The sequence below is a fragment of the Sphaeramia orbicularis genome, chromosome 17 (genome assembly GCF_902148855.1).
Source record: "Sphaeramia orbicularis chromosome 17, fSphaOr1.1, whole genome shotgun sequence".
Classification (NCBI taxonomy): Eukaryota; Metazoa; Chordata; class Actinopteri; order Kurtiformes; family Apogonidae; genus Sphaeramia; species Sphaeramia orbicularis.
This window is the reverse complement of record NC_043973.1, coordinates 38,594,911-38,666,999: the sequence shown is the minus strand read 5'-3', so window position 1 is coordinate 38,666,999 and position 72,089 is coordinate 38,594,911. Positions and strand designations below refer to the sequence as shown.

The window sequence follows — 72,089 nt, the reverse complement described above, 5'->3', positions numbered from 1 at the left end:
TCTGAGCATCTAGTACATAAACTAAAGCTAAAACTTGGTTTCCTCTTCAGAAACAAATCCTCTTTCTCTGTTCATACAAGGAAATGATTAATTTCTGCCATTTTTTTTTCACCTCTGAAGGATTATGGTGATCTTTTTATGAATGCATCTGAAAATCTTTTAAAAAAGCTGGACACTGTCTACCACTGTGCCTTACATTTTATGACTGGCTGTGGAAATCGCGTTTGCCATTGTATTTAGTATGCTACAGCTGAATTCCTTTCTCTGTATGTTCGCAGGTGGTCTCATCTGTTGATTTTCATTTACAAATGTATTCTCAGGCTCCTCCCATCTTGCCTCTGTACTTATATGTGGAAAAACCAACAACAGTATGCTCTGTGTTCACAGAAAAACATCCTGATGGCGGTTCCTAGAGCCAGGACAGAGTTGGGTCAGACTACATTTCAATATGCTGCCCCCTCTGTATGGAACACCCTGCAATACAACCTAAATCTATCTGAACTTGTTACTATGGGTGAATTTAAAGCTATTTTAAAGGAGCTTTAAATCAATGAGCTCAGTCAATGTAACTGTTTTTAAACTTGCACAAATGATTGTTTTGTAACTATTGACTAAGTTTTTGTATTATGTGTTGATAATGTCTTGTCAGAAACTATGTGTTATGCTGCTTTTCTTGGCCAGGACACTCTTGAAAAAGAGATTTGTAATCTCAAGGAGGCTTTTTTGACCTGGTTAAATAAAGGATATACATATAAATTCATTAATAAAAAATACCTGTAACAGCACCATCCAGGTCGATGTAAGAGAAGGCTTTCATGCTCAGGGAAGACAGATAACCCTAAAACAAATAAATCAGCAATTAGAATCATTCACTTCATCAAATCTGCTGAAAAAAAACAAAAACAAATTACAAACTTAGAAGAAAAATCATGGAATTCTAACCTCCAGCCACTCGGTGGCGCCAATGCTCCCATATTCCCCACCACTCCAGCTGGCAAACACAATGCTCCTCCTTGGCTTGAATCCGTCTGTCAAGGGGGAAATCGGAAGCACATTAAAAAGAAGCTGATGAATGAAATAAAATATACAAATAAAATGTCCATCAGTCATCTGAGACATACCATTCTCCACCATTTGTGAGATGGAACGTGCCAGCTCCATGAGGATGCTGGTACCGACTGTTGATTTGGCAAAACCTGCACCCCATGCATCTCTCTGGGCGCCAATAACAACATATCGATCTTTAAAAAAAAAGACAGATATCATTTCACAATTCTGTAAAGATCTGAGTTTAAGAACATAAAATTTGTTGAATTAAACATATTTTACCTGCGTCCACATAGCCCTTGATGACCCCAAAAACGTTATTGATCTTCCTCTCAACTAGGACATTGTTGACCTCCACAGTAATGACATCGTCTTCACTTCCAAGCCTGCTCAGGCTTCCCCACCTGCTTGGCGCTTCTGGACCCTGCAGCTGCCTGTTGGACACGTAGTACACATTAGGATTAAAGAATTTCAAACCAGATGATGGCGAATATCATGCTTTTTTTTTTAAAAATCCATCATTTCATAACAGCACTTTTAGTACCTAATAATATTAGTGGCCATTTGCGATGTAATGGTCTGAGCCACGATTTTTGGCAGACCTGAGGATTCAACAGGAGGGAACTGCGTATGGTTGAAGGAGGGGAAGCCTGGGGTGTAGGGGTCCCCAGAACCCATGTGGACCTTGTGGAGAGAGAGAGACAAATCTTAAAACATCCATTTGCTTATTATGTTTGTATAGTGTATATAACATAATGCTAAGGCTGTATGATGAATAATATGATAATCACCTAATATTTTCAATATGTTAAATTTACAAACTATAAATGCTACTACTCCATATTGCAAACTATCCAAGAGGGGTTTATCCACACTCACATGTCCATATAGCGCAGTGGTTTCTCCAATACTGTAATCATCTGGGTCTGCGTAGATCAGTACAGCAGAGGCATTCACTTTTGCAGCATTGGCTACCTGCAAGAACAAATGAGGATGGCAAAGTAATAAAGTGAACTTCAATGGTCTGCTTACAACACTTTACCGAATGGGATGGTCTTACAATACCGCTTATCTTACTAAATACCACTCACCTTTTCTGCAAAGCTGATCATACCAGCTTTGACCAGCACAACCCTGCCGCTCATGTTGATGTTCTTGTTACGGAGGTCGCTGAAGTCACCTTCACGTCCAAAATAGGCATACAAGACACCGCCCTGAAACAAAACACAAATGTATCACTGATAATTGATCGATATTACCAAACCTTGCAGGCTTCCTGATTATTTTACTGTGCATATTTACCGCTACAGGTCCACTGGCACTGTAAGACAGGAATCCTTGAGTTTCCATCATTTGACCCTTGAAAGTCACTTTGTTTGTGCCTTGAAGCACCTGAACCTTGACAAAGTGCTCATCGGTCCAGGTTTTCATGCCATATTCTTTGAACTTCCTATGAACCTTGTTAGCCAGATCTTCATCTCCCGGAGAACCAGCCTGGTGGTTGGAACTGGAAAACTCACTAGGAATAGTTCAAAAAATAAATAAGTTTGAGGAAAATGTGGGTCAGGGAACAAAAACAGCAGAAAAACACCGCCTTAAAGCCAGTTTCTAAGGAGGATTTTGGGTCCACACTCACCTGAAAACTGTTTCAAAATTTGAAGTGCTAAGTTTTTCATTGAGGAGCTTTTTGACGTCATCCCAGTCCAAGACGGGAGCAGAACCTCTCTCGTCAACAAAAGGGGGCGCAGGGGCAATAACGGAGTTTGTGCAGGTTGGTTGTGCTATGTCCTTCTTCCGATGGACCAGGTAACCAATCAAATACCCTGACAATGATAGTGAGACACAGGAATACTACAATGACACAGATGACAACAGCAGTGGTCCCAGGATTGATCCTTGACAAATTCCAAAGACTGGCTGTGATTCAGTCCAAATATACTGGAACTGGCCTCTCTTACCAATGATAAAGATGAGGAGTGTTGCAGCTGCCATGAAGCACAGATTCTTGGGTGTGCGTCCAAGCTTTTGAGCCACATAGGGTTTGCGGTTTGAGTTGTGATTGAGGTGTTCTGCCGTGCCGTTTCCCCCCACCTCCTCATCCATGTCAGATGACAGCTTCATCTCCACCTGGCTGTTGTCGCCTTCCATGTTCTGGGTCAAGTTGAAACGTGTGTAGGAGTGAGGCTCCCCATTAAACTAAAAAAGGAATCAAAAAGAAGTATGGTTTCATTATTTAGCCAAAACTATTGAAACATATTTGATGTGAACCGGTTTACTGTAGTGCCAGCTCGGAGATCAATGAGCAACTTCAATATTAGACACAACTACAACATCCAAAACCTTAGAACTAAACCTCACCAGTGCACAAAAACTGTTTTCAGACATTTTCCTTTAGAAGTTCTATAGCTGAAAAACAAGTTGTAGTAATCATGAAGTAAAAGTGCTTTGAAAAATTAGTATAGGCATATTTTGTACGATGCCAAACCCAAGACAAACTGTGGTTAGGCTTCGGACCTAAACACACGATGATTAGAACAACCTTATCACAGACCAATATAGACACAGAACTCACCTTTTGATTCATATTATCCATCAATACAAAAAGGTCCAGTAAGACTACAACAAAAATCAACTTACTGTTGCTACTTTCTGAGCTAAGAAAACAATGATCAGTGATCGCTGAAATTGAACACCACGTAATAATGCCGTTTTCTTTTTTTTCTTTTGTTCAGACAAGGTATAGCCGAACAGCTGATAAATGACACGTCAGCAGCACGTCGGATGATGCTTCTGAGGAAGACTGGAGTCACAGCCGAAACTGTCAAGCAGGTAACATCTAAAAACTATACCTTGTCTGAACAAAAGAGAGAAAAAAAGAGAACAGCATTATTACATAAACAGAAGACAAAATGAACGTCATTAGCCTGAGCACCACATAGTCTGATATGAGAGGCTTTATATGTGCAGACAAAAAAAGCCCCTTCTTACTTTCGTTCTTACCTTTTCTTTGTAAATTCAAACCACATATACTACGTCAGTATTGTTTTCAGTTCCATGTAAATTCAAGCCACAGATACATCAGTATTTTTTTCTTTAGTACCATAAAATGGAAATTTTAGGTCAAAATATCAAAAATAAAGGCTAAATACAGGGTGTATCAAAAAAAAACACTATACATTTTGAAAAATTACCTCCAGTTCCGCATTTAATTATTTTTGGAATTTTCTTTTCTGGATGTTGGTAGGTAGGGGATTGGTGGATATTTGTCCAAATTTACAGACCCAGGTTTTCATGCATAAGTGAGCAGGGGCAAATTGCGCAATCCAAGTTAAAACTGGTTTGTGCGAAGTAGCGGTGGGATTTAAATCCAATCAAAGGTTATGGGAGGGGACAATGGACATCAGTCTTGTTTTCCACAAAATTGCCAGGTTACAGCATTAACGCTTTGGCCACCATGTCAATTTCATTTCTTTATCTATGGCAGCTGTTCCTGCCTTTCAAAGTTAATTCAACTTGTTTAGGCCTGAAAATGTCACTGAGGACAGGACAAGTTAGGATTAGACCAGTATGAGTAGCAGCACTGGAGGCAAGGAGGGTGAAGTGTCTTGCCCAAGGACACAACATCACATGACTAGGACGGAGCGCGATTTGAACCGGCCACCCCCGTGGGCATTGTGGGGCTAAGGCGAGTTGGCACTGGCACATAATATAGTTTTTTCATGATTGACTACCACATATATATCTTCTCCCTCCAGAACTGTATGAGACTTGAAACTTTTACGTGCAATAATACTCACAATTTTGGATATTGTAGACCTTGCCTGATCCATTTCTGTTTCTCTGGAATCTATAAAGGAAAGAAAAAGAGAAAAGTCATTCAATGGGCTATGCGTGAGACTTTTACCTGCACTCAGCCATCTTTTAATTTGAGATATTTACACTTCAAAAAAGGAATGTTAAGTTACACAAGGTTTCATTTCTGTACTGTACAGTGTGTTTCTGTTCCATTTCTCAGAATAATGAAGTCTCCAAAGAACACATCCCACCTCTTATCCAAACATCCTCAGCGTTTCCTTTGCTCTTAACTAGAAAGGAAGTACTGTCTACAAGACACAAAAGCACAGTATCCCACAAGGACTCCATACCTGCATGTGAACTCTAAGGCCAAAGCAATACAGTAACGCGCACAAAGAAAAAAAAAAAAGTTTCCCACTCGTTTCCATTCTATAGACAAGCCAAACACAGCAAGGTTTCAATATAACAAAACAGCAGGACCTGACATACAAGTCTTCTGTATATTTTCTTAAATACTTTAATCTGCCACCAGTGGAGTAAGTGCATGCATGTGATGATCTGCAGGAGGGAGGGCACACGCTGTAAGATGCTTCACCCAAAGACGGACAGATGAATCAAATTAATCTATCACGACGCATCTAAATGTAGACATACTAAAAAAAGTATCTACATGAAATCATTTTTGCTCCACAATAACCTGCATTCACAAGTTTGATAAAACATTCCACTCTTGCAGTCTTTTACGTTTTGCATTATGTGAAAAAAAAAAAAAAGGTATAGGGGAGGCAGTGTTACGGTTTAGAATTTCTAACCACTCAGTAAATTTCCACTGTCATTTGACTCTTGAATACTGACAGGCAGGGCTCATGGCATTGTGCATCTGTTTCTGAATGATGAAGTTTTACACTGACATCTCTTGAACCCAACTGTGTGTTCATATTCATGATAGTGTGTCAGTATAATGCAGAATTCCATAGTGGATTATTACCAGTAAATACTGGTTATACGACTTCAAAAGATCAATAAGTTTCAACAATATTTTATTTTTTTCTAAATCACAGACAAACACACCATTCTGTGATAAGCTCATCATGTATAAAACAGTGTCAAATATGTATGAAAGACTTAAATGGTTTCTAATGGTACCTAAACATACAGAACATGTAAAAATAGAAAACTCATCTGTTGTGCTGCAGTAAGGTTTAAGAGCTAAGCTTTTTGCCACTAGAAATGAACAGGTTACTGTAACTGATATGACTGCACCACAGCACTGCAACTGTTCTACTGCAGTGACATTTACACCCTTTAGGGAGAGAGAGAAAACAAAAAAAAGATGAACACTACTGCAACACAAAAACTGTGGCATCCCTTTCTTGTGCATTGTTTGGATTTATTGCTTAACTATAGACAGATCACTCCAGGCCATCTAGATGAGAATTCAACCAAAGTTTTCCGGGTTTAGGTCATGAATTTTCTTTACATTTATGTCAAAAGTTCTTTAAAGATCATGGAATAATCGTTCACGTCTTCTTTAATTGTTAAAATGTGTCATCCAAGCCTCATCTGCTATGTATTTATGTAAATTGTTGCTGAGAGCAAATTAACATTATTTGTTGATAAAACAAAGAATCTTTAACATCACCACTTACTTTCACTGATGTGTACCCAATTTTCATTCTTTCCTAAATGATATGAGGAAAATCTGAAATGTGTGTGTGAAGTGTTCTTATTCATTTCATTTCAGGTGCTGTTTTGCAGTGTTTTTTCTGCAAATGTTCATATCACATTAACAATCAACATAAGACATTCATCAAAATTACCATTCACATGGTTCTATCATCTCAAATTAATTTACATCTGCATAAAAAAAAAAAAAAGACTGGTACAGATCTTGCTAAATAGCACTGATGAAAAATCCACATTTTGAATATACGTTGACTATTTATTTAGATGTACACATAATAGTAACATAGCAGTGTTACGCCCAGGACTAGGAGTTTACCAGGGCGTTATGACTCAGGGTCATAACAGCAGCTATATCAATGTAATAACAAAAAGGATTTTTTCACATTGAATAGCAATTCAGATGAAGTCGAAACACGTGGAGTGAGAAATGGGATGGGTGGTTAGTGAGACAGAGGCAGTTTGGTGTCCTTGGTTACAGTGAAGTGGAATCAGATGATTTCAAGGATATCTATGCACAAATATTATTTGATTATGCAAAACTCTACAATGTGGAAATCCTATTCACTCATTCCTGAAACTCAGTTGACAACTCTTTGTACCAAGTTTTTGCATTTTGTTCACTACATGTAATACATAGATGTCAAATATCTTTGTTTTACATGTTTGAGTTGACCTAAAACTAATCAGTTACATGTGCATTTTCCTTGATAACTAAGCAAGACAACTCTACAAGAATTGATATTAGGTTTTTTCAGATTATTCTCTGTATGTTAGTGAAGTACCTTCTAAAGACTTTAGAAACAAGTCTAGGCCTGAACTAACCTTAATCCTGATTCTAGTAAGTCTAAGGATGCTCAGGGTGAGTGCACAACCTCTCATAACATGTCTGACCTTGACAAGAAAGAAACAGGCCAAAAGTTCTCCAATAGCCATAGTCTTATCACCTCTGAAGTAGGTTAATGCTAAATCTCCGAAAAGTCAACTATTGAAAGCCATGAATTACCTTTAGGGGTTAAACCTCTACTAACCTGCCTGAACTTTGGATTGAATAGTTCACTGAAAACCCAGCATTGTTCAGTGGGTTCCAGACAGACCAGTAACAATTTGGAGTTTAGCCATCAATGTCCATCAGGGGCCCTATTTATTTTCTGTCTGTGGCAAGTTACAAATAAACAAAGTAACAAAATGTAGACCAAGTAGTCTGAAAATAAAAGGACCAAAGCGTGCTGTGAAGTACTCATGGTGTGCACTGTACAGTCATATTACACTCAGACTGTTTAAATGACCCCTGTGGGCCAATTTGCAAGTGCCACAGGAATGAGTGTGAGAGTTCCCAAACTGGACATTGCGTGAGGAGGCTTGTGTGTGCAGATGCCAACGGGACACAAAAGTGCAGGGAGGCTTGGTCTAATTTGTAGCCGAAACTTGGCCTTGCTCATATCCAACTGCATGCTTGTAGGTCAGCATAGATAAAAGCCTAACCTTGTACATGTATTTGAATAAAACAAATGACGGCAAACACGTGCAAGAACAGCCAGGCTATGTCGCTCAGAGAACACTTTGGCTATTCTAGTCATTAAAAAGCACAGCTAACTTTAGCACTTACTTTGGTCTCAGATGGCCTGAGAGCACCCTTGACTTTTGGAACCTGAAGGGCAATACAAGCCAGAGTGAAGTGCACAGTTCTTACAAAGTAAAATCTAAACATAACCAAGTATTCTTACTTGTATTGCTTGTAGCTTGCTTTATATGCAACCTAAAGACACGAAAGGAAAGAAACACTACAGAAAGTGGGGTCAGATAAGACTTAGCTGCTTCAAGAAGCTAATTGCTCTCTAAGGTGGGCAGAGCTCTGTCTATAATCTTACATGCCAAACATACCAGGCCTTATCAAAGCTAATACTTTAATCAGATTAGCTGCCGTTTTAGCTGGAGAACCTGATGGATATATAACTAATGTCAGTCAAAATACATTCATATATGTGTTAAAACACTAATATTCCATTTAAGGTCATGTGCTTTACATCCTTGGAGGACCCATTAGCCTTGAGCAGTCTGCAAATGTCGACGAAGACGTACGTGTTATATTTCCATTCCATGGCAAACGTTTAGATGTGTGTGCAGTTGAGATAATAAGAGTAAATTTGAACCACGCCCTATGGAGAACAGCGTTGACAGGAACGGCCTGTTCTGCAGCTTGGTTGTCAAAGCTTCAAAAGGACACTGGACAAATCTCACCTAGATGTCACCAACACCATCAGCCTTTTGGGGTCAAACACTGACTGGCATTCAAAGTAAATGTCCAGTCACTGTCACCTGTTCTCAGGACCAACAATTAAGATAAATGCAGGCACTATAAATAGAAATACTAGCAAAGCAAAGGCATTGCCAAGAACATCTGAAGCATATAAAGTGTTTTAAGCATTAACATTAGGGTGTCCAAACACTTCAACAGGGACAAAGAGATTGTAACATTATACCTAGCAATAGAGCAATTAATTAACACCAAAAGGAGCTTTTACAAACTAAGCGCTGCAGGAGCTGGCACCATTAGGGAATAGCAAATATCAGGCACAGAATCTGGGTATTGAGGGAACATAACAGTGGTAAAATTATTTTTATGCTTAGACTTTTATGGTTTGTGTAACACTCAGTTTAGTTATTCAAAGTTAATTTCACACAGGTAGATTTGCGTCAAAATTTTTGTTGTAGGGTTGATTTAGCTGTTTAATCAAGTATCAGCTTTTTCCTGCCCCAAATTACTACTACTACTACTACTACTACTACTACTATTATTATTATTATTATTATTATTATTATTATTATTATTATATCATCCTGTGAATTCAGTCAAGGGTTATATGGAGAAAGTAAAAAGCTAGTGTTAAACCACACAACATAATATTTATTTACCACATGAACTCTGCTGAAGCAAATAAACATGGTCTATAATTCTAAGTCCCAAAAATAGTCATGCCCTTAAGACTAATGAGTATCTACTACAATATAAATTATCAACCTCAGTTACAGCTCAACAACTTCTTATTACTAGTCAGTGGAACAAAAACAACATCCGCTATAACCATAATAACTATTATGATGATACTAAAGACCTGTCAAATGTGTTTAAAGGATTCTGCTATCACTTGTTAAACAGCAATATTTAGCACCATTTGTCTGTATAAACAGGTGATGGTGCAAAAGGCAACCTGCTGCTGCAGTACCATTTTTTCTCACAAGTTAGAACTAACATGATCAAAATATACTTGTGGCTTCTGCATTCTATTGAGTAATTTATCGGCAACTAAAATTGTGTTTGATCCTCTCCCTGGTACAGCACATTTTGATGCTTGTGCCAAGCATCAAAATACCATATAATCAACAGAGCGGGAAACACAGTCCAACTAGTCAATAGATGCCAACTGTAAAGACACACATTAACAGGAATTGTGTTTGTGAGGAAGTTACATCATAATTTTTGTATGTACATAGTTTTTGTATCCATCTATAGACATTTAACTGCATGGTTTGTGCAACAAATGGTTGCACAAACCGATGTAAAATACTGTGAAGAATATGAAAATTCAGTTTATATTTAAGTTCACGTGCCAATGCTTTCCATTCAAAGACAACCACCAAATCAGAGTTTTTAGTCAATCCTGTAGATTTTTAACATCAGAATTCTTTCCAGCCAAGTATGCTAAGTGAACAGAAATGCTGAAGGCACAAAAGGAGATGGTGAGAAACCAAGAACAATAATCTGGGGAATAGGAGCAAGCGAGAGAGAGGGGTCAGGGGCGCGGAGGAGTCATTGTGCAGTTGCAAATCACATGAGAGTCACATTGGGGGAAAAGCTCCAAGTAGCTCATGGGAAAAATGAACCAGCAGTAGAACAGTGGGGCAAGCAAATCCTATTTACTAGGGTTGTGCAAGTACTCTTTAAGAAGCAGAACGTTTTCAATTTTTGACATACGCCGCAATAAAGGATGCAGTTTAATTCTATTCAGGGAGAACAATGACCTGCTATCACCTTTAACGTGGGATATTTTTAATCACAGAACAGTGACTTTTAACACTAGGTGGCACTATAGGGTACACATGTATAGAGCTGCCTTTTGTGGCAGATATACCTCAAGTCTAAGTCTAAGTCTGACAGTAAAAGTAATGCATATCATTCATTCTAAAACAAGATTATGCACTGTTTCATATGCAATCAAAAGCCTTTTACTGTGTGACTGTAAAACCAAGAGAAAATGATTAATGGATTTCTACAGAAATGAATACTGACGACAGGCAACAGTCAAGACTTGCCTGTTCACCTGCAGGCTGTCTTCACCGTCATACAACTACCATTACAGACAACAGTTGCCTTAAGGTCATAACTGAACTTACTTCCTGTTCAACCACATGTCAGTTGCTGTAACATTTACAAAAGGGATTATGGTCACTAAATAACCGTAGGCTTCAACAACTATGGTAGAGCTTTGGAGAGGTGTTTGAATGACTTGTAGACTAGAGGTTATGCTCATTGTAGTGAAGATAGCTTATCTATACAGCTGCCTATTGCTGTCGGTCAAGGTCAGTAAACAGGGCGATGTAATGTCTACCTACTGACACGGTTACCCTGAGCAGGAGGGTCATTGAGGCGAACGGGCAGCAGCAGCTACTTGTATTTAACACCAGCATATTGCAGATCACTTGTCAGGACTGAACGTGACTGGAGGCTTACTTCATAATGGCGCCCTCCTTAGCAACCGAACCCACGCGGCTACTACTCATCCATATCTATGAATGATGAAACAGAAACGTGTTCCCAATGACAGGTGGCCATCAATGAGCACGGTTACTCGCCATGATATGACAACCTCGTACTCAAAAAGTGACCTCCGTGTCAAAGGTAATGTCATTTTAAAGTGTAATATAGCTTAAAATGGCATTTATGTACATATCCCCCCCCCAAAAAGGCTGTTTTTAACCCATAATGCAGTTACTGACTACACATGAACTGTCCCGTATAGACAAAAGCCCCATTGTTAGCATCGCACGAGCCCGAGTTTTACTAACAATTAGTCGCGGATAATAAACTCACCCTGTTACAAACACAGCTCAAACCGGGCCGAGGACTTCACAGACACTGCGGGACACGAGGTATGTTCCCTCTTTCAGCTGCCTTCCTATCTGCCTCTATCAACCGGCTCGACCTTCACACACACCACGCTGCTTTCTCTAGATATATAGCCAATCGTTTGATTTGACGACGTAGCCTACGTCACTTCCGGGGAAGCTCGCGTCTCAAATCCCGCGATAGTTCAACTTTACGGGGTACAGTTGCTGGAACACGTGGCTTTTGATACTTGTCAAAAAGATGAAAAAGTGATGTTGAGTATTTACATTATATTTAGGAGATAAGGTATGAGGAGTGTAACTGAAATGACGACTGTAAAAATGAAATCTTTTGGTAATTGTGTAATTTGATGTAGATAGATAGATAGATAGATAGATAGATAGATAGATAGATAGATAGATAGATAGATAGATAGATAGATAGATAGATAGATAGATAGATACTTTATTGATCCTTTGCAGGAAATTGTTTGGTAACAACAGCTGTACAAAAAACACACCGGCCCATCACAACAGACATCCCATATACTACCAACAATGGAATGTTAGTGTTAAAAACAAAATAAAAGATTTATAAAAATATATAATACATAAAATAAAAGTAATGTAAAATAATACAATAAAACAAAACACCCATAGTATGCACAGCATACCATAATTATCGCACAGCAATATTAAAAAGTTTAATAGCTGCCGGCAGGAAGGACCTCCTACTCTGTTCAGTCCTGGACTGAGGGGGAATCAGTCTGTGGCTGAAGGTGCTCTTCCTGAACACCTTAAGGTGGTAAAGTGGGTGATGTAGCTATATTTATCTCCATATTTCAAACAGTGGGGTAGTGATGATGATTCTTAAGGGCTCATGACTGAAATGGGCCCTAGAAAATAACAGATTATTGGTTAATTTTTTAATGAAGATTGTTAATCTTTCACCATAAAAGAAGTTTTGATTCACAAAGTACTGATAGACACTTGTTTCTTTGCCTTAGTTTGATTTATTAATGGCAGAAAAAAATAAAATCCAGTATTCTACACACTATTTTATAATATATATAATGTAATAATACAATATTATTTTCATATTCCACATAATGATCCATAGACAAACCAAAACAACCTACATTACTCACTGGATGCTGGTCTATTTTAGTCATGATATTATTTTTGAGCATTATTGGGAAATATACTATCAAGCACATTATTGCATTCTACAGAGCTAAGACCATGTATAAGTGACACTGTTAAGGCTTAGAGAAGTGTGGAAGAGGATTGAAGGATAGCACAGACAGACAGCAACTGCTGTTACAATGTGTATATTATGTTTAGTTTATTTTTTATTTACTTCAGATTAGTCTGATTTAGGCCTACAGGTGTCTTAGATATTTCCTCTTGTCTTTTAATATATGTCTTAATGTTTGTGTTGTATTTCTTGAGCTGCTACACAGTGATAATATATGGGCTACACCTGGAAATATTTTGTAGTGACTTCCAATTGATTTTCTCTCTACATTTACCATTATCATTAATCATTCAATAAACTCTATCTGTTTTATTGGTGAATCAATAACGCAGAAGATGACACATTTACATGTTTACTACGGAGTCTTCGAATATCCAAATGGTTCATATCTGCATTTTATGGGAAGTACTTAAATGTATGTTATTATAATGGTTTATAAGACTGCACATGTGATGTAACAGATTTCATCATAGTGAAAATACATTTAACTATTGTTTATGTCAGTGACAGGCTGGACATGTCTTATTTTTATTCTTTGAATATTGGCCCACAATCATCTAAAAATAGATATAGGCAGCTAGTTTATTTTTGTACAACTTGAATATCTGATATCTATGATGGGACATAAAAGGGAATAGAAACTAAAGAACAGTCTTTTTTTTAGTATGGTGAGAGTTGAAAGGTACTCCGTGATATCAACCAACTACTTCTGCTATCAATAAAGTTCTTCTTTTGATATGGTGTATATTGATAATCCTAATAAAACCCTGATTTTTAATTATAACAATACTGAGTATTGTCTTACTGTACTACTGAGTACTACTGAGTGGTTTTATAGTATATCTGACCTTTACTCACAGGTGTACAGGTGTTTACATGTAAATACTGTCGTGTGTGCCCTCTATCCTAATAACCTTTCCAAACAACAAAAAATGAATAAATGCAGACCACAATAATAATAATAATAATAATAACAATAATAATAATAATAATGGTTTACATTTATATAGTACTTTTCTATGAACTGCAGACCATAATATACATAGTTCATTAGATTTTGTCATGTGTACATTTTATTGTGGGAAGATGGACTTCATCTGGACATGAGTTACCTTAAATGACCTTCATTGTGTTACAGACAAACTGGCGACATGCTGCTGCTTACCTTGAACAAACATCAAACTGACCACTGCGCATTAGACTGTTGGATTTTCAGGCTCCAAAGTCCACAAGGTGTTCTTTGTGTTTTTTTTGTCGCTGCAGCTGTAGAAATATTATCTTAAGGAAAGGAAAGAAGACCTATTTAGTTTGGTCACCACTGTGCTGACTAAGTCAGACACTAGTTTTTTCCAGTTAGGTTATACTTTTTTGGTGTGCTTTTGTCTGACACACAAGTCTAGGCCCTTTATTCAGTATTTTACAAGGGATATGTAACCCATAAAGACCAAGTACTGCTTTTGTGTCAGTTCCCAAATGATTTTGTTTTTAACTCTATTTTTAACCTTTCCTAAGGGATGTATCACTATTTACTGTAATATTATGTTCTGTATTTTGCATTTTTAAGTGATATTTTCCTATATTTAATTTACTGATCATGTAGATGTTCATTAAAGCTCAGACTGAAGTTGAGTTTTATTACATCCAAAACAGAGAAAACTGAAGAAAAACATATTTTTTTCTTTCAAAACATATCATTAACCGAACATAAAATAAGTGTTCCCATCCACTGTCATTGATCCGACTCCATGGGTTTTACTGGTGAAATAATGTTGTCGAAGATGACGGTGTTTTCATGGAAACGGAGCCTCTGAACGTCCAAATGGGTCATATTTGATGACCATGAAAAGATGACAAACTGCATTTACACCAATTATTTACATGTTTAGATAGGATTAGTGGATCAACAGGTATTAAACATTTTAGATCAGTGGGTGCTTTTGGTCGCCAGTGGATGTTTGGGTCTTTATGGGTTAAAAGTAGTATGTCAGTGTTTCTCCATGCAATTTTTTTGGACACGTCTGAATAAGCAAACTATTATGCCATCAGTTTTAAATGGGAACAAATTGATTATAAAATGATAGCATCACCCAGTGCTGTGTTCATACAGACAGGGTTGACAACCCAGACATTGCTGTGATTGGGCATTTGTGGTGGGCAGAGGCAAAACAGTCGCCAGTAGTGGTAAATTATTACAAAATCTTAGTAAACATGGCTCTTTTTTTTTTTGTTGACAGCAGGTTTGGCAATTTCATTTATTTACCATTACCTTAATTATTGATTATTGAAGAGTCTAAGTGTTATATAATTGCTCTTTTGGGTTTCTTCAGGTAATTACATGTTTATGCTTGGTGCCACTGCGCTAACATGTATTTTGTGTGTACTATTCATTGGGTGGTCTTAGCTCAGGTTATAATAATTTTCCCACAGCATCATTGTCCACATTTTGTGTCAGTTCACCTCATTGTTTTTAACCCATAAAGACCCAAACAACCACCAGCAACCAAAACCAACTACTGAAATAGTAATAAATAGTTTAATACCTGTTGATCCACTAATCCTATCAATTCATGTAAATAATTGGTCTAAAATACAGTTTGTCATCTTTTCATGGTCATCAGGTATGACCCATTTGGACGTTCAGAGGCTTTGTAGTTACCATGGAAACACTATTATCCCCTACAACATTGATTCATCCGTAAAACCCATGGAGTTGGATAAATGATAGTGGATGGAAATACTTGTTTTATGTTCAGTTAATGATAGATTTTACTGAAAAAGTCGCTTTTTCTTCCATTTTCTATGTTTTTGATATAATAACCCTTAACTTTAATCTGAGCTTTTATGAACATCTTTTTTTCATTCATCTATTTGTTTTGAGCAGAAGAAAAAAAAATCAAACATCTTTTGTGTACAAGGAACTAATGGCAGAGCAAATACATTAGTAAACAAAGGTGATCAAGACAAAATAGCAGTTGCCATGTACACCAGTAAAAACAAAATAGATTCAATATGTTTTGCTCAAAAATGAGTGGGAAGAAGAAAACTAACATCTATACCAGGGGTGTCAAACTCATTTTCTTTAAGGGGCCACATTCAGCCCAATTTGATCTGCAGTGGGCCGAACCAGTCAAATAATAGCATAATAGCCTATAAATAATGACAACTCCAAATTTTTTAGTGCAAAAAATAACATTAAATGAGGAAACTATTTCTATCCAAAACAAAAAAGATGTGAATAACTGGAAAAAACTGAAATTTCTGAAGAAAAATAAGTACAGTTTTATCAATATTATGCCTCAACTTATGATTTCTACATGTGCATTACAGATCAGATCTACCAAGGCACAAAACAGGCAGAATATTGTTAAAATTGCACTTATTTTTCTTTAGACATTCCACGTTGTTCATATTTGTTCAGGTTATTGGCATTTTATTGTTAAAGGATATCAGAATTTAATGTTCTTTGCAATAAATCAAAGACAAAAAATTGGTGTTGCCATTATTTAGAGGCATAATATCATATTATTTTTCTCACATTAAACTAAGAAGAACATTTGGAGTCATTATTTCTGGGTTATTATGCTGTTATTTTTTAGCTTTATGCCTTAACTGTTAATATATTCAGGGTAATTTTCGCATTTTTCACTTTGTAAATTCATCTTGCGGGCCAGATTGGACCCTTTGGTGGGCTGGTTTTTGCCCCCGGGCCGCATGTTTGACACCTGTGATCTATATGATTAGTACATGAAATATTGGGAAATATCTGATTTTTACTGGAAAAATGTAAAATACGGAGGATATTTTATAATAAATGGTGACAAATCACTTAAGAAATGTTAACCCTTTCATGCATACTGGTCACTTCAGTGGACAGCTATTCTAGAGCTGTTCTCTTGTATATTCATGAGTTTTGTTGTTCTTTTCGTTTTTTATTTATTTTTTATTTTTTGTTATTTTTTTTTTTACACATATCTTTATTAAAGTTGTAAGACACTACATATCTTTTCTGACATGAATTGGTAACATTATGTAGATCTCTCCTGAGCATAAACCCCCAGAATCACAAGCCCTCCCCATAGTTTTCACACAATTTATCAGTAAATACATGTTTCTGTGTGTCAAAAATTAAACGTGTGGTATCCAGCTCAATGGACATTTTTGCAACTTCATGAAAAATAGGTTCATAAGAATTTTTTTTTTTTCATTATTATTTTTATTTTATGTATTTTTTTTTTTTTTTTTTTTTTAATTATTTTTTTTTTTTTTTTTATTTTTTATTTTTCAGAAGAAAATTTTCAATTGCATTGTTTTTTTCATGCCTAAAGAGGCATAAAAACAGTCAGGAAAAAATTTTGATTAAGGTTCTCATAATTTGTGCATGAAAAGGTTTTATATAGAGGAAAGAATCATTTGGGAACTACCACAAAAAGTAGCACTGGGTCTTTATGGGTTACATTCCAAACATGGACAGAGTTTAATCATTAGTTCCATATAGTAACATACAAAAAGCTCAACACCGCTGGGTTATAGAACATGCATGTATGTAGCCAAGATTAAACCACATATCTTCTGTTTGACAAAGCAGTGGACGGGATTGGTTTTGGTCACTAAAAAGCGGTGTCACAGTCGGCGATTTAGTGTTTTGAAAGATCAGCAGTGTTTTTTACGGCACTTGGTTTCTGTAGTTTCATGCACTCTCTTGCCAAAAATGTGAAAGTCACCAAAGAGGCCAATGGCAGAGTGGATTTAATTGTCTCTGAAATCTTTACTTGACATTTAAAAAGCTGTTTTCAGACTGGTTAAGCATGTAATAATGCCCTTGGCTGTGTTGAATGGTTGATTTGTTAACAGTGGGATAACATGTTTGAAGTAAACAGCAGCAGGGTTATGGAGCTGCAACAACTCATGGCACAGCACCAATGATCCACCTGTGAGAAATAACCAGGAGACGTTTCATTCATTTTAAGGTGGAGTTTTTGACTGTCGCTGGAAATAGCAAGACATTTTCTTACTAATCAGAGCATGTTAAGACAGATTTCAAAACCAAACCATGCTGTTGAAACTCATTGTGTAACACCTTACAGTTGAGGTGAGAAAGTTACATATACCTCAGCTAAAGACATTCACATATTTCACAGTTCTGAACATTTCCTTACATATCCTCCTGAGACCCAGAAAAGTTAAAGTTTTAGCTTTTTTACATTAAACTATTGTCTTGATTGGAAACGGCATAATGGAACAGTTTTTTCAGATACATTTTTAAAATGAGTTTTATTCATTTATTTTCTTTTTAACCTGTTAAACCCTGACCATATTTTCAGGGGAAAAACGCCTAAAAAGACATACCCAAAGTAAACGAACAATAATAAGGTTCATATGGATGTTCTTGGTGTCTATGGACATTTACAGACCTCACAGAATCTATTCCCATTGTTTAAAATATTGTATCTATTACTATGCCTGAGTAAACTTTAACAAACTAAAAGAGAAATTGGAATTTTTTATCCTTGCCTGTTTTTTTTTTCGGCTGGATTGACGATGATATGCATAAATTAATTGTTCGTGTCGGAGATTTTTAAAAGCGTATATTTCACCCCACAAAGATTAAAAATCATGTTTGAACGTTAAAGTTTGCACTAAAATACACTTTTGATGTACTTTTATTAACATTAGGGTCTAAACTTTGAGCAAAAGTTGAAAAAAAAAACATTCATTGTCCTGATTTATTATATTTTTATAGTAGATGAATATTAATATAATTTTTTCGGCCCACGGGTGGGCTGATAGGGCAATGGACAGCATTTTTTAAGTAAAAATTTTGTCCCCTACAGAGGACAAAAATGGATTGCTGGGTCTCAGGAGGATATAGAGCCCCTATTAGTTCAGTTTGCATATTTCTTATATTTTTATTACACAAACTTTTAGACTAACAGAGGAGAGAAGTTCTGACATTATAGTTCCCTTTAAAATGTACTTCCCCTGGACACTTTAAAACTGTCTCCTTAAATATTCACATTTCTACGGCCTTTTAATTGTTTGCAGACTTCCTGATTACTAAATTATTTTCAGTGTGCACGCACCGAATGATACAAGGAAGTAGAACCATTTGTTGAAGACTAGGATCGATTCTAGAAAGTGTTCTGGCAACTCTTTCTTTGCAGGAAGATAGAAACTCACATATCTTACAGGAAATCAAAAGTATGCGAGTGAGAAAAGCATCTTCCGTTTCCCATAATGCAGCTAAATCTCACTAAAAAGCTGTTTTCTGTCCTCTTCAAAAGCTATTTACTCAAATCTGTTTGTTTCTTTGGAAAAGTCAATTATGAGATTAGACTCTGCAGGATGTGAACATCCACTTCTTGAGAAAATCAAATGGTCTCACAGTAGTCACAGCTGCACTTCTAATCTTATGTAGACAAAGTTCTCTGTTGCAGAATGAGAGAAAACAAACTTGCTAATAACACCATATGCTGTGTACTTTGTCACTCACAGTAAACTCATAATTACACAAATGACAGAAGAGAGAGCTTTGTTTTTTTTTTTTTTATTCTTTTACTTCCTCAAGTGAAGGTTTGATTGGTTTTATTAGTTTTATACCCTCTAAACCACAGGTGCTTAAAACATGTTGAAACTGCAGGTGTTTTCAAGTTACTGTGTGTTACTGTTTTATCACAGGGGAAGTAAGAACTACAGCAATGAACACCTGTCTTCTGGGTGAAATGCAAAATCACAATAAACAAGGGAAGTTTGTGAGAACAGTTCCTTTTGTGTATCATTTCAAGCATTTAACCTTTGCACGAGTCAGTTTTATAATTCACTTTATTATACTCTGTATTTAGAGAATAATTCATTCCAGTACAGAGCAGATTTTCTGCCAAAATCCGAGGGTTAATGTTCACTCCTCTGGCTTTTAGTCAGCATGGAAAAAAGAGTGTAATGCACCAGTCAACCAGGTTTGGTCTGTAGCTGTGGGAGGTTTTCACTTTCACAAAACCATGATTATGTGGCTGCTGACACATGCAGTCCACACAACCAAAACACACACCTGCAAGTAAACCAAGAGTTCTTCTGAGACCCACATAAAATTTATAACTTTTTTTTTTTTTTGACCCGCCACCACCCCTCCTCCTCAGGGGACAACTTTATTATTAATTACAGCTTATACTTAACAAGTGACCAGTAACAATTTCAAGTTTATACTCCAATTGACCTACATTCCTTGCTAGTATATATGTACATAGAGGGAGGGGTTCATATAAACAAAAGTGCTCAGGGACGAGACTTAACAAAGTGGCAGATTGGTACACGACAGTGGTACAGAACAAACATACGAGGGCTGTTTAATAAATTCATGGCCTCACCCAGAAATACTGGTTGTTATAATACAGGATGTTACATTCTTTCATGATGGGATAGTGATGCTTGAACATCGATGGACCAAGTGCATTGCTGTAAATGGAGATTATGTTGAAAAATAAAATATAAATTATCAGTCTGTGTTGTTCTGTTCTGGGTGAGGCCATGAACTTATTGAACGGCCCTCGTAAGACAAGACAGTGGGAGCGAGCAGACATAAGACAAGACAGTAGGATAGGACAGACATAAGACGGGACAGTGAGACAGGACAGACATAAGACAAGATAAATGGACAGACAAATTAAGTGGTCACTCTTATTGATGTTACTGTCGATCAGATGTATTGCATTGTTGTATTACATTATTACAACAATACAACAATAAAATTTATAACTTTATACACCAGGAACAAAACCTAACCAGCATGTCTGGGTACCCTAACATTCTTAAAACATGTAAATAAAACACAATAATGCATGAGGAGTGTAAAAAATAATTTGAGTTTTCCAATGTTAGGCTGGAATTTTAAAAAAAAATCTTAAGTGTGAATGATTTTACTCCAGTGTTTTTCAACCTTGGGGTTGGGACCTCAACTGGGGACGCCTTGAATTCAAATGGGGTCGCCTGAAATTTCTAGTAATTGATAAAAACAAAAACAACTTACTAATAAGCTCTGGAACTCCTTGCCACCGGATCTCAGAAACCCCACTTCACTTCCTCTCTTCAAATCCAGACTGAAAACCCATCTGTTTAGGACCTCTTTCTCTTTGTGAACACAATTGCACTGTCCAAATTTTTAACCTGCCTTTTATTTTTACTCTGCTTTATTGTTTGTTTTTAACTCTCTTGTTTTACTGTACGGTGTCCTTGAGTGCCAAGGAAGGCGCCTATAAATAAAATGTATTATTATTATTATTATTAATAAAAAATATACGGTGAGTTGACAGAGACAATCACAATACATTGAATTGAATTGAATTGAAAAATCTTTAATGTCCCCAAAGAGCAATTTGATTTGCAACAGAAGTGTACATATCTCACATATCACCAAAACAATCAATCTCACATAGTACAATAAATACAATACATTCAATAACTAGAAGCACTCGGAGAGCGCAGACCTCCGCCAAGGCTGATCAGTGCCCCCCCCCCCCCCCCCCCCCCCCCCCCGATCACCACCAAAATTTAATCATTTCTTCCTTATCCCATTTCCAACAAACCCTGAAAATTTCATCCAAATCTGTCCATAACTTTTTGAGTTATGTTGCACACTAACGGACAGACAAACAGACAGACAAACAAACAAACAAACAAACAAACAAACAAACAAACAAACAAACAAACAAACAAACAAACCCTGGCAAAAACATAACCTCCTTGGCGGAGGTAAATACAGTAAATAAATAAATAAATAAACTAGAAGCACTCGGAGAGCGCAGACTTCCGCCAAGGCTGATCAGTGGCCCCCCCCCGTGGGCCCCCCCACGCCAAGGAGGTTATGTTTTTGCCAGGGTTTGTTTGTTTGTTTGTCTGTCTGTCTGTCTGTCTGTTTGTCTGTCCGTTAGTGTGCAACATAACTCAAAAAGTTATGGACAGATTTTGATGAAATTTTGTGGTCTGCGCCCCCCCCGTGGGCCCCCCCACCCCCGATCACCACCAAAATTTAATCATTTCTTCCTTATCCCATTTCCAACCAACCCTGAAAATTTCATCAAAATCTGTCCATAACTTTTTGAGTTATGTTGCACACTAATGGACAGACAAACAGACAGACAAACAAAGAAACAAACAAACCCTGGCAAAAACATAACCTCCTTGGCGGAGGTAATAAGTCATCATAGCATTGTGCATTGTTCCCAACAGGCTCGTCTACAGGCTATTTAAAAACTTAACAGCAGATCGGACAAATGATTTGAAATATCGGTTTGATTTGGCTCTGCAGGTGGAAGTGTACCTTCTCTTCGATGGAAGAAGCTGAAACTCAGCATGAAGAGGATGGAGAGGGTTTGCCAAAATGGCCTCCGTCTTCTGAGTGGCTCTGGCTTGATACAAATGATCAAGGTCATTCAAGCCAGTACCATTTGTTTTTTTTGGGCTGATTTTGACAACATTCCTGAGCTGGTTTTTGTTTAAAACACTGGGGTTACCAAACCAGCAAATCAAAGAAAAGACATGACAAACTGTGAGTCTGAAACTGAAGCACTGTGGTTCTGTTTAACTGTCAAATGTTCACTGTGGTCAGTTTCAGATGCTGCAGCTCTTTCATGATTCATAGTTTGAGTTCTTGTTCTTTCAGTATTAATTTGCAGCCTTGTAAATACAAGCTGGACTGACTGTACATATCCTGGGTGCATGATTTACTTTTCTTTTTAAAGTTGGAAAAGATTAAGTTTTCTGTTTGTGGACAAATTAATTTGTTTTATCAGCAGTGAAGTCCTTTTGTCTCTACTGTCAACAAAAGTGTCCTGCTGTCTCCTATGTCCTTTTGACGGCGAAATTTGTCGTTAGTATACATTATATTAACTCTTAATTAACCCTGAGCATTGTAAAGAGAAGTTGATAACATTATTTATGTTTTTTTTTTTTTTTTTTGTTGTTGTTGCTGTGTTTTGGGTTTTTTTCCTTCTCTTTTTTGGGGGTTTAATAGGTTTGTAGGTTTGTTGTATAATTTGTTTTTTTTTTGTATTGTGTCTGTGTGGTTCCTTATGTCTAAGTACATGTTTATGTAAATGTATAATTTTAAATAAATAAATAAATAAATATGCTGCAGCTCTTTCATAATTCATAGTTTGAGTTCTTGTTTGTTCAGTATTAATTGTCAGTCTTGTAAATCCAAGCTGGACTGACTGTACATATCCTGACCAAGGAAAATAAAATTCTCACTTTGTGCAGTATCCCAGCCAGCATGTCCATGTGGACCCCAGAAGGGTTACATTTGGGCTCCATATTAGGGTCCCATGTGGGTTTGTCCGCAGTTTCCATGGTGACCCCACATGTGTTTGCCCATATCAGAATCAGAAAGTTGAATATCTCTTATTATTTATTCTTCACACTATTTATCCCATGATATTTATCTTTCACATCATTTGCACAACTTCTCATGTTATTTGCACTACTTAAATTCTATGTTTTACAAATATCTTAGTTTGCAATACTTTTTATTTTTCTATGTAAATAACTGTGTCTTTTACTGATATTTGTTGTCTGTCTGTAAATTCTTGCACTGAACCTGAGAGCTTTACCTCAGTATCGTTGTACTTGGTACAATGACAATAAAGAGATTCTGATTTTGATTCTGATTCCGATATGGGCAAACACATGTGGGGTCACCATGGAAACTGCGGACAAACCCACATGGGACCCTTATATGCAGCCCAATTGTAACCCTTCTGGGGCCCACATGGACATGCTGGCTGGGAATCTACACCTGGGTTTTCTGCCTCCGTCCATAAAAATATACATTATATAGACTAAATGCCGTCTAAAATTAACATTTATTAGAGCAAATTATTACATGATGAAAAACAAACAAATTTTAGCAAAAAAAAAAAAAAAAAAAGTCTCCATTTTGAATGTCTGGGGTCACCAGAAATTTGTGAAGTTAAAATGGGGTCATGAGCCATAAAAGATAAAAGGTTGGGAACCATTGCTTTACTCTGTCACCTCTGTACATAATGAATCTGGAATACGTTTAGAAAAATCAGCCCAATTCATAAAAAAAGCACCTCTTTTATTGCTCCTCATAGAGTGACACACTACATGTCCTATCCCGCCTTTTCAACAGTATCACCCTCCTGCAGCCCAACAGTAATGCATCACTTTCTTAGAAAGACGCCCTTATCGCTGTCCCACCCAAGAGCTCTGCAGGGTACAAGCCTGTAGGTAGTACAATCTACTCTGTGAGGACCTCAGCAGTATCCACTGTGCACTATGTGAGACACAGTGGTTTAAATCCAAAGCGGTGCTACATGCAGGCGTTCCCCTTTGGCTCACACATTACTTCAGTCTTGGCAAAACAGTCTAACAATGTTTTTATAAAGTTATAATTACACCATTATCAAATATTTCCAGTAAAATGCAAGCAAGGAAGAAGGAAGTAACAGCTATTTATAGTAACAATACTGAACAGGAGCACAGACACAATGATGTCTGGTATTTTATTTGCTATGAGGAACTAAAAAACAGCGTACACATTTTATAAAAGTTCCCTAGGCCTCTAAAACTGCAACGCATTTAAATATATCCTATATCTTGTACCCTTGTGCAGTTTAGAAAATGTTGAAATTAAAAGTGGCTACCACTGACACGTTGTTGAAACCAGAACTGATGATGCAATTCTCCCCCTAGATGAAGGCATCCAAGGAGCAGCGAGGAGTTGAACATCTTTTTTTGCACGTGTGCTGCAGATGCACGATATGCTATCTGCCTCAGGACAGGACAAAGCATGTACGCAGGGTTTGGCTCAAATAGACTCTGACATCCATGGTTATGTAAGAACTTGTTCATGCTGATGTTAAACGTAGGTAAGCAGTCTACATTTAGACGATTATTTGTCAGTTTAATACAGTCAAGTACCATCTGATGGTAAATCCTTGCTCTACTCACAGTCTTTATTCCTGACTCCAGAATGTAGCAGGGTTTATTCCATACAAATGAACTCTATTGGAAGTAAATGCATCTTAAAGTTAAGAAACAGGACAAAACAAAACAGTATTCATAATCACATTATGTTTCTTAATTAGGTTTAATTTATTCCACAGATTTTTAATTTATGTCTTTGTACTGAAGATGATAATGTACAGCTGAGGTTCTCAAGTATTTTTACCTCAAGACCCAAAGGAGAAATTTGGTGTCTGTCTAGGTAGGACATATTTTTATATTATATATCTGGAACTTATATTAAGGACATTTGTGAATTATCTTATTATGATAAATTCCGATAGTTGCTGCTTAACCCATAAAGACCCAGTGTTACTTTTATGTCAGTTCCCAAATGAAATTTTCTCTATATCCAAACTGTCTTAAGTGATTTCTCACCATTTATTTCTAATATTATCCTCTTTATTTTGTATTTTATTAATATAAATCAGGTATTTTCCTATATTTAACTCACTGATCATGTAGATGTTCATAAAAGCTCAGATTAAAGTTGAGGGTTATTATATCAAAAGCAGAGAAAACTGCAGAAAAAGTGACATTTTCAGGCGAATCTATCGTTAACTGAACATAAACCTAGTGTCTCCATCCACTGTCTTTGATCCAACTCCATGGGTTTTACTGGTGAATCAATGTTGTAGAAGATGACTGTTTCCACGGTAACTACGGAGCCTCTGAACGTTCAAATGGATCATATCTGATGACCATGAAAAGATGAAAAACTGCATTTTACACCAATTATTTACATGTATCGATAAGATTAGTGGATCAACAGGTATTAAACAGTTTCTATCAGTAAATGGTTTGGGTCTTTATGGGTTAATTTACATTATGAATGAGTCAGAGAGTGGATGCCAGTTGAAGCTAGACAACTTAACAACACATTAATAACTTTCAAAAAATCTGAATGAAATGCTAAAATACACAAATAACATGACTTTTTACTTTCCAGGTGCAAAAACAATGTCTTTGCACTGGGACATTTTTGTTAATAGTTTCCATTTTGTTCTGTTTTGAGGGTTTTTTTTTTTTTTTTTTTTTTTTTGCTGTTTCTTCACCTTAAGCAACTTTCCTCACTTCCTCTGCATTTCTAAGAGCTTTGATGAAGTAAAATATGTGAACTCCTGTGTATTTTCACCATCCTGCATGTGTTCAAGAGTGAAGGAATCATAGAAGTCACTGACCAGATTGTGGTAATGAAAATAAACTGACATAGCATAACATATTTACAGTCGCAGAAAAAATTATTAGATCATCATGTCATCAAAAACAATGGTTATGCGTGGTTATATTAAAACGGAGATGAAAAGATGTTAAAGAAGCAATCCACTGATGAGTTCTATACAGAGGATTTCAGCATAAATGTCAATGTAATGATATAAACAACTTTATTGGCTAACAAAGATGGATACTTTGGGATAATTGAGATGCTTAGTATTCATTTGACCTTTATGTGTTTAATACAGAGGATGATTTAGACATAATCGGTCAACGTTTGCACAATTAAATGCATAACAATACAACAGTTTACATGACTTACAGTCGCGGAAAAAATTATTAGACCATCAAAAGTCATCAAAAACAATGGTTATGCAATCACATACTAACTCCTGTGTATATCATGTAACTAAAACAGACAGAAAAGAAAACATGGAATGCCTAAAAGCACTGTTTTTGTCAGTACAATGCCAAAGTTATTGACGGAAGAACTGAAGTGATTTTGGTTTTTATCAAGAAAAACATGGAAAATGACCAGATATCAGCTCTGAAATTAAACAATTATGAGCTATTTTTGTTGCTCTCACTATATTTGTCCAAACAAATGTACCTTTAGTTGTACCAGGCATTAAAATGAACAAGAAACTGAAGAAAACAAGGGGCGGTCTAATAATTTTTTCAGTGACTGCATGTGTTTTAGAACTGGGATTTCAGAATATTTCAATAAGTGACCTATAAAGGGTTAAAGTAGAGGCTGACTCTTCTGGATCTTAATTTTTGTAAACAGGGTTTGTACAGGTGCTTAAAATCCTTGAAAATGCTTGAATTTCAATGTTGTGTTTTCAAGGTCTGAAAAGTGCATGAACGTTAGTTTGACCCTTTATAGTTTACTCATAGAAATGCTCTGAAATTCTAAATTTCAACCTTAGTGTGTTATTGGAGGACATACCTTTCTTACATTTGTGAAATTTTTTCATTATTATGTAGACGATCAAGGTCAATGAAGTTACCATATTTGGTTCCTTACCCGATAATTGCAAAAAAACAAAACATCAACCCCAAAGCAAAACAAAAAAAACAAAAATCAAAGAAGCGAATATTAAAAATACAAGAAAAACACATGTAATGGGAAAGGAACATGTATTTTAGAACATTAGACCAACAGTTGCAGAAAAAATGATTAGACCATCAAAAATCATCAAAAACAATGGTTATGTAATCCAGTACTTACTCCTGTGTGTATTATGTGACTAAAACAGACAGAAAAGAAAACATGGAATGTCTAAAAGCACTGTTTTTATCAGTACAATGCCATAGATATTGATGTAAGAACTGAAGTGATTTTGGTTATTATCAAGAAAACATGGAAAATGAATAGATATCAACTCTGAAATTAAACTATTATGAGCTATTTTTGTTGTTCTCATTATATTTGTCCAAACAAATGTACCTTTAGTTGTACCAGGCATTAAAATGAACAAGAAATTAAAGAAAACAAGGGGTGGTCTAATAACTTTTTCCGTGACTGTATGTGTTTTAAAACTGGGATTTCAGAACATACCTTTATTACTTTAGTGAATTTTTTCAATTTTTTTCATTATTATGCAGAAAATCAAGGTCAATGAAGTTACCATATTTGGTTCCTTACCCGTAAATGGCAAAAAAACCCAAAACATCAACCCCAAAACACACAAAAAAAAACAAAAATCAAAGAAGCGAATATTAAAAATACAAGAAAAACACATGTAATGGGAAAGGAACATGTATTTTAGAACATTAGACCAACAGTTGCAGAAAAAATGTTTAGACCATCAAAAATCATCAAAAACAATGGTTATGTAATCCAGTACTTACTCCTGTGTGTATTATGTGACTAAAACAGACAGAAAAGAAAACATGGAATGTCTAAAAGCACTGTTTTTATCAGTACAATGCCATAGATATTGATGTAAGAACTGAGGTGGTTTTGTTTTTTATCAAGAAAACATGGAAAATGGATAGATATCAGCTCTGAAATTAAACTCTGAGCTATTTTTGTTGTTCTCATTATATTTATCCAAACAAATGTACCTTTAGTTGTACCAGGCATTAAAATGAACAAGAAATTGAAGAAAACAAGGGTGGTCTAATAATTTTTTCCGCGACTGTATGTGTCTTAGAACAGGTTGGGGAAGTTTGGTAAAGACAGACACACAGAATAAGAACCTGTTGTGGGTCAATAGTGACAACATGAGGATGGAATAAAGAACAACACCAGCAATGAAGTAAAAAAATATTTATTGGACAAATGTGACAGTCTCACAGACTTTATTTAAAAGCGAATCTGCTCACTAACATCATAATACATAACACATCCTACCAACACTCACACATACTGTACACAAACCATCCGCATCAGCGCATACATTTACATACACACCATCCGCACATACGTACTTAGAACACACAGCTTCTGCTCTGACGTTTAGTGGCTGGGTCTGAAGGGAAATGGCATCCCTGTCATGAACGGCTGAGCTGGATACTGGGGATGAGGGGAGGGATGGGAGGCCAGAGGTGCGTGTGGGGCGTGTGTGGGGTGAGTGGGAAGAGTAGGGTGTGTGGGGTGAGCGGGGTGTGTTGTGTGTGAGGCGATGGGGGAATGGGAGGCGTGCGGGCTAAAAGCCATTGGAGGGGTGTGGATGTTGTTGTAGTACATCACTGGGCCTGACAAAACCAGCTGGAGCAAACTGGTAAGACAGAAAAAACAAGATCAGAGAGAGAAAAAGGAAAAAGAAATATTAAGATGGAGAAAAATACACTGGATTTTGCACATTTTGTATTTTGTAGATAGATATGCAAAAAAAAATAACCTCAAGAAATCACTGAACAAAAATATAAATGCACCACTTTTGTTTTTGCTCCCATTTTTCATGAGCTGAACTCAAAGATCTAAAACTTTTTCTGTGTACACACAAGGTTTATTTCTCTCAAATATTGTTCATATTGTGTTAGTGAACACTTCTTCTTTGCTGAGATAATCCATCCACCTCACAGGTGTGGCATATCAAGATGCTGATTAGACAGCAGGATTTTTGCACAGGTGTGCCTTAGGCTGGCCACAATAAAAGGCCACTCTAAAATGTGCAGTTTTATCACACAGCACAATACCACAGATGTCACAAGTTTTGAGGGAATATGCAATTGGCATGCTGACTTCAGGAATCTCCACCAGAGCTTTTGCCCGTGAATTGAATGTTCATTTCTCTACCATAAGCCATCTCCAAAGCTGTTTCAGAGAATTCATGAAGAAGACTGTGCGAGGAAAATGGTGGTCACACCAAATACTGACTGGTTTTCTGACCCCCCTGGACCACCCAATACAGTAAAAGTGCACATTTTAGAGTGGCCTTTTATTGTGGCCAGCCTAAGTCACACCTGTGCAATAATCCTGCTGTCTAATCAGCATCTTGATATGCCACACCTGTGAGGTGGATGGATTATCTCAGCAAAGGACAATGGAGAAGTGCTCACTAACACAGATTTAGACAAATTTATGAACAATATTTGAGAGAAATAGGCCTTTTGTGTTCGTAGAAAAAGTTTTATTGTTGAGTTCAGCCCATGAAAAATGGGAGCAAAAACAAAAGTGTGGCATTTATATTTTTGTTCAGTGTATATTTTAACAAACATAGTAAGACAGGGTTTCTGCAGGTATCAGCAAATCTAATTTAATGCCCTATTTAATGCCACTTTAGACAAATTTAAAGCCCATGTCTAACTGCAGATACAGTTTTGTATCCAGTTTTATGATAGTTTTCCTTCGACAGGCTTTAACCAGATTCTGAACAGTTCCTCCTCCAACCACTTCTGCTGAAACCTGCAGTTTCCCATTTTTCTGACATTTGCTAATATTCCCTCCGCCCTTTTGCCACAGCATGAGCACGCTCACAGCACGTTGCATTCCAAGCATCTGGAGTTGTGGCTTGGTGTATCGGCCATAAACAATAGCCAATTAAAGGGTTCGGCCTGTCAATCATCACACTATACTGCCGATCAAAATAAATCATGAATAACAATGGGGTTTTTTTTCCATCAAGTGTACTGAATTTTTTAATGCCTCTGGACGTCAAATTTCATGCTTTTTAATGCCATTTAAGGCCTTAATTTTCACAAAATCTATTTAATTTTATTTATTTATTTATAGAGCACTTTTCACAGAGTCACAAAGTGCTTTACAGTGCGAAGTACAAATAAACAGTACAAATAAAATACAATTAAATACCATTAAAACACAATGAAATACAATTAAAATACAACTAAAATATAATGAATACATAAAGTGCAAAGTGCATTTAATGACTTTAAATGCTTTTTATGACCTGCAGAAACCCTGGAAGAGGAATGAAACTTTTCTCTCTTTTAATAAAATGCTTTTAGTTTGTATCTGCTATTCAAGCTTCTATGTTTGACATTAATTTAGCATCGCTCCCTGATGTTGAACAGCTACACACATAATGGAGAATAGGACACAAAGAAGAGAATTCATTAAGAACGAATGCTGCACTGGGTCAAAATGCACAAAGTAACACTGTGAATATGAAAAATTGGGTATTCGTTAAGGACGGAGCTGGATGAAAGGGAAGTAAAAAAAAAAGCTGAAAGACTGTCTATGTGATTAATAGTCAGTATCTAAAAATGTAAAATGTAGACAAAGGCGGTGACAAAAAACTGAGGCATCCTGACTGTAAAAATAACAGATGAAACATGTTGGCATATCCGTAACAAAATAAAGGATTATATTTAAATAATCAGAGTTCTCTCAGATGTTTTTTTCTGGCTGCCTTTGTCTACACTGAACCCTTTTGGAATATCTACTTTTATTCATCTAGACACCTTTTTTTTTTTAGCCTTTTTAGTTCTATGCCACAGCAGGTTTTGCTCTCCACATGTGGGCACGTACATTATTTTCCTCACATAAGCCTGAAGATGGTTAAGTTAGCAAGAAAACAAGCAGTGAGGAGTCAATGAGTCTTACTTGTTATGCGGAAGGCGGGAACAGATGGCGCGCAGATCCTCTGCAGAGATAAAACAGAACGTAGTCATTTATAACCACACATATAACCACAGCACCTATGAGTCTACATCCAGCTAAACACACTGCTGCCCTCTTCAGGTGAGCAGCACATATAGCAGTTAAATACACAGCTACTGTACACAGATGAGGATGACTCCATGTGGCACCACCTTGGCCGTCACAGTGGGCTCTATGCACAGCCCCAGTACTTCCTGAACTTAAGACAACTCCTCTATTTCCTGTCTTTCATTATTGGGCACACTGATTAATCCAGGTGTGTCTGACCACAGTAGTCACAACAAGAAGCAGCAGACACACCTAGATTAATCAGTGTGCCCAGTAATGAAAGACAGGAAATAAAGGAACTGTCTTAAGTTCAGGAAGTACTGGGGCTGTGCATAGAGCCCGCCCATTCATGACATATTTACAATAATAACAATGTATTTAGAAGTTTTTTAGGTTTGGGCCTTAAACCTAAAGTCTTATTAACTATAAGGATTCTATGACGAAACAATGATTGACTACGGTAGTAATGTAACATCTTTATATTTTTCTGTCTATATACAGGGTGGGGAAGCAAAATTTACAATGAACAGTTAGTTGTTTTTTCTCAGCAGGCACTACATCAATTGTTTTGAAACCAAACATATATTGATGTCATAATCATACCTAACACTATTATCCATACCTTTTCAGAAATTTTTGCCCATATGAGTAATCAGGAAAGCAAACGTCAAAGAGTGTGTGATTTGCTGAATGCACTCGTCACACCAAAGGAGATTTCAAAAATAGATGGAGTGTCCATAAAGACTGTTTATAATGGAAAGAAGAGAATGACTATGAGCAAAACTATTACGAGAAAGTCTGGAAGATACTATTAAAGAAGAATGGGAGAAGTTGTCACCCCAATATTTGAGGAACACTAGCGCAAGTTTCAGGAAGCGTGTGAAGGCAGTTATTGAGAAAGGAGGAGGACACATAGAATAAAAACATTTTCTATTATGTAAATTTTCTTGTGGCAAATAAATTCTCATGACTTTCAATGAACTAATTGGTCATACACTGTCTTTCAATCCCTGCCTCAAAATATTGTAAATTTTGCTTCCCCACCCTGTATATATATTTTAGATACACCTAATGAATATCAAGACTTTTACGTAAATAAGGGAAATTCAAATCACTGTTCCTCAAAATGTGGATTTTACAGATCTGAAGCAGTGTATTACTCTTAGGGCTGAAAGATATATCGTTATCGTATCGATATCTAGATATGAACATTCAAGATATTAATATCGAAAAAGCAACGATATAAACGATATAGATTTCTGCAGTAAAAAAAACATTTCCTGCAGTAAAATGTTTGATTTGTAATTTATTTATTTGTACTTTATGTTAATGTTGATGACTGGCAGTGAGTTCTTATAAATAAAACTGCACTTTCCACATTCTTTTGTATTATGATGTTTGTATTTTTCTGATAAATGCTTGGTTTTCACCGAACCCGTAGTCATATCGTTTCATATCGGTATTGAGACATCTGGCATGAATACAGAGATATGAAATTTTGTCCATATCGTTCAGCCCTAATTACTCTTATACAGAGTCAAATGATTTCTAAATGGGACAGAGCTATATTAGTGCTACATAAACTTAACGCCATTAAAAACGCACGGTCTAAACATGTGGTGTAATTTTCAGAAAATGATTTGCTCAGGTGCCTATTTTGTATATTTTGCTCACGAGATGAGTAACACAGTTAACAGCTGTATTTTCTTCATTCCCGATATGTGCGACATCGGCGTTTGGACAAATCCCTTTAATTTCATTTCATTTATTAAGATCCCCATTAGCAACTGATGATTCAGTTGATTTCTTCCTGGGGTCTCGTCTACATTACATTACAATTTTAATTATTTTACATTAATCTTACACCATTCACACCAACGCACACACACCAACAGGACATATACAACAACCCAATGCAATAAAAATAAACAAAATAAGTACAATACATTCGTACTCCTTCACCAAACAATGTCCCTTAATGTCAGACATTGAGTCGAATCTCTTGTACAGAGTCACGCTTGACTGGTAACTTCAGGTGTGGTCAATAGCCGATATAAAGGCAGCAAAGAAAACGCTGAAGTGTTTTTACCGGCTCAAAATGGAACGATTTCTGATACAACAGAGAGAGCGTGTCATTAGCATTTTACGCTCAGGTCTGAGCCGTGGTGAAGTCGCTCGCCGTCTGCGCTGTCATCGCAATACAATCAGGCGTCTGAGTGATCGGATCCCTCAGGACAGGATTAAGAGACTTAGTTTCATGTGTCGTCGCTGCACTGTTTGTTCGGAAGCCAGAGGTGGACACACCCGATATTGAATGGTGACACTTGCAGTTTCTGAGTACCTGTATTCAGTGACTGAATAAACGCGTTAAGTTGATCATGATTTGTCCACAATTCATCCTCTAATGACCACTGCTTCCCTCTTTAACCCTTTCACGCATAGTGGTCACTACAGTGGACACCTATTCAAAGCAGTTATCTTATATATTCATGGATTTTTTTGTTTTAGTTCCATATCAGCCAATAAAGTGGACGTACCATTGCTGTAACTTTGCTGTTCTTGATAAACCTGATCTGCAGTAACATGTTTGAGTGTAAGTCAATTCCTTGTTATTGTTATTAGACTGTAATTAACTTTTTTTTTTTTTTTTAAACAAAAAGTTTTTTTTTTAACGTATTATCTCCATAAAGTAATAACTAATATTAGACTATGTTAAAATGTGACAAAACATCAGATTAGCAGCATTAAAATAATTTGTTTCACAGTTTTCCACACAGAATATTAGTAAATACATGTTCCTTTGCTTCAAAAATTTAACTCATGGTGTCCAACTGAGTGGATATTTTTGCAATTCCATGAAAAATGGGTTCATAAAAAAATTCAGTTGGTGTTTTTTTTTCATGCCTAAAGAGGAATAAAAACACACAGGAAAAAAATCTTGATTAAGGTTTTCATAATTCATGCATGAAAGGGTTAATATGAAGGTAACCACAAAGCAATTAATTTAATATAGCTCCAAACACACATATTATTCCGACCCGTGTGTTTTTAATGGCGCCAAGTATATAATCAAATACGGTTGGAAGAAAATAAAAACTAATGGCGACGTGAATACATTTTTGACAATCAACTAATCATTTCTATTTAGTCACTTGATTTCAGTAAGAATTTACACAAAAACATATTGCAGCTTATCATTAGTTTCATTACAGATTTTAACCCAGCCCAATGAAAATTAATTAAGTACTGAGCTAAGAATATAAATATTAATGGTTAAATTTAAATGTGACAGCTATGTGTAAAACATTTGAACTAAAACGTATGCAGATATGGAGTAGACCTTTAGAATTGTTTTGCCTCATAAGCATTTAATTCTAGTTTCACATATTTTTTTTGCCACAAATCCAATGTCATAAACTGGGGAAAATTCTGAATTTTAAGTGATCTTACCATGTATGAAGTCCATATAATTTAAAATAGATTTAATGTTTATAAAATCCTGTAAGCCTCAATTGAATAACATTTCCTGATTCTATTGATTTATTTGTGTGTGTGTGTGTGTGTGTGTGTATTGTCCCACATGAAGCAGTTGATAGCCGTGGTAAACTGAGCACATTGATCCTTTTCTACTGGCGTCTATTTACTTGCTGAAAACGTTACATTGCCAGTAAACAGCACCGACACGAGAGCCAGGAACACATTCAGATCAGATCTGAATATCTGCAATTAAAATACTTTTTAATCTCTGGCTGAGGCTTCTGCTTCAGTCTATAACCCAAATGGCCTCTCCTGTCTCCAGTCTTTTATTGTCTGCTCCCCTTTTATCTTCCATTCCACCTTTTTCACACCATTACCTCTTGAGCAAAGCAGGGCTCTGTTGGCCATAGCCACCTGCAGGGCCTGTGCCAGCCGGTCCAGGGCCAGCTGAGACAGTGCGTGTGTATCAGCGGATGACGTGTGCGTATGTTTGTCGGCCTGGTCCAACAGTCTGGAGAGGTCAGAGGTCAGCGCGGCCAAGGATTCCATTTGGAGCAGCGCCAGGCGGCCAAAAAGCCCTTTCTCGTTTAGTATGTTTGGCAGGAGCATGAAGACCTAAGTATGTGGAGGTGGACAAAGACAGAAGTGTGTATAAGGTTTGTATGCACCAATTATCTATTCAAGTTTACACTGTAAATAAATAATCATAATAATAGCTTTATTTATATAGCACCTTTAAAAACTGAGGTTACAAAGTGCTTTGACAGACAAAGCAGAAGGGCACAACAGCAGAATACAACTGAAAAAAACAAGATGTGGGCAAAGACACAAACTGAACTAACTAAAGCACTTCTTAAAACACATCTTTATAGACTTGCCTTTATGTGATGTCTCTTTTTATTGTTTGAAAATTTTGGTTATTAATTTATATTGACATACATTATCCTCAATGGCCTACTATCTTTCAAATCCCACATCAATAACGTCACCCGGTCTGCATATTTCCACCTGCGCAACATCAACTGTCTCCGCCCCTCCCTCATCCCCCATACCACCTCTATTCTTGTACACAGTCTCGTAACCTCCCGCCTCGACTACTGTAACTCCCTCCTATTCGGTCTCCCCCAAAAGTCCCTCTATAAGCTTCAACCGGTCCATAACTCTGCCGCCCGCATTATCACCAAAACCCCCTCCTACCACCACATCACCCCCATCCTCCAGGAACTACACTGGCTCCTAATCAAACAGAGAACTGAATTCAAACTCCTCCTGTACACATTTAAATCCATCCACAATCTCGCTCCTCAGTACCTGTCAGACCTCCTCCATGTCACCACTCCAGCCCGTTCCCTCAGGTCCTCCTCCTCTATCCACCTCACCGTGCCCCCGTCCGCCTCAGCACCATGGGAGGCCCAGCCTTCAGCCGCTCTGCTCCTCAGCTCTGGAACTCCCTCCCACCATCCATCCGTAACTGTGATTCTCTCCCCACATTCAAATCCAGACTCAAAACTCACCTTTTCAGAATAGCCTACCCCCCATAAGCCCTACTCTCCATTCTACAACTTCATTTCTATATATAGTATTTTTTTTTTTTTTTTTTTAATCTGTTTATTTCTTTGTATTTCATGGATTGTTTGTTTTATCTTGTTGTACAGTGTCCTTGAGTGTCTTGAAAGGCACTTATAAATTAAATGTATTATTATTATTATTACATGATGTTTTATTCCATTCCTTCATTTTTGCATTGATCTGACAGCATCATGTTATGTTATTTCTGCCCTCTCTACTACGATATGGTCACATGATTTTGTGTTTGCTGAACTTACTTCTTTTATTGTGTTGTGTTGTTTTCTATGTTTTTATTCTGCTGTTGTCCCTTCTGCCTTTTCTGTCAAAGCTCTTTGTAAACTCAGTTTTTAAAGGTGCTATATAAATAGAGTTATTATTATTATATTATTATTATTATAAAACATAGAAAACCCAACACAATAAAAAAAAAATATGTACAGCAAATGTGAAAACATGACACTCCGAATAAATGAAACCAAACACATACCTGTAGGACACTCAGATGAAGTGCAGAGAAAAGATGCCCCACCTCTGCTTCATTCTCAGAGCTGCTATTGGTCAGCGCTTGCTTCTTGTCTTTCCTGTACGCCAGTGGAGCTTTGACACACCAGCGAACCAGCCCTCCTAATGGTGTGACATCAAGTGAACTGACTGGCTGGCTTCCAGAAAGGGGCGTGTTCAAGAAGGTGATTAAGACAAGCCGAGGGTCATCCTGGATCCACGAAACAATCATCTGGAGGAGTTCTAAAGGAGGAGTGAGCTCCTCTAATGACAGACACAAACACACACGTTTACATTTTCAAAGTGAATATAAGCCATGACTTAAGGGTTTTTCCTGCTTTACTAAAACCATGTTGCGTGCCATGTAGACACACTTTGGCCAAAATACCTGAGGAGAGGTCGTAGAGGGTGGTCACAGCAGTGATAAACTGGCAGCAGAAACGTGGGCTGGCGCTGTGTATGTTCTGAAGGGTGGGTACTGAGCCAGGAACCATACTACAGTAATCATCGACCAACACCTGAGCTAGGCGCACACAGTATACACGGTGGGTTCTCTGTAGGACACAATCACAAACAGATGCATATGTTAGTACACCCAACAATGGCATGTTTAATCAAGGACAGACATGCAAAAAGTGGCACATATTACACACACTATAAACAATGTCAACAACTTATACTTCAGAGGGATAAGAATATGCCCAGTTTAATGCACATTTGTTTAAAGCACATCTTGGAATTGGCAATAATCTAGTAATATGATATATATTGTGATACAGAGTAATGATTCAATATGTTGTGACATTATGTCTCAGTTTACATTATTGTGTTGGAGTAGAAGAATTAATGATCAAATCCAGATTTCAACATCACAACAGTACCAAATAATTGGGGAAACACAAAATGAACCACTGCCTTCCATTGATCTTTTCAGCTATTAATTAAAAATGAACAAAGTGTGTTTGACAATTCATACAGTATCTCAAATCACAAAGTATCTGAATACTTAAATGCAAAATGGAGCAATGAATTATACTGTGTGGCAGACCTCTATCTATACAGGATAAATTTCCCTAAAATATTTTAGGTTTATTTTCACTAGCTAAAACAATTGTATAATAACTCAGAAAAAAGTTCATCATTACAATTGTTTGGGATGTTCTATATCTAGATATGAGAAAATCATTTTTTATGTTATGACCATAAACAACACTTTAAAACCACAAACAACAAACATCTGCTTTGTTCATCTGTCACTGAGGACCAAAAATAAGACCTTAAAGAAATAACAATTTCACGTTTATTGGGGAAATTCTCAACAAAAGTTTTGGTCATTACACCATTTTTTTCCCATACAACCTAGCCCAACTCAAATGGTTTCTTATGCCCATAATTTGTGTGTTTAATCCTCACCTGTAACCAGGTAGCAGCACATTCTAAAATAGGTACCCTGCCCACAGCAACAGCCATGGAGACCAGCTTGCCTAACAGTGCCATGCGGCTTTCATCTGCCTGGTTGCCCTGGAGACTGAAGAGGGCGGAGAACACAAGTTGCCGGACTGTATCACGGCTCTGTTCCTGGAAACAACTGCACATAATCTCCAACAACTGGAGCTCCTGAATGGCACTCATCCTCTGAAAGAAAAACAAAGGCATCATACAGAAAGTCTACTTTTGGAAATATCAGTGGACTGTTTGTCAGGATCATGACTTACCCTAACTGGGGCATTTCTGTCCTTGGGTGCATGCAGTATGAACTCTTCCACCAGGTCCAAGGTTTTCGAGTCCACCTGAGGAGGCTGTCTCCCTGATTGCACCATGTTACAGATGTAGATGTCCAAATGGTAGAGCAACTCCTTTGCTGCATTCAGAACATCGCGAGGAAGCAAAGACTGACGAATGTCACCCATCGCCACCTGATGACAAACACAAAAATAACATTATATATTATGAGGGTAAGAATATGACCATACAATAGGACATATCATGATACTTGGATTATGATTAAATTTATTTGTGATACACAGCAATGCCATAAGGAAGGCAGTACATTAAAAAACACACCGCAATGTGTACAATAAAATCTGAGTAGAAATAATTTTAACTTTTTAAAACAAATAGACCTGTCCGATCTGCATTAGCATCACTCTCTGTAAAAGCCAACACAATGGCACTACCTTTTGTGCATTTTAAGCAAATGAATGAATATTTAATTAGATGAATAAAATAGTTTAATAAAATAGAAAATTAAATAAAGCCTCACAAGCATCATAAATAACACACATTCTTAAAATGTTAAAATATTAGGTTCTTAAACTATGAAATAAACCCCTAATAATTGCACTGAATAAGGTGACTACTGTTGTCAACACGCACATTAGGTAACAAATGCATGCAACGATGTTCACTTATCATAAAAAAAATAAATAAATATTGCATAAATCGGGGGTATGTCTTGGATCATGCCTTTTAAAATACAAACGACTCAGACACAAAGCTGGAAAACAATGTCTACAGTCTATACCCATAAACGTTAACTGCTCCATACAAAAAGAGGAAACATCTGTACACTGGATGCGGACACAAAAACATAACTGGGATGTCCTGTCAGAGGCTAAACATATATTTATATATATTTTATGCATTAAATGACATGTGTCCAGCTGTACAGTACACAGTTCTAGAGGACCCCAGGCTCCCCTTTGAAGCGGTCTCCTCCATCCGGCTACAGCTAGTTAGCAAAGTGAAGCTAAAACAGCCTGCTTCTACACGTCAGTAAATTTATAGTTCGCTTATAATCAACATTCAAAATTTAAGAGTGAATATACGTGTAACTCAGAGCCTACCTCTGCGAATACGCTTTTAAATGGTCGTTAATTTATTGTAAAACTAGCCAACGATGAGGGTCGCCCTCAGCGACGGATGGATGACATCACTTCCTGCTAGTGCGAGTCTACGAGAACCGGCGTGGGACAAAATACTGTTACTCAAATTTTACGCGATTGCGCCTCATACAAATACAAATATCATTTTAATATGCACAAAAAACATGTAAACGTGCATGCGGCATATTAATTTAGTAATAATCTACCAATAAATGATAGAAAGTGGTATTTTTGGTCATTATTAACATTTTTAATTCTTATTTTAAGCTTTTTTGTCCGTTTTTTTAAGTGCTTGGCTGCTGAAGAAATGAGAAAGAAAGAATAAATTGTTTGATTTTTTTTGTTTTTTGTTTTTGTTTTTTTTTTGTGATGGTGGATATTGTATTAAAAGGTTGATTTCACAATTCTGTTTGAAATTACTACAGTTTTTTTTTTTTTTCTTTAAGAGATTAACAGTTCGTTCTTTCTGCTCCTTATCATTTATAACATGGTCAATTTGCTGACATGTAAAAGCACATTTTCTTTTTCTGTGTCTTTCTTTTATCTCATGAATGAACTAAATGACCTGAACGAGAAAAACTACAATAAACCTACAATACATTTTGACCATAACAAATGAAAGTGATCAAATCGACTTAAAACTTTTTGAGGTTTAAATTAATAAATAGTTAATTAAATAAATAACTACTCCTGAGCCCATAAAATGCATTATTATATCAATGCGGAATAGCGGAGTGGTTTAACAAACATGAAAAAATAAATAAAAAATTACTGGTTCTCGCATACGCATTTTTCAGTATGTAAGTAATGTTTGAATAGACAATATTTGGGAAAATGTGCCACTGAACTACATGGATTTGAGACTATGTTGCTGTCTGCCTTTAACCTTAATCCTGTTTAATGGGTAACAGACCCCAGAGATTTATTTTTGTCATTTCTCTCAGGTGCTTCATTCTAGGCTTGCAGTCTTGTTCTTTCCAGGCTGTGCCACTGAATTTGTTCTTAATGATTGTATATCATTGTTTATAGTAATTAGTGTGCTTTAAATTGCCAGTAGAATGGACAGTTTAGTGATAGATTGATTGACTGATTGATTTTGGCTATTGAATAATGCTCCTCTGGGCACAAACAGCACACCAAAGGATGAGCCAGATAAACAAATTATCTGAAATGTAATTCATTTACAGTGTACAAACTATGAAAAAAACAACATTTATTTTGACAAGGGGTTAAATTGAGATTAAAGTCTCTATAAAAGTGTTTAAAAAGTGTGGAGATTTTGACATATGACTGATTAATTTTTAACCCCCAAACATTTGAATAGCTGCTTGCTCCAAAAAGCATGAATCACCAATAAAACCATTGTAGTTTGACAAATAAAAGTGCTACTTCTGCTCAAATAGGTATAACTTTAGCTGAAAAGGTCACTTTTCTTCAATTTTCTGTTTTTTGATATAATAACCTTTGAATTTTTAAATTTTTTTTTTTACCATTTGGGCGTTCAGAGGCTTCATAGTTACCGTGGAAACACCGTCATCTTCTACAACATTGATTCACCAGTAAAACTCATTGATTTGGATCAATCACAGTGGTGGGAGAGACTTGGTTTTACATTCAATTATTGATACCTTTGCTGAAAAAGTCTTTTTTTTTTTCAGGTTTCTCTGTTTCTGATTTAATAACCTTTGAACTCATTTGGAGCTTTAATGAACATCTCCATGCTCAGTGAATTAAATAAATAGAAAAATACCTGATTTTCACGGAAAAATGCAAAATGCACTGTATAAATATGGTAATAAATGGAATCTAAATAAATGATAAATCATGTGGGAAAGGTTAAATGTAGAAAAAAATCTTTTTTGTCAGTCGCTTGAATGGTTAAATATGGGACTCAGCGGACTGAAATGACTGAAAACTAAGCCTATGTGATACTACTACTACTATATATTAATATAAGTAAATTAAGTAAGTAAGTAAGTAAATTTTATTTATAGAGCACTTTTCACAGACAGGGTCACAAAGTGCTTTATCGCTTTATATATATATATATATATATATTTTTTTTTTTTTTTTTTTTTAAACACATGTTGCAGCCTATATGTGTAGTTGTTAGGCTTATTCTTAATGTTTGTGATTATGTTGGTAAATGAGCTTATATCATCTCTATGTTTTAAAGGTTTGGTGTCATTTGACGCAGTTTCTCCTCACTTTCGGCCTCATGTCTTTAACAGCTTTAGACTGAGAGTGGCAGATAAACAACATATACTCTACTGAGCCTGTGGAGATGTATGAGATGTTTTCAGCGGACAGGATCCGGATATGTCTATATAAACATACTGAAAATCACTTCGGCCCGGTGTAATCCTCTCTAATCTACACCGGGGCGCGCCCGCCGCGCACGGCACCGCTGGATGGGGAGTTAAAAAAAGGAAACGCAAGCCGTGCACTCTCAGATGCGCGCCCCCGACAGCAGTTCACTCTTGCACTTTATATCGTCCCGTCGAGTGATCCCAAGCATCCTGAAAGATGACCATCAACACCCTCGCAAAAGGAGGGTGGCACCGGGAGCAAATGACATGCTTTCGAAAGGTCGGTATTCATAATTTGTTATTTTTTTGGTTTTGTTTTGTTTTACATTATGTGAATATTTGCACGAGAGATATTATTACAATAACAACCCTGTGTCATTCAGGAAACATGCAGCTCGGACACAAGAAATAAAAACGGACTGTGGAAGAAATAAATATATGCATTTATCTAATGCCACTGTATGATTTATGACTGTTTTAACTGTGTTTTCATGTTCATGTCACTGTGTGTGCGCGTCCCCGCCGACAGATGGAGAAAGTGATTGTGGCCATGCAGGACCCTGACATGGGCATGAAGATGAGAAACCAAAGGCTCCTGATCACTGTCATTCCCCATGCAATGACAGGTGTGTGTGTGTCTGTGTCAGTGTGTATTAGCATCTGTGTGTGTATGTGTATGTGTATGTGTGTGTGTGTGTGTGTGTGTGGACATGCACATTGCAGCCTGTGTTTGTCCCAGTGGCTATGCATAATGCATCAGTGTATTTTGGAGAATACTGTCTGCTTTGCAAAGTAGAGGAAGTAAGTTTGTCCTCTTTTTCTAATCTTTTCTCTCCTCCTGTTTCTGCAGGCCGGGATATCATTGACTGGTTGATCCAGAAATACACTATAAATGAAGAGGGTGAGTAAGATTTAATGTACATTGTATGTGTGTGTTGTAGAAAAGAGGATTTGTTGTGACTCCCTGTTTCAGTTTGATAGTGCTGTTGTGTGTTGTTGCTAGTGTGTTGTCAGGATTGGGTGTTTCCTCTGAGCTGACGTGGTTGTGTGTGTGTGTGTGTGTGTACTGAGGGGGTTGCTGTTTCCAGTAAACAGGAATGGGGTGAGCCGCCAAGGAAACAAGTTTGATTAACTCACCTGATGATCTGGCTTTGATTACTGTCTCTGTGGACGTTTTCACCTCAGGAGACTTGAGTGTACCTGAACTAAATTAGCGTCTGGAAAAAGTAGCCTGCTGGTCTCTCTCTTTCTCTTTCTTTCTTTCTTTTTTTTAAAATTTTTTTTATTTTTTTTTAAATTTTTACCTCAGACTAGGCTCGAGGGAAAGAGTCAGGCAGCATGGGAAAGGAGTGGTAAGAGCTGATTAAAATGCATCGCGCAGCTTTTTTTGGTAGCTGTCAGTCATAAAAGTAGGGCTCTTTAACAAATGAGGAAAGACTGAAGATTGATGGTGCATTTCATCACTGGGACAGAGCCTTGATTTGAGGCAGATTGCTGACACTAGACGTCTGATCATAAGAATTTTAGATTTTATTCCAAGTGACTTATTCTGATTATTTAGCACCCACAGTAGAAGACTTAACCCTAATGTCTTTTTAGGCCACAGGTGTCAAACATGCGGCCCGGGGACTAAATCCAGCCTGCCAAAGGCTCCAGTCCGGCCCTTTGGATGAATTTATGAAATGCAAAAATTACACTAAGATAGTAACAATCCTTTTAGTTCAGGTTCCACATTCAGACCAATTCAATCTACAGTCGATAAAATACTATCATAATAACATATAAATAATGACAACTCCAAATGTTTCTCTTTGTAAATGTAAATATTTTCATGTATTTACACTCAAACAAAGAATAATTTCACAAAAAATGTGAACAACCTGAAATGTCTTAAGAGAAGTAAGTACAATTTTAACAATATTCTGTCTGTTATTACATATTTTGTGCGTTTGTAGATCCACTGTGATCTGTAAGTTATAACGTACATGTGTAAATGATAAACTGAGGCAGAATATTGTTAAAATTACACTTATTTTTTCAGTTTGTTCATGTTATTCACATCTTTTGAAAGGATAGTTTGTAGATGTAAACCTGTTCATAATGTAAATTAACTTTTTTCGCTCTTAAACATAGAGAAAAGTTTGGAATTGACATTATTTCTATATTATTATGTTATTATTTACTGGTCCAGCTCACTGCAGATCAAATTTAGCTGAATGTGGAACTGAACTAAAATGAGTTTGACACCCCTGATCTAGGCTATTAACCCATAAAATACCAAACATCCACTGATGACCAAAATCATCTACTGATCTAAAATGTTTAATATCTGTTGAGCCACTAATTCTATCAATACATGTAAATAATTGGTGTAAAATACAGTTTGTCGTCTTTTCATGGTCATCAGATATGACCCATTTGGACATTCAGAGGCTCCGTAGTTACCGTGGAAACATCGTCATCTTCTACAACATTGATTCACTAGTAAAACTCATGGAATTTGATGAATGACAGTGGATGGAAACACTTGGTTTTACATTCAATTATTGATATCTTTGCTGAAAAAGTCACTTTTTCTTCAGGTTTCTCCGTTTCTGATTTAATAACCCTTGAACTTGAGTGAGTTAAATATAGGAAAATACCTGATTTTCACTGAAAAGACTGCAAAATACAGAGGATAATATTATAATAAATGGTGATAAATCACTTAAGAAAGCTTCAGTCTACAGAAAAATTCATTTGGGAACATTTACAAAAGTAGAGCTGGGTCTTTATGGGTTAAAATTATCATGTAGCTTTGAAGATACGCCATAAAGAGGTCATTAGTCGCTTTTCCATTGACCCTCAAATTGCGCAAATATAACTTGTGCATAAAAATTTACCTAATGGAAAAATGACAATTTCGCTGAAAGTCTCATTTTTTGATTAAAAGTTTTTGAGCTGGCAAGAGGTGGTTTTTTGGGCGTAGTGCAAATGGTATATCACACAAAACTGCAATGGAAAGACTTTTTTTTGCAACTAGAGTCAGGTGAATTAAAAAAAACGGATGTTGACGGATGTTACAAGAAGTGAAGAAGAAGAAACATGCCATAGTATGCGTGGACACACCAGGAAACCCAATCATTTTTTAATTTAATACCAGATAGAGGGGTAATATATAATAATAATGAATATATCTGTAAATCAAAACCATATTTACGTTTGTTGCCATGTTTATGGAATGACTTCTTGTGTCATCTCGTGATAATAAATAAACAAATCATCGCATTTGTGATTTAATGGAAAAACCGACATTACGTACTTCTGTTTTTTCGATATTTAGTAAATATCGGTGAAGTTTTGTGCAGATGTCCAATGAAAGAGCAACTACTGAAGCCTTATCCCTTTATAGGACACTCATAGAAATACTCTGAAATTCAAACTTTCAACCATAGTGCGTTATTGCAGGACATAACAATTTTTCCAAATTTTATGTTGTTATGTTAAAAATCAATAGCCTGGCCAGCTATCCGCCTGTCTCAATGAGAAATCCATCTGTAATCATGAGGCTTGAATCCAAATATGAAGGCGGGACTAACAGGCACTGAGTAAACCAATCACAGATAAGATGGATGTGACGTAATTATACAACGAGCAGATCCCTAATGATCAACAAACCTCAGCATGTTTCCATCATGGTGTGTGGTGGTGGTGGAGTTGAAACTTCCATCCTTCCTTCCTTCCTTCCTTCCTTCCTTCCTTCTTTCCATTCATCCATCCATCCATCATCCATCCATCCATCCATCCATCCTTCCTTCCTTCCTTCCGTCCGTCCGTCCATCCGTCCATCCATCATCCATCCATCCATCCTTCCTTCCTCCCTCCCTCCTTCTTCCATCCATCCTTCCTCCCTCCCTCCCTTCCTCCCATCCATCCATCCATCCATCCATCCTTCCTTCCATCCTTCCATCCATCCATCCATCCATCCTTCCTTCCTTCCATCCATCCATCCATCCATCCATCCATCCTTCCTTCCTTCCTTCCTTCTTTCCTTCCTTCCTCCATCCATCCATCCATCCATCCTTCCTTCCTTCCTTCCTTCCTTCCTTCCTTCCTCCATCCATCCTTCCATCCATCCATCCATCCATCCATCCTTCCTTCCTTCCTTCCTCCATCCATCCTTCCTTCCATCCATCCATCCTTCCTTTCTTCCTTCCATCCATCCATCCTTCCTTCCTTCCTTCCTTCCTTCCTTCCTTCCTTCCTTCCTTCCATCCATCCATCCATCCATCCATGGTATTATATATTGTTATTGAATATGTGTCATGCTGCTGCCACACTGTAATTTCCTAATTTGGGATAAATGAAGTACATCTATCTATCTATCTATCTATCTATCTATCTATCTATCTATCTATCTATCTATCTATCTATCTATCTATCTATCTATCTATCTATCTATCTATCTATCTATCTATCTATCTATCTATCTATCTATCTGTATGTCAGTAAATGCATGTTTCTTTGCTTAAAAAATTAAACACATGGTGTTCAGCTGAGTGGACATTTTTGTAGCGCCATGAAAAATAGGTTCATTAAATCAATCACATTGTTTTTTTCATGCCTAAAGAGGAATAAAAACACTCAGGAAAAAAAATCTTGATGAAGGTTCTCATAATTCATGCCTGAAAGGGTTAAAGGTGTGGAATTTTCTCTTGTGGTTTTTAACAGAGGCTCTGCACGTGGGTGACATGCTGGTCAGATATGGGTACATCTACCCACTAAAGGAACCACGGTCTCTAGTGTTACGACCTGACGAGACACCGTACCGCTTCCAGGTCGGACCCCCATCCCACCTTAACTACCTGCTTTTTTATCCCCCCGCCTCTCCATCCACTTCTAAAACTCACAGCTACAATCTTTTCTCTGTGTGTGTCCGTCTATCTCCCTTTCCATTCCACTGGCTCACTTCCTAATCCCCCTATCCATCTGTCACTGCCTGAAAAAACCCTTTTTCATCACTTAAATTAAGACCAGTCAGTTAGAATTTAAAAAATAAATGTCACTTTTTGCTCTCAGACACCTTATTTCTGGACTAGCACCCGGTGGCCTGCCTCAGAGCTGGACTATGGTAAGACCAGGCTTTAAAACTAGACATAAATAGGCAACAGTCATCAACCATCAAACATCCTCTGCTTCATATTAAAGTTTAATAAGGTGGAGATAAATAATAAAGCATTTAAAGGTAGGATAGAAGAAAAAAATATGACGTCTATCAACACACAACCCGTTCTTTTTTTTTTTTAATAATTCTTTCCTCCTTAAATCCAATCAGCTATCTACCTGGCTAAAAAGAACATAAGAAAACAAGGAGAACTGATGGAATATGAAAAGGTGAGAGTGGGACTTTATATGTTTGAGCACAGATGATGGATGCGTTCATATTTGTTTTTTTTCATTTTCTTTTTCCCTTCACTATTTTAGGAGAGGTACAGCTTATTGCACAAGAGGATCAACCACACCTGGGACTTTGTGGTGATGCAAGCCAGAGAACAACTCAGGTACACTCACCCACACAAACACAGTCCATCCAGGTGTGAACGGGACATTAGACTGACTTATGTTCTGTTATTAGACTGACTTATGTTCTGTTATTAGACTGACTTATGTTCTGTTATTAAACTGACTTATGTTCTGTTATTATACCGACTTATGTTCTGTTATTAGACTGACTTATGTTCTGTTATTAAACTGACTTATGTTCTGTTATTAGACTGACTTATGTTCTGTTATTAAACTGACTTATGTTCTGTTATTATACCGACTTATGTTCTGTTATTAGACTGACTTATGTTCTGTTATTAGACTGACTTATGTTCTGTTATTAAACTGACTTATGTTCTGTTATTATACCGACTTATGTTCTGTTATTAGACTGACTTATGTTCTGTTATTAAACTGACTTATGTTCTGTTATTAGACTGACTTATGTTCTTTTATTATACCGACTTATGTTCTGTTATTAGACTGACTTATGTTCTGTTATTAAACTGACTTATGTTCTGTTATTAGACTGACTTATGTTCTGTTATTAGACTGACTTATGTTCTGTTATTAGACTGACTTATGTTCTGTTATTAGACTGACTTATGTTCTGTTATTAAACTGACTTATGTTCTGTTATTAGACTGACTTATGTTCTGTTATTAGACTGACTTATGTTCTGTTATTATACCGACTTGTGTTCTGTTATTAAACCGACTTATGTTCTGTTATTAAACCGACTTATGTTCTGTTATTAGACTGACTTATGTTCTGTTATTATACCGACTTATGTTCTGTTATTAAACTGACTTATGTTCTGTTATTAAACTGACTTATGTTCTGTTATTAAACTGACTTATGTTCTGTTATTAGACTGACTTATGTTCTGTTATTAAACTGACTTATGTTCTGTTATTAGACTGACTTATGTTCTGTTATTAGACTGACTTATGTTCTGTTATTATACCGACTTATGTTCTGTTATTATACCGACTTGTGTTCTGTTATTAAACCGACTTATGTTCTGTTATTAACTGACTTATGTTCTGTTATTAGACTGACTTATGTTCTGTTATTAAACTGACTTATGTTCTGTTATTATACAGACTTATGTTCTGTTATTAGACTGACTTATGTTCTGTTATTAGACTGACTTATGTTCTGTTATTAGACTGACTTATGTTCTGTTATTATACCGACTTATGTTCTGTTATTATACCGACTTGTGTTCTGTTATTAAACCGACTTATGTTCTGTTATTATACCGACTTATGTTCTGTTATTAGACTGACTTATGTTCTGTTATTAAACTGACTTATGTTCTGTTATTAGACTGACTTATGTTCTGTTATTAGACTGACTTATGTTCTGTTATTAGACTGACTTATGTTCTGTTATTAAACTGACTTATGTTCTGTTATTAAACTGACTTATGTTCTGTTATTAGACTGACTTATGTTCTGTTATTAAACTGACTTATGTTCTGTTATTATACCGACTTGTGTTCTGTTATTAAACCGACTTATGTTCTGTTATTAAACCGACTTATGGTTCTGTTTATTGACCCGACTTATGTCTGTTATTAACCGACTTATGTTCTGTTATTAGACTGACTTATTTCGTTATGACTGACTTATGTTCTGTTATTAGACTGACTTATGTTCTGTTATTAAACTGACTTATGTTCTGTTATTATACCGACTTGTGTTCTGTTATTAAACCGACTTATGTTCTGTTATTAAACCGACTTATGTTCTGTTATTATACCGACTTATGTTCTGTTATTAAACCGACTTATGTTCTGTTATTAAACCGACTTATGTTCTGTTATTATACCGACTTATGTTCTGTTATTAGACTGACTTATGTTCTGTTATTAGACTGACTTATGTTCTGTTATTATACCGACTTATGTTCTGTTATTAGACTGACTTATGTTCTGTTATTAAACTGACTTATGTTCTGTTATTATACCGACTTATGTTCTGTTATTAGACTGACTTATGTTCTGTTATTATACCGACTTATGTTCTGTTATTAAACTGACTTATGTTCTGTTATTATACCGACTTATGTTCTGTTATTAGACTGACTTATGTTCTGTTATTAGACTGACTTATGTTCTGTTATTAAACTGACTTATGTTCTGTTATTATACCGACTTATGTTCTGTTATTAAACTGACTTATGTTCTGTTATTATACCGACTTATGTTCTGTTATTAGACTGACTTATGTTCTGTTATTAAACTGACTTATGTTCTGTTATTATACCGACTTATGTTCTATTATTAAACTGACTTATGTTCTGTTATTAGACTGACTTATGTTCTATTATTAGACTGACTTATGTTCTGTTATTAAACTGACTTATGTTCTGTTATTAGACTGACTTATGTTCTGTTATTAGACTGACTTATGTTCTGTTATTAAACTGACTTATGTTCTGTTATTAGACTGACTTATGTTCTGTTATTATACCGACTTATGTTCTGTTATTAAACTGACTTATGTTCTGTTATTAGACTGACTTATGTTCTGTTATTATACCGACTTATGTTCTGTTATTAGACTGACTTATGTTCTGTTATTAAACTGACTTATGTTCTGTTATTATACCGACTTATGTTCTGTTATTAAACTGACTTATGTTCTGTTATTATACCGACTTATGTTCTGTTATTAGACTGACTTATGTTCTGTTATTAGACTGACTTATGTTCTGTTATTAAACTGACTTATGTTCTGTTATTATACCGACTTATGTTCTGTTATTAAACTGACTTATGTTCTGTTATTATACCGACTTATGTTCTGTTATTAGACTGACTTATGTTCTGTTATTAAACTGACTTATGTTCTGTTATTAGACTGACTTATGTTCTGTTATTAGACTGACTTATGTTCTGTTATTAAACTGACTTATGTTCTGTTATTAGACTGACTTATGTTCTGTTATTATACCGACTTATGTTCTGTTATTAAACTGACTTATGTTCTGTTATTATACCAACTTATGTTCTGTAATTAAACTGACTTATGTTCTGTTATTATACCGACTTATGTTCTGTTATTATACCGACTTGTGTTCTGTTATTAAACTGACTTATGTTCTGTTATTATACCGACTTATGTTCTGTTATTATACCGACTTGTGTTCTGTTATTAAACTGACTTATGTTCTGTTATTATACCGACTTATGTTCTGTTATTAAACTGACTTATGTTCTGTTATTATGCTGACTTACACTATATTGCCAAAAGTATTCGCTCACCCATCCAAATAATCAGAATCAGGTGTTCCAATCACTTCCATGGCCACAGGTGTGTAAAATCCAGCACCTAGGCAGGCAGACTGTTTTTACAAACATTTGTGACAGAATGGGTCGCTCTCAGGAGCTCAGTGAATTCCAGCATGGAACTGTGATAGGATGCCACCTGTGCAACAAATCCAGTCGTGAAATTTCCTCACTCCTAAATATTCCACAGTCAACTGTCAGCTGTATTATAAGAAAGTGGAAGTGTTTGGGAACGACAGCAACCTCAGCCACGAGTGGTAGGCCACGTAAACTGACGGAGCGGGGTCAGCGGATGCTGAGGCGCATAGTGCGAAGAGGTCGCCAACTTTCTGCAGAGTCAATCGCTACAGACCTCCAAACTTCATGTGGCCTTCAGATTAGCTCCAGAACAGTGCACAGAGAGCTTCATGGAATGGGTTTCCATGGCCGAGCAGCTGCATCCAAGCCATACATCACCAAGTGCAATGCAAAGCGCCGGATGCAGTGGTGTAAAGCACGCTGCCACTGGACTCTAGAGCAGTGGAGGCGCCTTCTCTGGAGTGACCAGTCACACTTCTCCATCTGGCAATCTGATGGACGGGTCTGGGTTTGGCGGTCGCCAGGAGAACGATACTTGTCGGACCACATTGTGCCAAGTGTAAAGTTTGGTGGAGGGGGGATTATGGTGTGGGGTTGTTTTTCAGGAGCTGGGCTTGGCCCCTTAGTTCCAGTGAAAGGAACTGGGAATGCTTCAGCATACCAAGACATTTGGACAATTCCATGCTCCCAACTTTGTGGGAACAGTTTGGAGCGTGGCCCCTTCCTCTTCCAACATGACTGTGCACCAGTGCACAAAGCAAGGTCCATAAAGACATGGATGACAGAGTCTGGTGTGGATGAACTGGACTGGCCTGCACAGAGTCCTGACCTCAACCCCATAGAACACCTTTGGGATGAATTAGAGCGGAGACTGAGAGCCAGGCCTTCTGTCCAACATCAGTGTGTGACCTCACAAATGCGCTTCTGGAAGAATGGTCCAAAATTCCCATGAACACACTCCTAAACCTTGTGGACAGCCTTCCCAGAAGAGTTGAAGCTGTTACAGCTGCAAAGGGTGGACCCACGTCATATTGAACCCCATAGACTAGGAATGGGATGGCACTGAAATTCATATGCAAGTCAAGGCAGGTGAGCAAATACTTTTGGCAATATAGTGTATGTTCTGTTATTAGACTGACTTATGTTCATGTTTTTGACACTATCATTAAACTAAAACCAACCTGAGAATAATGTTAACCTGCAAATGTGATGACTGATGTTATGGGGACCTGAGAGAGAAAAGGCTGAACATTGTTTAAGTAGGTCATCTATCTATCTATCTATCTATCTATCTATCTATCTATCTATCTATCTATCTATCTATCTATCTATCTATCTATCTATCTATCTATCTATCTATCTATCTATCTATCTATCCATCCATCCATCCATCCATCCATCCATCCATCCATCCATCCATCCATCCATCCATCCATCCATCCCAAAACTCATGATGAAATATCAGTCACTTTTGTCCAAAAATATTCACTTGAGAATGGAGACAAAGACACCAGAAAGTAATCACATGTAAGAAAATACAAGCAGAGAATTTGAACTTTGTTTCTTCAAAATTATTCAAACTGAATCAATTCTAAAAACAGTTGTCGATAAAGTCAACAGTTGCCGACTCACTTCTGCTGTACTTCTCGAATACCTGAAGGTGTTTCAGATCTACACATTTCCTATATCCAAGACAATTAAATGACCTACTTGGAGATTCTTGTCTTTCCTGTGACCTCTGGTGATATTTCTTGTTTCACACCTGCACATTTGGACTTACATTTTGTTCCAATAATGGAACCGAGTCCTTACAAGCGACTGTGTGAACAGCTGTAGGTCCCCATAACATAATGAAGCACTCTCACAGCCTTACACACACACACACACACACATACAGTAACAGTGTGATTTATGTTTAGAGCCTCCAAACAGCGGCGGAAGGCTGACCGCATTGTTCTAGAATGTCAGGAGCAGGCGTACTGGCTCATCAACAGACCCCCGGTACGTTCACTTTCATCGCACTGTACTGTTTATTATTGGACTGTATCATGTTATATTGCACCTTACCTACAGCACCACCATACATAGAACAGAACACAAACAGCACTATCCCACTGAATACAGCTAAAAACTACACTACAGATAGACTTAATTAACATGGATAGGTTATTTTACAAACTAATGATATTGTTAGAACATCACTTTAATAATACTGGATGATTAACATAAAGCTTTTTTTAATTGAAGTGACTGATTATTTTGTATATCTGTTCTGATTTTGTGTACTTTTAATTAGTTGAGTTTTATATTTACTGATTTTTTTTTATATACTTTATTTTATACAAATTTACAGTATACAAAAACAAACAAATAAACGAACAAGTGGTGCCAGGTACAACAACCCCCACCCCCCCCCCCCCCCCCCCCCCCGCACATATGTAGCTTATTTGGCATTTATCCACTCTTTCATCCATATTCAATATTTGTTAAATATAAAAATTATATATTTGCCAAGTTTGAAGTAAACTGAAAAAAAAATTGATGTTGACATTTGAAATTTTGCCCATTGTAAGTAACTGGGAAAAGAAAAAAAAATAGCAACAAAAAATTTCAAAAACAAGCCGACACTTAGATATTTTGCAGAGTGATGTCTAAAATTAGTATCTATATCTCTGTAACGTTTTAAGTGAATTGAGTTAAAATTGACGTTTTAATAGCAATTTGAAATTTTGTCCATTGTAAGTAAATGGGGGAAAAAAAAGGATTTTAAAAATTCATAAAAAATTGGAACTTTGACTTACTTTTCCCAAAATGTAATGACATCTATTCTGGGTCACTGGCAATTTATAAACCCAATTTGATATGAATTCAATCAATAGTTTTGCTGCTAAAGTGTTAACAATCACAAACAACAAAAACGATACCCCTTGCCTCCCTTTCGGGGGGTGGGGTAAAAACAGACCACAACAGTTAGAGCATCTAGATTCAACCTTTAGACGAATAAAATACAGAAAGGTTCAGGACAAATTAAGCAAAAGTCAAAATAAGCATACAGATTAGATTATACATGTTTCAGTAATTTCTTTGATTAATATAAACATCTCATTTTTCCCAATATTTTTTTTAGATTTGTCCGCAGTGAGTCTTAATGAGAAGGTCAGCCTTTCCATGCCATAAATTTTGTTCACAACATGTGTCTAGTCCAAAAGTATTGGGGGATCCTCGCACATCCATTTTCGGGTTATGGCTTTTTTTTGCCCCTTCTAATAATATTAACAAAATATATTGTTCAGATTTCCTCATTATATTTACGGATCTTGATGTAAAAATCTATGTTGGTTTTTATTACCTTGACTTATATTCAACAGTTTCAGTTCAAGCCGCCTGTTTCTAAGTCAAAGGTAGTTTACTTCATTCAATTTATTGGTTCAACTGACAGTCAACATTGTTGCGTCAGATGTTTCCAAAACACTATTTCATCTGTTGACGCTTGGCAGATTTCACAGTTTAAACCTAAAAACAGTAGCAAAAGATTAAAGTTTATGCATGAAAAAGCAGCAAAACTGATAAATAATAAATAAATAAAAGCATTATTGAAAATACTCTTGTACTTGATTGACATGTGCTATTTAGAACACATAACGCAAGGCATGTTTGATTAAAATGCATGCTAGTGTTCCATTACAACCACAAAAAGACATGAGGACAGACTGCAAGAACAATCATCAACAGTATACAATGATATCAAAATTAATTATTTTAATTATTATTTCAGCACTTAAAAATATACTAAGTGTGAATATACTATGTCCCTGACTTGGCTGATTATCATATGAGATATTCAGCATTTTATAATTACGGGTATTTCTCTGATTTTTTAAACAATATGCTGGAAAATAAATATAATCCAAATCTATTTTTGCTGCCTGTTTGTAGTCATGACTCTGTAAGTTGGAATAATGTCTACCTAATTAATTCCATGCAGAAACTGAGAGCCTATGAGTTGGAAAATGAGGAAAAACATGTATTTACCGGCACTAAATTATTAGTTTTTCAAGTAGAATCTGAAAGCTGCTAATAATCATTACTGATACATTATTGATTTCTATTTTTTTTATTTGACAATCATATCTAATATTAGATTTAATGGACACTTTTCATTTTACTGTAAATGTATTTTGATTATCTGTCTTCTAGATTACTAATAATTGGTATTGTTGGCTAACTGTAGTCTACATTACTACTGCAGTCACGGAAAAAATTATTAGACTATCAAAAGTCATCAGAAACAATGGTTATGCAATCACGTACTAACTCCAGTGTGTATCATGTGACTAAAACAGACAGAAAAGAAAACATGGAATGCCTAAAAGCACTGTTTTTGTCAGTACAATGCCATAGATATTGATGTAGAACTGAAGTGATTTTGGTTTTACCAAGAAAACATGGAAAATGACCAGATATCAGCTCTGAAATTAAACTCATATGAGCTATTTTTGTTGTTATTATTACATTTTTTCAAACAAATGTACCAATGTGTCAATCCTGAGCTCTATATTTTTGAATAATAGTTAATTTTGTACATCTTTTTTAAAGGTTTAATTGTTTTAAACTGTTTTAATCGATCTTCCAGGCCATTTCAAAATTAATCGCTCTTAAATTAAACTCTTATGGGCTATTTTTGTTATTATTATATTTATTAAAAAAATGTACAATGTGTCAATCCTGAGCTCTATATTTTTGAAGTGATAGTTAATTTTGTACATCTTTTTAAAAGTTATAATTGTAGACTGTTTTAATCGCTCTTCCAGGCCATTCCAAGGACTAATCCCTCTAAATTAAACTCTTATGAGCTATGTTTTGTTGTTATTATTATATTTTTTCAAACAATGTACCAATGTTTCAATGTGTCTAGTCCAAAAGTATTGGGGATCCTCGCACATCCATTTCGGGTTATGGCTTTTTTTGCCCCTTCTAACAATATTAACAAATATATTGTTCAGATTTCCTCATTATATTACGGATCTTGATGTAAAAATCTATGTTGGTTTTATTACCTGACTTATGTTCAACAGTTTCAGTCAAGCCGCCTGTTTTCTAAGTCTAATTTTAGGACTGTTTTAATCGATCTTCCAGGTCATTTCAAGATTAATCGCTCTTAATTAACTCTTATGAGCAATTTTTGTTGTTATATTATATTTATTCAAAAAAAATGTACCAATGTGTCAATCCTGAGCTCTATATTTTTGAGTGATAGTTAATTTTGTACATCTTTTTAAAGGTTTTAATTGTTTTAGGCTGTTATAATCGATCGTCCAGGGCCATTTCAAAGATGAGTCCTACTAAATTCAAAGATTAATCGCTCTTAAATTAAACTCTTATGAACTATTTTGTTGTTATTATTATATTTTTTTCAAACAAATGTACCAAGTGTAATCCTGAGCGCTATATTTTGTCCATCTTTTTTAAAAGTTTAATTGTTTTAGACTGTGTTAATCGATCTTTCAGGCCATTCCAAAGATGAATCCCTCTAAATTAACTTTATGAGCTATTTTTGTTGTTATATTATATTTTTTCTAACCAATGTACCAATGTGTCCAATCCTGAGCTCTATATTTTGAATAATAGTTCATTTGTACATCTTTTTAGAAGTTTTAATTGTTTTAGACTGTTATAATCGATTGTCCAGGCCATTTCAAAGATTAATCGGTCTTAAATTAAACTCTTTTGAGCTAGTTTTGTTGTTATTATTATATTTATTTTAAAAAAAATGTACCAATGTGTCAATCCTGAGCTCTATATTTGTGAGTGATAGTTAATTTTGTATATCTTTTTAAAGTTTTTAATTGTTTAGACTTTATAATTGACTGTCCAGGCCATTTCAAAGATGAATCCCTCTAAATTCAAAGATTAATCACTCTTAATTAAACTCTTATGAGTTCTTTTTGTTGTTATCATTATATTTGTCCAATAAAATGTACCTTTACTAGGACCAGGCATTAAAATGAACAAGAAATTGAGGGAAAACAAGCGTGGTCTAATAAAGTTTTCCGTGAATGTATATATAATATAATATCTAAATCTATCTATCTAATTTCTATAATATAAACACCATAATATAGTATTGTATATTATATTCACCATAACATCCCAACTAAATCATAAAAGCAGCTGCTAAAGAAAAACACAGAGTAACAGAGTATAAAACCCATCAGAGGTCCCGCTAATGTTCAGCCACAGTCCCTTCTACATCGTACATGAAATATTCAACCCGTCTGGTGAAAGACTCAGCTCACAACAGGAGAAACAGAAAAAAAAAGGAGAAGGAAGGAGGAAGATGTAAGGATAAAGAGAAATTCAGATGTGATGAGGAGAGAATGAGAGGTGTAGATGTAAAAAAAAAAAAAAAAATTCTGGAGGTATTGAAGGAGAATTAAAGCGCGTTCTAGGTTTGTTAGGAGTGAAATGTTCGAGGTTGAATGTGGGAGAAGGCAGGGTGAACAGAGGACGTCTTGTCATGCCCTTATGAATTAGGGACGAGGGCATGGTTAAAAAGAAAGGAACCTGGGAATAAAAGTCAGAGCCAGTGGAGTGGAACGCTCCTGGAAGGATAAGTGCTCAGTCACACACATCCTCTCATCAAAGACCAAAGACACACACAAATCACTGACGCACATGCAACAAATAAACAACACAGGGCTAATGCTGTCCTATTTATATATATGTGTGTGTGTGTGTGTGTTTTTATTTGCAGCCCGGGGCTCATAATGTGTTGGACATGGGTCTTGAGAGGCCAAATAATTTCAGCGCTCGAGTTACTCTGGTCAGTGGTGTAATCATGTTTCTTTCTCTTGTGTTTGACTTCAGTTTTATATTCCTGCACTGAAATATCTGACTGTGTAACACGTCTGCTATTGTATTTTTATTGTTTTATCATTGTCTGTCTTTTCTTGCTGCTGGGATTGTTTTAAAGTAAGTGTCTGAATGTCCCGCCTTGTACGAACACCAATCTATTATTATTATTATTATTATTATTATTATTATTATTATTATTATTGTTATTATTATTATTATTATTATATTATTCTTATATTATGATGTTCTTGTATTATTATTATTATTATTATTATTATATTATTTATTATTATTATTGTTATTATTATGATTGTATATTATTATTATTATATTATTATTATATATTATTGTTATTATTATGATTGTTATTATTATTATTATTATTATTACCAATATTATTATTATTATTATTATTATTATTATATTATTATTATTTATTATTATTAGGGGTGTGTATCAAGGTTATACTGTAATAGTTTTGGATTTTTCATTATAGTTTAGTTTTCTTTAGTTTGGACTTTTTTGTAGTGATTGGACTTTTGGCTCATTCAAAGACTGGCTCTTTTCTGTTTTTTGCATTGTTTTGAAACACAATGTTTTAATGACTAAATAGGCTACATGTGATGATTGACATTACATTTTAAAGGTGTTTTAATCGGCGTGACAGTAAATATTATCTTACCATAAAAAAGAATAGTATTTAAAATGTGTGGGCTACATACATGACATGAGAGGTGACATTAGACAAATGCTGGAATTTGACTAAAACACAGCACAGTATATTATGTGGACTAGTCTGTAGTCTAAAAATGAAGAAGAAAATAAAACATTTTCTTATGAAATAACATTTTATTCTCCTCAAAACAAGAACATAAATGTGTGTAAACATATGGAAAAAATGCACAAAACACAACAGTGATTAATCACTGCAGTACTTAAATACCTGAACTATAGTGCAATTCTCAGAACAAGAACAGTATGTTGGTAAACATACAGAAAAAAATGCACAAAAGACAAAAGCGATTTATTATTGCAATTACTTAAATACTATTTGGCTCGTGACCTCATTTTAACATCACAAATTTCTGCCGACCCCAGACATTCAAAACAGAGACTTTTTTTTTTTTTTTGCTAAAATTAATTTGCTTTTGATCATGTAATAGTTTGCTATACTAAGTTGCAATAAAAGTTAATTTAGGTGACATTAGTCTATATAATGTATATTATTCTGGACGGAGGCAGAAAATCCAGGTGTAGATTACTGCACAAAGTGAGAATTTTATTTTCCTTGGTCAGGATATGTACAGTCAGTCCAGCTTGGATTTACAAGGCTGACAATTAATACTGAACAAACAAGAACTGAAACTATGAATTATGAAAGAGCTGCAGCATCTGAAACTGACCACAATGAACATTTGACAGATAAACAGAACCACAGTGCTTCAGTTTCAGCTTCACAGTTTGTCATGTCTTTTATGGATTGTGATTGTCTCTCTCAACTCACCAAAATTTTATTAGTCTTTTTTTTTTTTTTTTTTTTAATCAATTACTAGAAATTTCAGGGGACCCAAGTAGGGTCCGACCACAAGGTTGAAAGACGCTGCCTTAACAACTGTAGTGCATTAACTTCTTCCCATGAGAAATGTGCAGTACGCAAGCACTCTTTTTTTTCTACTCCAACATTCTCCTCCTGCCCAATGCCTCCCCAGTGATGCTAAATTGACAGGCAATCGGACACTCCTTCCTTAAAAAAAAAAAAAAAAAAATGAATGGCTCTTTACATAGAGTCAGTTTCCATCGTTCTTTTCTAAGAGCCGTTCAAAAGATTTGATTCGTTCGTGAATGTCACATCACTACTTTTTTGTCTCTAATTCAGTTATTTTTAATTTGTTTTTAGAGCAGGTTTGCTAGCTTTTATAGTTGTCGTTTTTTTCTGAATGCTTAGTTTTAGTTTAGTTTAGTTCTAGTATTAGTTCAGTTTTTTTCATATATTTTATTTTCCTCGCCATTCCTATTCAAAGAAATTAGTGAGGTCCTATAGCAGGTTGTGTGTGTGTGTGTGGGGGGGGGCAATGTAGGTAGGGGTGCGATCCATACACAACGTCACTTATGTGAAAACAAAACTGAAACTTTCCATTCTTTCACCGTTGACCTCCTGACTTCTATACCTCTCTTACACCGCTGACTTTAGATGAAATTTTCACGTGTTCTATCCTCTATCAACATTGACAAAGACGAAAACTAAGGGAATTTTAGCCATAATTTTTATACGTTTTAGTTAGTTTTATAAGCACACAATACAGTTTCAGTTAGTTATCGTTTTTTTCTTTTAATTCGAGTTTTTATTTATTTCAGTTAAGGAAAATGTTTTTACAATTCTAGTCTTCGACATTTCGTTAGTTTTCGTTAACGACAGTAGCCTTGATGTGTATTGGCAATAAACTGGTGATACAGTACAAATCACAATACCAGGATCACGATACGATATATCAAGATATATCACGATACTGTTAAAAGGCAATTTTTTATTGATTTTGTTTCTTTTATAAAAGATTATTTCTTGGAAGAATTTAATTACACCAGAAATATGCACAAATACTTGACATTTTTATTTGATCAGAACAGGATCTAATGCTATATCACAAAATGTTCCTGTGTTCAAACTTAAATTCTGTTTTACAGACATTACAGTTTAAGATCCTGTTCAAATGTTCGTATTCTGTTAGTTCAGAACTAACATCAGAACATTATTTTTGTGCAATCCCAACAAAGGAAGAAACATTATTTGATAAAACAGTGTTAAATAATAATAAATAAAATGTAAACAAAAAAGAAAAACTAAAATGAACCTCCACAATATCTGCATTTGAATAAATACCCAAAAATATCGATACAGTACTTTTTAATATCGATACAGTATTGTGAAAGGAAATATCGCGATATATTGCAGAACCAATATTTTCTCACACCCCTAATTATTATATTGTATATTTGTGTCGGAATTCCAAAAACACAGAGTTCAAGCTGGTTCTATTTTTGTGCTTCTATGAAACTGGGTTCATTTTGGTATCTGGAGTTTTTCCAGGTTTTTTAGACCCAATAAAAAAAGTGAAATTTAGACATATTTCGCCCCAGGATGTACCTAATGATGACCTCAGATAAATCAAAAAAAAATTATACTCTTGCTCTGAGCCATCCCAAAATTTATGAATTTTTAATAAAATACTGGGGCCAAAAATAGGACCAAAATTGGGACAAGAAAAACTACCTAGGTGTCAGTGCATTTGATCTGGAAAATATACTGTAAATAGTCTCATATATCACTATAAATAAGGCACTGTGTTAAATGTGATGATCCTGGTGGTTTTTCTAATCCAGACATGCAGGTTTTTCATGAATCTCAGTCTCATTTCAGGTTTCGTATGTAACCCATCGTGTCCATTCGCATTACATGCAGAACCTGCCCATTTAAAAACAAATAATCGCGAGTGATTTTGCAACAGCGGTCATTTTTATGAAACACTCTGCCTCGCATAATTAGTTAGATTCCCAAAATGTACCTGAGAGAGAATAAAAAGATATTCTAAAAAATAGTAGCGCGTAATTTTCGTGTCCTTTTTACTGTTACATGCGGATTTTTGTACAAAAATAATTAAAAAATGTGTTTATCTAAAAATAGTTTCTCTTTTATCTCAGTAGATATTTATTTTTTTAAAATAGACCCAAAGTGCTTCCAAACTTGCTTCATAACATTAGTCTACATCTGGTTGGAATTTTTTGCTCCCATGTCCTGTTTTTAGGACCAGTTTCATAGAAGCATCCATTTTTCTTCCTATATGCGAAAGACAAACTTGCATTAGCCTAATAAAACATAAGTATATATTGTTAAATATTATTTCTGCATTAAAACATGCATTTCTATCGTTTTGCATGTAACTCCATATAGACATGACATCACTAGCTCCTGTGGCATCTCCTTATGAATGTATAATGTGTTTAGTGTGTGATCTAACATGATAATACTGTGTTTCTCTTAACAGAACTAGAACAGCGACTACTACAAAAGAGAGGTAAAAACATATATAATTTAGACCCACGCTGCACTACTGCGCTGAATGTGTACGATAGCTTACTTTATGTGCGTTTGTGCTTTCTGCCTTTTTGTTTACAGATCGAAACCAGTAAAAGAGCGCTGGGACGAAACCGTGTAAAATCATCCATCTGCTTAGAAAGGTGCGTGACAATTTGCTGAACACACACTCACTTTGTAAACATGCATTCAGACGAGAGCTAATGGACCATAGCAGTGGCTGAGCTGCCCGAACTGTCTGGGGCTCACACAAGCGCACACACATGCCAGGCTTAGTGCTCCCACTAGAAGAGCCACTAATGGACGCTTCCTGAGGCAAGTTGGAATTAGTGGCCATTAACTCTTATGATCTGCAGCAGTAATACAATAATACTATGTGTGTGTGTGTGTGTGTGTCTTTGTGCGTGCATGCCTCTGCTATTTGTGTGTGGCTCTGCAGTTTTACGAAATACAGCGAGCAGTACCAGAACCATGATCCCATTATGCAAGGCTGCCTCCCCCAGTAACCCTGGATCTCTGATGACACAGCCCACTGGACGATGAAACTCAGAAATGTAAGAGGAATCCTAAATACAGGGTGGGGAAGCAAAATTTACAATATTTTGAGGCAGGGATTGAAAGACAGTGTATGACCAATTAGTTTATTGAAAGTCATGAGAATTTATTTGCCACAAGAAAATTGACATTAATAGAAAATGTTTTTATTCTATGTGTCCTCCTTCTTTTCTCAATAACTGCCTTCACACGCTTCCTGAAACTTGCGCAAGTGTTCCTCAAATATTCGGGGTGACAACTTCTCCCATTCTTCTTTAATAGTATCTTCCGACTTTCTCGTAATAGTTTTGCTCATAGTCATCTCTTCTTTCCATATAAACAGTCTTATGGACACTCCAACTATTTTTGAAATTCCTTTTGGTGTGACGATGTGCATTCAGCAAATCACACACTCTTTGACGTTTGCTTCCTGATTACTCATATGGGCAAAAGTTTCTGAAAAGGTATGGATAATAGTGTTAGGTATGATTATGACATCAATATATGTTTGGTTCAAAACAATTGACGTAGTGCCGCTGAGGAAAAAACAACTAAATGTTCAATGTAAATTTTGCTTCCCACCCTGTACACACACACACACACACACACACACACACAGAGGTGGTAAAAGCAGACACAAGTTTGTTTTATTTGTTTGTTTTGAATATACAGTCTACTCTCGTTATACCGCCAACTTCCGTTCACGGCCAAATTGGCGGTATAGCGAAAATGGCGTTACAACGGGTTGCGTCCATAATGTGCGTGTCTTTACTATATGATGTCTATGCTGCCTCCGTTAACCCGTTCTAATTGCGTTTCTAAATAAATCTTGATTCTGTTATGTTGTAAGGGATCATTTAAAGTGGGGAAACATTTTAAGCATTATTATACCGTGTCGGGAAATGACACCCCATCATCTTGAGGCTTTGGCTTAATCCCACGTCCTCTTCCCGACATCCTGACCTACTGAGTGTTCTGCGATAAATGAACGGTGGCCGTTCCGTAGACCTACTCGTAGCTTGTCGCGATCAGCGTCTGGCGCGTTTGTTTCAGGTGCATTGTTAAAATTTATGTGTACTCGATGGCAATCACGCTGGCGGTATAACGGTCGGGAAATCAATGGTATAAGTGTTGTTTGTGCATGGAACTGGGCTGGTGGATGGCGATAGGCGGAAATGGCGGTAGCTAATGGAATAATGCATTGGGGATTTTTGTGCAATGGTTTTGGTCGGCGGTGAGCGAAAACGGCGGTATAACAGCGGACGGTTTAACGAGAGTAGACTGTAGCATTAAAACCAAACCAAAAAAGGATTTGTATAAAAAGAAAGGAAAACAATCGAAAAGGAGTGGGATGAAGTTTAATTTATAATCTACCCATCCTTCTACCTATCCTACATTCCTGTGTCAGATCCTGTGAGTAACTCAACAAATCCTACACATATCCGATGAAATTCTGTCTAAGCATGAAACACAAAAATGCTGTACATAAAGGACAGACCATTTTGGAACTGCATTTCACATCAAACTAAACTCTGTCCCTTTCATAGTAGTAATAATACCCGTATCAAAAACAAAAATAAACTCTGTCATTTCATTGTAGGATTAATACTCATATCAAAAATAAAAATAAACTCTGTCCATTTCATAATAATAATACACATGTTAAAAACAAAATAAATTCTGTCCCTTTCATAGTAGTAATAATATCATATCAAAAATACAAATAAACTCTGTCCCCTTTCAAAGTAGTAATAATACTCATATCAAAAACAAAAATAAACTCTGTCCATTTCATAACAATAATGCACATATTAAAAACAAAATAAACTCTGTCCCTTTCATAGTAGTAATAATACTCATATCAAAAACAAAATTAAACTCTGTCTATTGCATGACAATAATATAACAACTAAAATAAACTCTGTCCATTTCATGACAATAATAGACCTATTAAAAACAAAAATAAACTCTGTCCATTTCATGACAATAATATAAAAACAAAAATAAACTCTGTCCATTTCATAACAATAATAGACCCATTAAAAACAAAAATAAACTCTGTCCATTTCATGACAATGATAGACCCATTAAAAACAAAAATAAACTCTGTCCCTTTCATAGTAGTAATAATACTCATATCAAAAACAAAATTAAACTCTGTCTATTGCATGACAATAATACAAAAACTAAAATAAACTCTGTCCATTTCATGACAATAATAGACCTATTAAAACAAAAATAAACTCTGTCCATTTCATGACAATAATACAAAAAACAAAATAAACTCTGTCCATTTCATAACAATAATAGACCTATTAAAAACAAAATAAATTCTGTCCATTTCATGACAATGATAGACGATTAAAAACAAAAATAAACTCTGTCCATTTCATAACAATCATATACCTATTAAAATCAACAAATAAACTCTGTCCCTTTCATAGCAGTAATAATACCCATATCAAAACAAAAATAACTTTGTCCATTTCATGACAATAATACACTATTAAAAACAAAAATTAAATCTGTCCACTTCATGAAAATATTACACAAAACAAAAATATACTCTGTCCAAGTCCAATTACAGATACTTAAAAACAGGCTCTGGTGAAAGTAAAAGTACTGATTTTTTCTCTTTGCTCCAAAATGAGTTAGTAAAGGCTCTGAACCTTGACTAAAAGTATAAAAGACAGAATTAACCAGCTGTTTGTGTACAAAGAAAACAGAAATAATGGAAAAACAGTGTACTAATGATGTAATAATGAATATTGAAGGTTTACCTCTGAGCTGCATCTGTTCCCTGAAAATGGCAAGTTTTAACAAAGACACTGCTCTGTTAATGTGCTATTTATTTATTTATTTATTTTTAGAGATTTAGGTATTTAAACACCAGCAGGTCCTCCCTAATGCACCCATGTTCCACCCAAACAACTTTCCTCCTGACGCTGTTTTCCAAATGCACTGGCATAGAACTAGCCAAACAACCCAGATGGCTACTACCCCTATTCCAGAACAATAGTGGAGGGGTCAGTTGTGTAAGATTTAGGGGGATTTAGCAGGATCTAATTGCAAAAAATGGAATAGAATATTTTCATTATTGCATCATCACACAAAAATGAGAGGCATTGTATTATTGTTGCCTTAGATTTAGGTGTTTATATGAAACTGATCCCTAAAAACAGGACATGGGGGATCTAGACTAATGTTATGACCAAGTTTGGAAGCACTTTGGGTCTATTTTAAAAATAAATATTTACTGAGATACAAAACTATTTTTCAGATAAACCATATTTTAAATTGTTTTTATACAAAAATCCGCATGTAACACGGTAAAAAGGACACGGAAAATTAGGCGCTATTAAATTTTTTGAATATCTTATTCTCTCACAGGTACATTTTGGGAATTGAACTATGCAAGACAGAGAGTTTCACAATATGACTGCTGTTGCAAAATCACTCGTGATTTTTGTGTGTTTAAATGAGCAGGTTCTGCATGTAACGCCACTGGACACCATGGATTACACAGTGGTTGGAGACACTTGTTTTATGTTCAGTTATTGATATTTTTTTTGCTAAAAAAAAAAGTCACTTTTTCCAGCAAAGAAAAAGTGACATTTGTTGGGAAGGTGTGCAGTAAGGTAAAATAAAAATGACTGACATTACCCCTCATTGAAGGGCTCATATTTTGCTCAACCCACTTTTATTACTCTTTGATTCATTTATTTGTGTATTTGGACCCCAATAGTTCATAAAGTTGGAATTTGAACCCACCAGGTGCTGTAAAGCTATCTTTATATTCATTTGCCAAAAATCAAGTGGATTTCAACAAAAAACCTTTTAAGTCCTGCTTAATTTGTTAGTTTTATAACTAGTTACGTCACGACATTTGCGCATAAAAGATCAAGACTTCAGACGAACATTTCTCCGAGTACGACATAAGTGTTTATCAGCAGCAGCGGTTTGTAGTAAAAACTGAAAATATGTCCCAAACTTCGAGCGATTACCTAAATGTTCAGGTTGTGGTTGTATGAACGAACAAAGTGGCTGAACGGGACCAGAGCATCACAGTCAACAACCTGGAAAGGGGTGGGCTCATGGCATTTAAAGGGCCAGCGCTCAAAACGACCTTTCTGGTGTCATTACTCAGAAATAGGGTTGAAGATGGACCTGTGCAGTTGAATTAATGAAGAATTCAGACCCAAGTATAGCATTTACAGTTTATGTAGACCACAGGGAAATATTTTAAAATGCGTAATTCCATTAAAAAAAAAAATAAAAAAATCACTCCTTTAAACATAAGTAGTAAAAATAAGTTGTCAGAAAATTAAATACTCATGTAAACTGACTATTTGTTACCTGAAGGCTCCAGTCCTTAACCACCTCTGCACACAGGCCATAATGAACATAAATCCATTTGACTGCTTTTACAACACATTTATTCATATTTAGCGCAGATATATAAGCAGAAGCTGTTTTATGCCTACTGCTGTGTTTGGATCTACCTGTCTGTGAACAGGGTTCCCGTCCCAACACGACTCCGAGTGGAACGCTGGAGCTTCAGCTTCATGGAACTTCTCAACGACGTCATGGGGAGAAAGGAGTTCATGACCTACCTCGAGAAAGAGTTCAGCGGTGAGAAAAAAACAACCAAGACACCGGATTATATTCAATAAATACAGCTTATTATTGTTATCCATGTAGAGAAACCAATTATAGTAATAGGTAGAGAAAATTAAAATAATGGTTCTAAATGGTATTATCAAATTGATTCTTACTCTTATTAGCCTTCGGGTTTTTATTATCATCCCTAATGGCATTTTCCATTCCCAGTGGTAAGAGACGGAGGACACAGGTTAGCGGAAAAAAACAATTAATTTCATGATGTGGTTGGATGATGGAAAGAGGAGACAAGGGAGAGCAGTCCATGTGGAGGAAGGCAGTACGAGGAAGAAAACAATCTAAAAATAAAGATTATAGACACCAAAAAAATAAAGGTTATACTACTAGGAATAAAGATTATACACACTAAAAACAAAAATTATAGACGCTAAAAATAAGATTATAGACACTAAAAAATAAAGGTTATACACACTAAGAATAAAGATTATACACACTAAAAACAAAAATTATAGACGCTAAAAATAAAGATTATAGACACTAAAAATAAAGGTTATACACACTAAGAATAAAGATTATACACACTAAAACAAAAATTATAGACGCTAAAAATAAAGATTATAGACACTAAAAATAAAGGTTATACACACTAAGAATAAAGATTATACACACTAAAAACAAAATTATAGACGCTAAAAATAAAGATTATAGACACTAAAAAATAAAGGTTATACACACTAAGAATAAAGATTATACACACTAAAAACAAAAATTGTAGACGCTAAAAATAAAGATTATAGACACTAAAAAATAAAGGTTATACACAAAAAATGAAGTTATACACACTAAGAACAAAAATTATAGACACTAAAAATAAAGATTATACACACTAAAAATAAAGATTATACACACTAAGAACAAAAATTATAGACACTAAAAACAAAGATTATACACACTAAGAATAAAGATTATACACACTAAGAACAAAAATTATAGACACTAAAAACAAAGATTATACACACTAAGAATAAAGATTATACACACTAAGAATAAAGATGATACACACTAAAAACAAAAATTATAGACACTAAAAATAAAGATTATACACACTTAAATAAAGATTATACACACTAAGAACAAAAATTGTAGACACTAAAAACAAAGATTATACACACTAAGAATAAAGATTATACACACTAAAAACAAAGATTATAGACACTAAAAATAAAGATTATACACACTAAAAATAAAGATTATACACACTAAAAATAAAGATTATAGACACTAAAAATGAAGATTATAGACACTAAAACTAAAGATTATACACACTAAAAATAAAGATTATACACCTAAGAACAAAATTATAGACACTAAAAATAAAGATTATACACACTAAAAATGAAGATTATGCACACTAAAAATAAAGATTATACACACTAAAAATAAAGATTATGCACACTAAGAACAAAGATTATACACACTAAAAACAAAAATTATAGACACTAAAAATAAAGATTATAGACACTAAAACTAAAGATTATACACACTAAAAATAAAGATTATACACACTAAGAACAAAAATTATACACACTAAAACCAAAACTTATAGACACTAAAAATAAAGATTATACACACTAAAAATAAAGATTATACACACTAAAAACAAAACTTATAGCCACTAAAAATAAAGATTATAGACACTAAAAATAAAGATATACACACTAAGAACAAAATTATACACACTAAAACCAAAACTTATAGACACTAAAAATAAAGATTATACACACTAAAAATAAAGATTATACACACTAAAAACAAAACTTATAGCCACTAAAAATAAAGATTATAGACACTAAAAATAAAGATTATACACTAAGAACAAAGATTATAGACAGTGGTTGAAGACAAATTCAAATTATTTACTGTAAAGGTTCTTCTCAGCTTTGTGACAGCATATTTACAGTTAATACAAGAGTGTTTTAAAGAGTTTATTTCATCTTAAGAAGCAGGAAAGCTTTCTCAACCCATCTAAGGACACTTAATTTTTCAGTTTTTAGCCAATATTCAGAATCAGCACATTGAAGGTAAGTGGTTTTTGCTGAAAGGAAAGGAGAAGAATTTACTTATTTATTATTTAATTTAATTTAATTTGATTTAATTTAATTTAATTTAATTTAATTTAATTTAACCATTAGTTAACCAGATAAAATCCCTTTGAGATCGAGATCTCTTTTACACGGTCGACCTGGCTAAGAGGTCAAGCAGCACACACCATACCATAATGAAAAACAGGTTCAAGAATCAGTGATGACAAAAAAAACAAAAAACAAAAAACAGACAATTTAGCAATAACACAAAATAACTAGTGGTGTCAGGCACACCAAACCCCGCCCCTCGTACGTATTGTAGCTTATTTTGGCATCAATCCCGCTGATGTCATCATGTCTATGCATGTGCTGATGTCAGCATATCAGTTGCCTCTATATGTGCCAAGTTTTAAGTAAATTGAAACAAAATTGATGTTTTTATAGACATTTGAAATTTCGCCCATTATAAGTAAATGGGAGGAAAAAAAAGATTAAAAAAAATTCATAAAAAATTGGAACTTTGACCTACTGTTCCCAAAATGTAATGAGATCTATTCTGGGTCACTGGCAATCTATAAACCCAATTTGGTATGAATTTAACCAATAGTTTTGCTGCTAGAGTGCTAACAAACAAACAAATAAACAAACTGAACCAAAAACAAAAACCTTGCAATGCAGTTTAGGTCACAAGTAATTCTTTAAAGTGTAAAATCTGGTCCAGGTCAGCAAAGAATCTAAAAACGCAAAAGATTCTCGCTGTCTGGTCAGAAATAGTATGAACAGCTTATAGTGAGATGAATTCTGGTATTTTTGTTCTGATTGAGGAGTATTTCAGGCAGAGGGGGCGACAAAACTGAAGGGTCACTTATCCATTTGATATCACCTTTGAAATTGTAATCTGAAAAATCACTGAAGCTGTTGGAAAAATGTAGTGATGTAATAATATTTACCTGTGGAATTTAGTGTAGAAGAATCAGAAAGATGCATAAAATGGAAATACCCATATTATACTTCAGCGTTGTAGTTAACTGGTTAAAGGGAAACCAGTTTTAGAGGTTGAAAAAAGTTAAGTATTGTGTTATCACGTTTAAATTCATTGTTGTTATTTTCCTCTTTGTTAGCGGAGAACCTGTGTTTCTGGCAAGCCTGTGAAGACATCAGACTGGAGAAAGTTCCAAGATCATTGAGAAAGTGGAGGAAGTTTACAAGTAAGTGTACGTACAGAGAACGCACACATGAACCATACAGAATTGAATGTTTTTGCTGACAGTCACCGCTCTTATGTATATGGTGTAGAAACTTTCTGGCTCCTGAGCAGCTCGCTGGGTCAACATCGACAGCAAGACGATGGATAAAACTTTAGAGGGGATTAAACACCCGCACCGTTTCGTCATGGACGACGCACAGATGCACATCTATTTCCTCATGAAGAAGGTTTGACCTCTAATAATAATACAGGGTGGGGAAGCAAAATTTACAATGAACATTTAGTTGTTTTTTCTCAGCAGGCACTACGTCAATTGTTTTGAAACCAAACATATATTGATGTCATAATCATACCTAACACTATTATCCATACCTTTTCAGAAACTTTTGCCTATATGAGTAATCAGGAAAGCAAACGTCAAAGAGTGTGTGATTTGCTGAATGCACTCGTCACACCAAAGGAGATTTCAAAAATAGTTGGAGTGTCCATAAAGACTGTTTATAATGGAAAGAAGAGAATGACTATGAGCAAAACTATTACCAGAAAGTCTGGAAGATACTATTAAAGAAGAATGGGAGAAGTTGTCACCCGAATATTTGAGGAACACTTGCACAAGTTTCAGGAAGTGTGTGAAGGCAGTTATTGAGAAAGAAGGAGGACACATAGAATAAAAACATTTTCTATGATGTAAATTTTCTTGTGGCAAATAAATTCTCATGACTTTCAATAAACTAATTGGTCATACACTGTCTTTCAATCCCTGCCTCAAAATATTGTAAATTTTGCTTCCCCACCCTGTAAATAATAATAATGGATTGGATTTTATATAGCGCTTTTCTAGACACCAAAAGTGCTTTACATTATTGACCCTTTATTCATTCGCTCTCACATTCTCCCTCTGGTGGTGGTAAACTACATCTGTATCCACAGTTGCCCTGGGGCAGACTATTAGACTGACAGAAGCCAATTTGCGCCTACGGCCACTCCGACCACCACCAAACATTCATACACCAGTGTGGGTGGCACTGGAGGTAGGGAGGGTGAAGTGTCTTGCCCAAGGACACACAGACTGACTAGGACAGAGCGGGATTCGAACCGCCAACCCTTCGGTTATTGGACGACCCACTCTACCACCTGAGCCCAGCCGCCTCTGACCTCTGATTAACCCATAAAGACCCACACAGCCGCTGGTGACCAAATCATCTACCGAAATAAATGTAAAAAAATGTATCTAAAATGTTTAATGACTTCTGATCCAATAAACATCTAATTATTTGGTGTAAAATGCAGTTTGGGAGACAGTTTATGTTAAGATAATGATACATTTTACTGCAAAAGTCACTTTTTCTTCAGTTTTCTCTATTTTTGATATAAATGCCTTCAACTTTAATCTGAGTTTTAATAAACATCGACATGATCAGTGAATTAAATGATAGGAAAATACCTGATTTTCACATAAAAAACAGAATGCAGAGGATAATATTATAATAAATGGCGATAAATCACTTAAGAACGCCTAAACAGAGAGAAAAATTAATTTTCATAATTGCCACAAAAGTAACACTGGGTCTTTATGTGTTAATTAAAATGTACACTTTATCTGCACTGGCAACATCTCAACTTAACCCTGTAAAGCCTGAACCATTAAATCATTGACAGAAAATTCCAGTTCTTTGAAACTAGAGCCTTTATTGGTCCTTCTGAACAACAACTTTTTTTTTTTTTTTCCAAATATCAATTTCCATGTATGAGTTTCAATTTTGTATCATATTTGATATATCAGGTCTCAATGGTCAAATTATTATTTTGAACAAACAAAAA

General features: G+C 35.6%; 3 protein-coding genes and 1 long non-coding RNA gene across 7 annotated transcripts in view; 1 reads left to right on the top strand and 3 right to left on the bottom strand.

The window, feature by feature from the left end:
• The window catches only part of LOC115436977 (transferrin receptor protein 1-like), a 45,624-nt gene extending 33,865 nt beyond the window's left edge, over positions 1-11,759 (bottom strand). For all 4 annotated transcript variants that reach the window (XR_003937889.1, XR_003937890.1, XM_030160014.1 and 1 more), the window contains exons 1-12: positions 11,618-11,759; positions 4,845-4,894; positions 3,006-3,243; positions 2,684-2,870; positions 2,350-2,566; positions 2,139-2,261; positions 1,927-2,022; positions 1,592-1,731; positions 1,330-1,481; positions 1,122-1,241; positions 943-1,028; positions 775-838 (exon numbers count right to left, since the gene is read on the bottom strand). Coding sequence is in view for 2 of the 4 variants with exons in the window: in XM_030160014.1 (XP_030015874.1) it covers positions 775-838; positions 943-1,028; positions 1,122-1,241; positions 1,330-1,481; positions 1,592-1,731; positions 1,927-2,022; positions 2,139-2,261; positions 2,350-2,566; positions 2,684-2,870; positions 3,006-3,243; positions 4,845-4,877 (1,456 nt within the window). In the remaining 2 variants the exon portion in view is untranslated. The remainder of the gene's footprint in view (positions 1-774; positions 839-942; positions 1,029-1,121; positions 1,242-1,329; positions 1,482-1,591; positions 1,732-1,926; positions 2,023-2,138; positions 2,262-2,349; positions 2,567-2,683; positions 2,871-3,005; positions 3,244-4,844; positions 4,895-11,617) is intronic.
• A 16,620-nt stretch (positions 11,760-28,379) lies between these two features.
• Positions 28,380-39,742, bottom strand: LOC115437930 (uncharacterized protein C7orf26 homolog). The gene is made up of 8 exons (XM_030161334.1): positions 39,632-39,742; positions 38,501-38,701; positions 38,199-38,420; positions 37,174-37,339; positions 36,772-37,049; positions 35,093-35,330; positions 31,134-31,173; positions 28,380-28,845 (listed from the first exon to the last, which is right to left on the bottom strand). Exons 2-8 carry the CDS (start codon positions 38,693-38,695, stop codon positions 28,584-28,586), a joined length of 1,401 nt encoding a protein of 466 aa, XP_030017194.1. The 5' UTR covers positions 38,696-38,701; positions 39,632-39,742; the 3' UTR covers positions 28,380-28,583.
• Positions 32,284-33,042, bottom strand: LOC115437931 (uncharacterized). The gene is made up of 2 exons (XR_003937998.1): positions 32,764-33,042; positions 32,284-32,397 (listed from the first exon to the last, which is right to left on the bottom strand). It is a non-coding gene; the product is annotated as an uncharacterized LOC115437931 (long non-coding RNA).
• A 2,371-nt stretch (positions 39,743-42,113) lies between the features above and the next one.
• On the top strand, positions 42,114-71,504 carry LOC115437275 (regulator of G-protein signaling 11-like). Its single transcript, XM_030160464.1, is given in 19 exon segments — positions 42,114-42,259; positions 42,509-42,605; positions 42,830-42,880; positions 46,690-46,796; positions 47,038-47,089; positions 47,294-47,352; positions 47,443-47,519; positions 52,798-52,879; positions 57,633-57,701; positions 61,780-61,803; positions 61,905-61,966; positions 62,263-62,365; positions 62,367-62,377; positions 66,874-66,989; positions 70,183-70,221; positions 70,224-70,269; positions 70,358-70,371; positions 70,374-70,501; positions 71,416-71,504. Coding segments are annotated over 18 exon segments (1,200 nt in total). The 5' UTR covers positions 42,114-42,196; the 3' UTR covers positions 71,416-71,504.
• Positions 71,505-72,089: the final 585 nt, after the last annotated feature.

Excerpts from the sequence above, each read along its gene's own strand:
- LOC115437930 (XM_030161334.1), bottom strand. The coding sequence starts at position 38,695 with ATGGGTGACATTCGTCAGTCTTTGCTTCCTCGCGATGTTCTGAATGCA. Across the intron at positions 38,421-38,500 it reads ACAGAAATGCCCCAGTTAGG|AGGATGAGTGCCATTCAGGA; the intron begins GTAAGTCATGAT and ends TTTTTCTTTCAG. Across the intron at positions 37,340-38,198 it reads GTGCTGCTACCTGGTTACAG|AGAACCCACCGTGTATACTG; the intron begins GTGAGGATTAAA and ends TGTGTCCTACAG.